The sequence below is a fragment of the Symphalangus syndactylus genome, chromosome 10 (genome assembly GCF_028878055.3).
Source record: "Symphalangus syndactylus isolate Jambi chromosome 10, NHGRI_mSymSyn1-v2.1_pri, whole genome shotgun sequence".
Classification (NCBI taxonomy): Eukaryota; Metazoa; Chordata; class Mammalia; order Primates; family Hylobatidae; genus Symphalangus; species Symphalangus syndactylus.
In genome coordinates this window covers 117,935,823-118,007,490 of record NC_072432.2, presented here as the reverse complement: position 1 = coordinate 118,007,490, position 71,668 = coordinate 117,935,823, and the positions used below count along the sequence as shown (strand labels likewise).

Sequence of the window (71,668 nt, the reverse complement as noted above, 5' to 3'; positions counted from 1 at the left end):
ATGTTTATCCTAATACTTTTTAATATTTTTGTGCATGCTGTAATTTAAAAAAAATTGCCAAAACCTGGTCATGCCTGCCTGGAAGTTTTTCAAAAAAAATTGTTATTATTTTTTTAAAAGGTACATTACCATTGTGTGATCCTGAATGGAAACAAAGCTTTGAACAGTGTGACATTAAAATATAAACACAAACTATGACCCCTGAAATATATCTACATACATATATGTGTCAGGGGAGGGTGCGTAAGTGGGTGTATTCTTTAAGCCATTGATGCTTACTGGTTTTGGTTATCAACTCATCTTAACACCAGTCATTGGGCACTAAAATGCAGGTCGTTGATTTAAATGTTTTGTATGCAATTTTGTTCCTATAATACATATGAGATGTAATAATAGAATAGTAAAACTATCTAATTTGAGGTTTTGAAGCCAGAGTATTCATCCTTGTTGCTGAGACACCATTGAAATGATAATGAATAAATGTTAAAATTATGTAATCTTACGATGGCTTACAGGACGATACAAGGAACAAGAGAGCTCAACAGATCTTTGAAGAAAGCCTGTAATAGAGAAAAGAAAGTTGGCTGGATACGGTGGCTCAAGCCTGTAATCCCAGTACTTTGGGAGGCCGAGGTGGGTGGATCATGAGGTCAGGAGTTCGATACCAGCCTGGCAAACACAGTGAGACCCTGACTCTACTAAAAATACAAAAATTAGCCAGGCGTGGTGGCGGGTACCTGTAGTCCCAGCTACTCGGGAGGCTGAGGCAGGAGAATTGCTTGAACCCAGGAGGTAGAGGTTGTGGTGAGCCAAGATTGCGCCTCTGCACTCCAGCCTGGGCAACAGAGTGAGATTCTGTCTTTAAAAAAAAAAAAAAAAAAAAAGCCAAGGAAATGGAAAATCTCACCCTGGAGAAAATAGATCATACGATAGGCAGAAGCCACCTTCTTCCTTAACCTAATTACTATATTAAGAGAAATTTGAGAATATATTATCTGCAATGGATGAAATATTTATGTCTGCCTTGTACACTAAAATCCTAACCCCAAGGTGATGGCATTAGGAAGTGCGTTCTTTGGGAGGTGATGAGGTCATGAGGGTAGAGCCCACATGAATGGGATTAGTGTTCTTATAAAAGAGGCCCCAGAGACCTCCCTCACTTCTTCTACCCTGTGAGGACACCGCAAGAAGACAGAGATCTGTGAAGAGGGCCCTCACCAGACACTGAATTTGCTGGCAGTTTGATCTTGGACTTCTCAACCTCTAGAACTATGAGATATAATTTCCTGTTGTTTATAAGCTACCCAGGTTATGGTATTTTTTTATAACAGCCCAAATAGACTAAGACATTGTCCCTGTAAAACTAGAACAAGATACCATGTCAATAGAAAGAGAGCAAGAAAGAGTTCTTAGAAATTGTGTGTGTGTGTGTGTGTGTGTGAGTGTGTGTGTGTAAGATGTGTTGTTTTATGAAATCTCTATATCCAGGGAAAGTATCAGTGCAGTGGGAGGGCAAACAAAGGCATTTTTAGACATGAATGGATTCAGAAAGCTTAATTCCTAATTCCTACAAAATAACTTGAGGATATGTTTTAGAAAAAACAAGGTTGCAACTAGTGAAAGAGGAAAATATGTGACCTAAGAATAGGCAAAACCAGCAGTAAAAATAAAGGAAATCCTGGGACATTGGGGTGCAGCTGCCCTGGAGCACCCCAGGTGCTTTGGACATTTCGTATAATCAGTTCAGACCAGAAACATTTTTGTGTGAAATGTCTGTAGAATGTAATAAACCCCATTATTTTGAAAATTATCGGTGACACATTTTTACCTTTTGATTTTTGAAAATGGTCAAAAGTCACTGGGAACCCAAACTAGCAAATAAAGTCAAAGGTGAAAGTGGGTAACCCTGTAAGAAAGGCATGATGTGACTATAAAGTGAGGGTAACTGGTTTCCTTGTGTGGCTTATAAACTGGATATAAAAATACAAAAAGTTTCAAACAATGACAGAAGAGCTAGAATATGTATGTAACCTTCCAAAGATTATGTTGTACCTATTCTACGCCACTCCAATGTACAAGCTTATTACTCCTTTTTCAACTTCATTACACTATTCAACTATAAAGGCACATATTTAGAAAGAGAATATTCAATACATTCTAAACTTAAATTGGAAATTATGACTTTAGTCTTTTCAGTTGAGATGTACACAAAAGCAGCTATCCTTGCAGCTAGAAAGATTGAGCATTAATTGCTTATTTCCCCTCTCACATTCCTAGATGCATAGAAACTAGGTAGTTCTCCTTCTATTATTGATAACCTGACAGGAACATCAGTCTATTTGTGGAGGGCAACTGAAGGAAATTATGCAAAAGGAAATGATGTTGAGTTTCCACTAGCTACTTTCAGCTCTGGTGATAGAACAGATAACTGGTTTGGAGCATGAAATCCATGACTCTGGCCATAAAGCATTGACCAATTAAGTGGTCCATAGGGGCCTCTGGCCAGCCCTGCCCTGCCCTGCCTAGGGCTGGGCTTCATGCGGGGTCATTTGGCTGTCCTGGTTGCCTTGCCGGTGCCTAGGGAGGGATAAATAACATTATACTTCACCTTGCTGTATCAGGGAGTCTGATCTCTTCTTTCTGTCTCCATCGAAGGAAGTAAAAGTAATGCAAGAATGTTCATTTATCCTTTTTAACCAGTATTTATGAATTTGTATAGAGTTGTGTACTCATCAACATAATCTAATTCTAGAACATTTTCATCACCCCCAAAGAAACCTTACCCCAAAAAGAAACCTTACACCCAATAGCTGCCACTCCCCATTCCTCCTCCCACCCTTCAGCGCTAGGCAACCACTAATCTACATTCTGTCTTTACAGATTTGCTTATTCTGGACATTTCATATAGACCATACAGTATGTGGCCTTTTGTGATAGCTTCTTTCACTTAGTGTAATGTTTTCATTTATCCATGTTGTAACACGTGTTAGTACTTCATGTTTTAAAAATGTTGAATAGTTTCCCATTGTTTTACCACACTTTGTTTTTCCATTACCAGCTCAGGGACATTTGACTTCTTTCTCTATTTGGGAGAGTGAGAATAATGCTGAACAATCAACAAAGAGATAATCTACAGAATGGGTTAAATTATTTGCAAACTATAATATCTGATATGGTTAGGCTTTGTGCCCCCACCCAAATCTCATCTAGAATTATAAATACCCAGTGTCTGGGGAGGGGCCTGTTGGGATAGTGAGTTCTTAAGAGATCCGATGGTTTAAAAGTATGTGGCACTTCCCCGTTCTCTCTTTCTCTCTCTTCCCCCGCTTCACCATGGTAAGGTGTGCTTGCTTCCCCTTCACCTTCCACCATGATTGTAAGTTTCCTGAGGCCCCCCAGTCATGTTTTCAGTTAATCCTGTGGAACTGTGAGTCAATCAAGCCACTTTTCTTCACACATGACCCAGTCTCAGGTAGTTTTTTATAGCAGTGTGAGAATGAACTAATACACTATTCATCTGACAAGGGATTAATAACCAGAATATATAAGAAACTCAAACAACTAAATGGCAATAAACCCCAAATAATCTGATTTAAAAATGGGCAGAAGACCTGAGTAGAAGTTTCTCAAAAGAAGACAGACAAATAGTCAACAGGTATGTGAAAAAATGTTTGACATCACTAATCATCAGGGAAATGCAAACCAAAGTCACAATGAGATATCACCTCACCCTAGTTAGAATGTCTTTTATCAAAAAGACAGAAAATAACAGGTGTTCGCAAGGATATGGAGAAATGGGGAACACTTGGACACTATTCATGGCAATGTTAAGTAGTAGAGCCACTAAAGAGAGCAGTATGGAGGCTCATCAAAAAAACTGAAAATAGAGCTTCCATATGATCAAGCAATTCCACTGCTGAGTATATATCCAAAAGAAAGGAAATCACTGTATCAAAGACATATGTGCACCCTGATGTTTTTTGCAGCACTAGTCACAATAGCAAAGATATAGAATTAATCTAAGTCTCCATCAATGGATAAATGAATAAAGAAAATGTAATAATACACAATGGACTATTACTCAGCCATGTAAAGAATGAAATCTTGTCATTTGCAGCAACATGGATGAAACTGGAGGTCATTATGTTAAGTGAAATACTCCAGGCACAGGAAGACAAATATCAAATATTCTCATTCATATGTGGGAGCTTAAAAAGCAGATGTAATGGAGGTAGAGAGTAGAATGGTGGCTACCAGAGGCTGGGAAGGGTAGAGGGAAGGAGGAGGTAAAGAGGACTTGATTAGTGGATACAAAAATACAGTTAAATAGAAGGAATAAGTTCTAGTGTTCAATAGCACAGTAGGGTGATTATAGTTAACAATAATTTATTGTATATTTCAAAATAACTAGAAGAAAAGAATTGCAATGTTTTCAACACACAGAAGAGATAAATGTTTGAGGTGATGGATATCCCAATTACTCTGATTTGATCATTACACATTGTATGCATGTATCAAAATATCATGTGCCCCGTAAATATGTACAACCATTATATATCGATAAAAAAGAACAATGCTGCTACGAACATTAATACACAGGTCTTTATGTGTTCATATGTTTCATTTCTTTTGCATAGACACCTAGGAGTGGAATTGTTGGATCATATGGTAACTCTATGTTTAATATTTTGAGAAACTGTCAAACTGTTTTTCAAAGTGGCTGCGCTATTTTACATTCCCGCCAGCAATGTCTGAAGGTTTCAATTTCTCCACATTCTGTTTTTTTTTTTTTTTTGAGAAGGAGTCTCGCTCTTTCATCCAGGCTGGAGTGCCCTGGCGCGATCTCGGCTCACTGCAGGCTCCGCCCCCCCGGGGTTCACGCCATTCTCCTGCCTCAGCCTCCCGCGTAGCTGGGACTACAGGCGCCCGCCACCTCGCCCGGCTAATTTTTTGGATTTTTAGTAGAGACGGGGTTTCACCGTGTTAGCCAGGATGGTCTCTATCTCCTGACCTCGTGATCCGCCCGCCTCGGCCTCCCAAAGTGCTGGGATTACAGGCGTGAGCCACCACGCCCGGCTCACATTCTTGTTAATACTTGTTATTGTCTGTTTTTAAAGTTATATTCACTCCAGGGGTTGTGAAGTGATGCCTCATTGTGGTTTTGATTTGCATTTTGCTAACTACTATGTTAAACATATTTTTACGAGCTTATTTGTCATTGATGTATCCTCTTTGTGGAAATGTCTATTAAAATCTTTTGCCCAAGTCTGCGTTCTTCAAATATTTTTTGCTTATATATGCCCTAGAAGAATGTTGAAAATTCATTTGATTCTTTTCTTGATTTAAGTTTAGATAGTTGCAAAAGTTGTAATTTCCAGTTTTATTTTATTTTATTTTGAGACAGAGTCTGGCTCTGTTGCCCAGGCTGGAGTGCAGTGGTGTGATCATGGTTCACTGCAACCTCTGCCTCCTGAGCTCAGGTGATCCTCCTGCCTCAGCCTCCCAAGTAGCTGGGACTACAGGAGTGTACCACCATGCCTGACTAATTTTTGTATTTTTTGGTGGAGGTGGGGTTTCACCATGTTTTCCAGGCTGGTCTCAAGTTCCTGGGCTCAAACGATCTGCCCGCCTCGGACTCTCAAAGTGCTGGGATTACAGGCATGAGCCACCATACCTGGCTCCAGTGTATGTTAAGTATAGGTATTTTAAAATAAAATTGTGAAATTAGGTTTGTTGTGGTGGCTTATGTCTGTAATCCCAACACTGAGAGGCTGAGGCAGTAGGATTGCTTGAGGCCAGGAGTTTGAGACCAGCCTGGGCAATATAGTGAGACCCGTGTCTCTACCAAAAATAAAAATCTTAGTCAGGCATGGTGGTGCATGCCTATAGTCCCAGCTACTTGGGAGGCTGAGGTGGGAGGATCCCTTAAGCTCAGGAGTTTGCGGTTACAATGAACTATGATCATGCCACTGCATTTCAGCCTGGGTGACAGAGTGAGGCCTCGTCTCTAAAAATGTGAAATTACTCTTTTCAGCGTATCAAATGGAACCTAAATAAAATGCCAACATTTACCTATCATCATCCAATTGACATATACATGAATAAACTCTTCTATACCCTTCACCAATTTTATAGTTCCTTTTTCTCCTTGAACTCTTATTTCTATTGCTCTTCCCTATATTGTTTTACCTTTAATATATTTTACATTTGCAAATCTTTTTGCTCAAAACAGGACCTTATAAATTTTATTAAGCAATTATTAAAAATAAACTTTTCTTTTTCTCAGGATATGCCCACATACACATGTACTATAAAATTACTGAGAAACATAGTTTACCAAAGTAAGTATATAAGTATACAAGTATACAAATAAGTATATAAGTATACAGGAATACAAGTTTTATGTTAAAAGTTTTATATCAAGTTATAGCAATGTCACTCAATATTTGAAATGTTACCACATTTTAAACCAAAAAGTACATGTTGACCTATTATAAAATGTATTTATTTATTTTATTTATTTATTTTAGAGACAGAGTATTACTGTTACTCAGGTGGCAGTACAGTCGCACAATCATAGCTCACTGCAGCTTCAAACTCCTGGGCTCAATCCATTCTCTTCCCTCGGCCTCCTGCATAGCTGAGATTACAGGCACACCGCAACATTTGGCTGTTAATTTTTTTTTTCTGTAGAGATGGGGTCTTGCCATATTGCCTAGGCTGGTCACAAACTCCTGATCTCAAGTGATTCTACCTGCCTAAGCCTCTCAAAGTGCTGGGATTACAGGCGTGAGCCACCATGCCCAGTCCTATAAAAAATACTTTCATGATCAGAGGATTAATTGATTAAATACTCCTTTGAGCTTGTTAAAAGCTGAGAATTGGGAAGCACTTAGCTTGCATAAGAATTTCTCTCTAGCTGATTAAAGTAAGTTACCCCATTTCTGGGAAATACACCAAAAGAGGCTTTACCAAGTCTTATCAAATGACCCTTAATTATACCTAGTTATTTTTTTCTCTTAAAGACGCTTTATTTAACCCATTAGACTTTAAAGAATTGGAATAAGAATACTTTTAATTTCAATGCATCTTTATCAATGCAATATTACAAAATTATTTTCTTATGTGACTTGAATGCATTTTTGTCAAAATCTTACTGTTGAAGATTTACCTCATTCCCATTAGGGTAGAGGTGCAAAGGAGAATATGTGCAAGTTTGAAAGCAGATTGATTTTACAAAAAACTACATATGGCAATGGGAGATCTAGAAATAGATTCCCTTTGTACTATCTATGCCTGTGAACCCCTTAGAAAGACCTCCAGTCTCCCCAGGGGAACATATGGCCCAGTTTGAAGACAGTTGCTCTTGGTTAGTGGCAGAACTAGGTCTAGAATGGACACCTCAATGTCAAATCCAGTACCATTTCTACCCTCCATGCTATTCCCAAAACTATATAGACTTTCACAATTATACACAGAGCCACATGACATCCATAACATTTAGTTGTCAGGAAAAGATGCTGCTGCATTTGGCTGGCTTATTTGACACTTTTTCTTTTTTGAAGTAAGAGCAGGCTCATCACTCATCCTCTGGGACGTGTCACCATAGTAACACCTGGAGATTGTTGGCTTACCCTCTCTCTAAACCCCAAGCTCCACCGTCTGCTATTCCCTGGACTTTGGAGACCAATTTATCATTACTTTCTTCAAAGGGAAATCGGCAACACACAAATTTTAGGAAGAGATAAAGAACCAAAGACTTAGACAGTAGGGATTGTGAGAGAGACTATTCAATTCCTCATGCTTGGGTTTGAGTCTTAGATGAGAAAGGTGAATGGATCTGAGTGCATGCTCCTTTCCATGCTTAATCTGAAAGCGAGAGTAAGAGAAGTATCTGCTTTTCTCCCCTTTCATTCATAATGAACCCATGAGAAGAAAAAAAATTGGAAGAAGGAAAGTGAATATTGTTGTGTTACATGAATGGAAACCAATTCAACTGATTAATATTCAGCTATTTATTACTTAGCCTTATTCTGTAGGAAAGATGAGTTCAATGCAAATAAGCAAATATATGTTCCCCAAAACTTCAGTTAGTAGCTCTCTTTCTTCCCTCAAAAATCTCATTCTGCTGGCTCTTGCTCATAATTTGTCTTTTTGACTCATCTCCAAACTAAGATATTAGCAAGTCTCGGTTTGGGGACAAATGCTGTGGTTTTTAGCTCTCATTCATGATCACTGCAAGATGGGAATGCTCCTTGGCCATAGCTTGTTCAGTACTTTAAACCATTTTAGTCCTTTTGAATCAGAGACTCTCAGCTTGACAGACAACCAGAGAGGCCATCTAGGGTCAAGGCCAGCTCAGAGGTGACGTGCTTCTTGGTTTTTTTTCTTCTAAAATGCTCTTGCCTCATGATTGGAGCAGTTCCTTCCACCTTTGGACAGCTCTGAATGTTACATACAGCTGAGCCTTCTCTCCCTATAGCTCCCATCCATTTGTACACTGAAGAGTGTTAAAACAGAGCTATGGGCTTTACTTAAGTAATCTTTCTAAATTTCATTTTGGGAACTAATTTGGAAGGCAATTTTAATTTGGATAACTTCTAAAGTAAGTATTAATCAGTGTAATGGGCAAAAACTGTTTTGGCATGAGAAAGAAAAAAACACTTTGCAAATTGAAATATCTAAGGCCTATTCAAAAGCACATCTGTCATCCTAATGTGATTTGGTAGTGCAGTTTATTAGATTTGTAGGATGAAGTGATCCTGAAAGGTACAGGGAATCTTTGTTAGTGTGTGTTTTTTTTTCTCTTCCAGATAATATAATAACAAAAGGAATTGCTGGTTAGCAATAAGGCATTGAACTTGTATCTGGAGAGAGATGCTCTAATGCAATTTGGCTCTTATAAGTTATTTTAGTGATGGATGTCTATTTTTGCAGGCTGCTAATAAAGCAGAGTGTGGACTTACTTGGCTTGTGTCTGTGCTGCTCTGCCCAAAAGATGATTATATGGATGAGTGATGTGATTTCAGCGTTTTTGACTCTCATTATTGCTGTGGGTTTTTTTGCATTAATATATAAATTTAAATTTTGTAGGAGAAATAAAAAAGAGTGAGAGATCTTATTTGCATACCGTCTCTCAAGAATCTTGCACTTTGGTCCTAGCAGGAAGTGTGAGAATTCAGCTGGACCTTCTCCTCGCTGTGTGGCTTTGAACAATAATCATAAACTCTCTGAATTTCACATTCCTCATTGTAAAGTGAAAATAATGCTTACCTTAGCAGGGTTCTGTGAGGGCTTAATGGCTGAGTTCCTTTGGCATACTGTTAGTTTAAACTTTCATTTTACATCTTTGAAATGAACATGATTTTAATACCCAATTCACTGGGACTTTGTGATGATTAAATGAAATTATCCAAGTAAATGACTTTGCATGGTGCTTGACATAAAGATGCTGTTAATATTATTGTACATAATTATGCTTAATGAATGCAAATTCCCCTTTCCCTTATCCTCTTAACTTATAAGATTATGATTTCATTTTCCATCAATCCTCCTTGGTTTGAGTACCTGATGTGTGGGTTATTCTGCCATTTTGCTTCTCCTCTTTCTATTTCCTACTCCCTTTGGCCATTTCCTGGCTGCCCAACACCTTGCTGGAGTATGTAAGAGTTGAAAAAGAGCTTGAATGAATGCCTGTCAATGTACAGATTATTTTTCCCTAGATACAGGGTCTTGCTCTGTTGCCCAGGATGGAGTGCAGTGGCACATTCAGAGCTCACTGCAGTCTCAAACTCCTGAGCTCAAGCAATCCTCCTGCCTTCAGAGTAGATGGGACTAAGGCACGAGTGCCACCATGCCTGGCTTTTGTACAGAATTTCTTTGGCCAAACGTCAGGTGGGGAAAGACACCCAAAATAAAGCTTTAGTGTTCTCCCTTGATTTAAATACACCAAGGATTAATTGACTGACATATGAATTATAGCTTAGTCCATCATATGATGGAAGTAGAGGCCTTTGCTTTAGGCATGGCAAACTCGAAGTCTATGAGGAATATTCTGTTTCCAGCCCCATTACTATTCTGGCTTCTTTGACTGTCCACTTCATCCTGGAAGTGTTGAGTCTCCTTTTTCCCTTGTTGCCCCATGCTCACTGCTCAAGGTCCTCAAGCTTTCCCCTCTTTTTTTTTTTTTTCTCAAAACTGTTATCAGCCTCATAGTCTTAGATAGAAAGCTTAGGTATGTCAGCTTTAGCCCTTACCTCTTCCACTGATATTGGCATATTAACAGTGATTGAAGGTAAAGAGATGAAGCTCTGATTAGAGTAGTTACACATCAAGTATCTGATCAGAAAGTGGGCAGGAACTGGGACTTCCCTGTCTTTCTGGAATTGTACCATGAAAGGATCCGAAAAAGGATTGGCCTTGTACATGTACTTACAGAACTGAAAGATTTAGGGGGAAAATTCCCAGTGAATTTGATAACGTGAAAGCTGGATTATAGTCGTGGCTCCATTGCTTATAGGAGATATGGTTTGGGGTGCATCCCTTACTTCTCCAGCCCTCTCACCATCCTTATAAATCCAGTGAGGATGGTGACATCTGCAAGATCTGCAGAAGCCTCAAAGGACTGCTACAGGGAACCAATGATATAACTCATGAATGCTTGGGAAACCTCATCTCCCCATTTAAATATCACCACATCATCTCTGTTATGCGAGGATGCCATAGGAATCAGATGGAAAAGAAATTTAAGTGTGAAAGTGAAAGTGAAAAACCAAGGCTTATTTCTGGACATCAATGCCTTTGCTTCCCTAGAAATTTCTGCTCTGTTCAGAAGTAGTACCCAATAGCTGCAGTGCAGGGTATAGAAAGAAGATAATCCACTTTACAGAAGGATAACCAAAGCCGTCAAAGGTTAAAACCTGACAAAGATAAAGAAGCAAGTGAAGGTCTTGACTGGAAGACATTTAAACACTTTCCAATCCCAAGAGTCTATGACACACAGTGTATAAAGCACATTTCTGATGTGTATTAAGTTAAAAAAATTGGCACATTCATTCATTATAAAATTTTACCTAAAGTTGAAAGATTTAAAACGAGTTCAGCAGGTTTGAAAAACCGACTGGAAGTATTTATATTAAAGATTAGATTTAAAGAAAATAAAGGAAAGTTATATTTTAGGTTTTTTAGAAAGCCACAGTATAAATCATTTTCAATGTTTTATAAAAGTTGATGCAAATTCAATATAAGGCAGCAATGTAAGATAGCTAAACATTTTTAATACATGATGAAGATGAACTAATAGAAATATTAATACTGTAACTACTCATCTTTAGAGCAAAAATAAGAACATCCACTTCATAGAGCAGCTGTGAGAATTAAATACGATACCTTCAAAGCATCTGGCATAGTAACGAGCCATAGACACAGAAATGTTGATTCAAGCCCACAGTCGCTGCTCACTTTTCTAAAATCATAGCAGTTATTGCTTGTACTATTTTCTTCTTCCTTCTGACATCTCCTAGGATTCTTTTATTATTTAACTTTTGCATAGTTCTTTGAAATTCCATGTGTATATATTTTTTTCTGCTTAGCTATTTTAACATGATTTGTTGTATATTTATATTTATAAATTTTTAAACTGTTATATTTATTTTGATAATTATATGTAACCTATAAATGTGTATATATGCATTCGGTTTAGCTTTCTTCTTTTGATGTAAAATTTATATTTAATAAAATGCACAAATCCTGGTACATTCTATGCATCTTGACAAATGGATACATCTGCACAATTCAAACTTCTCAAGACATAAAAATACCATCACCCCAGAAAGTTCCCTTGTGCCTCCTCCCAGTCATTTCCTACTCCACACTCCCTGAGGAAACCACTGTTCTGTTATTTTTTCCACCATACATTAGTTTGCCTGTCCTAGAATTTTACATAAACGTAATTATACAACATGTATACTTTAAGCCTTCTTTCACTCAGTGTCAGTATATTGTTTTTGAAATGTATCCATGTTGTATGTAGTAGTAGTTGGTTTCTTTTTATTGTATTCAGATATTTCTCAAGGCCTTCAAAGACTGGGACTGGGCTAAAACTCCCTGCATCTCCCATGGCACTTGTACAGAATCCTGTACCTCGTAAGTGTTCAGTTAACATTTAGCGACTCAGTGGATGAATGAACATTTGAGTTATATAATTAATCAATAAGCCATTTAGACACAATCAAGTTTTGCTTTTCTTATCCGGCGAGTCTTTTATGTGTTCAACTTACCACACACTGGCGTTACATATCCTGGCTTCAGAAGCCTGCGTGCTTTACTGTAGGAATCCAGGGATCCGCCCATATGCAATTCTGCAGCCTTTGCGGCATTCATGCAGCACTGAAGTACTGGCGAGAAACTGAACTCCTGTCCTGGACAGCATCCAGCATGGCTGTGAAAGAGCGAACCTCGGGGCTTTGTCTCTTGCAGACAGAAATGCTTATACTCTATCTTTGCAAACATTAAAGCTCACATTCCTCCCATTGATTTATTAAACCACTGTAAAGGTCAGCAAAGAAATTCAGGTGCCGCATGGAATATATATATATATATATATATATATATATATATATATATATTTTTTTTTTTTTTTGTGGCTGGTTGGTGCCCAAAGTGTAGAAGCAGCTTGTATTTCCTTGCAGTCGGGAAAGCACAACTGAACAAACAGGATTAGTACTGTCGGCTCTAACCAATATTCCTGTGACCTGCCTGAAATGGCCGTCCCCAGTGTAACCCTCTTACCTCTGAGTCTGGTGACTATGATTAAGGACAAGGCATAGTAGAGCAGGCCTCTGGGAAGAAAACACATTACCTTGGCTAGTTTTCTAGAGCGAGCATTTAGGAGTTTGAACCTATCACCATCATTTCTGCTTGGACGCAGTGAGTTCCCATCATTTCTCATACTGCACGTGTTCTGAATATAAACGTGCTTTCCATCCTTAATCTATTCAAATGACATTCTCGTTCCTGCTGCAATCCAAATTTTATATAGCCACATAGCACACTTTATGATGCATCGCTTCAAAATGTGGTGCTGTAAAATAGACATACTTGATAATAAAATGGGAAAAGTTTTCTTTCAAACAAACATATTTCCCAAGAGATGAAGGAGATTCACGCATGATTCCTGTCGTGAGCAAAATATATAAAGAAATAAACTGGCTACAAGAAACAGAGATGAAAGATCTTTGTGATTTCAACAAGCTATACATTTCTGTTGACTTTATTCATGCTGCTTTTGAGAAAGTTAAAGACTTGCAGAAAGCATTATAAACTCCAATAATGAGGTGTTCAGTGCCAGCATTTTTTTCTTTTATTCCTTAGAGCAACTTTTAAGGTCACGTTTCCAAAGAAAACCCATTTACAAGGGTGGAAAATGAAGATACTGTAATTAGAAAAAAAGAAGTGGAAGTTGTGATGTGGCTATTTTAAAGAGTTAGGTCAGCTAATTTGCATTTTAGCTTATTAATTCCTGAAAGGGTGTTTTGTAAATTGATGTTTAGAGTTGTATCTAAAATGTTACAGTGCCAGTTATGTGTCATGTTCCACTGGCCACACCCATTTTATTTTACATTGGGATATTTGAGAAACCTACAACAATCATGTAGTTTTTTGCTGCCACTAGCTGCCCAAATGGAGCATGCTCATTAATGGTTTCCTCATGGTGTAGAATAATTCAAATTGGTGTCCCCAAAGCAGGATAGGTTTATTATATGCACGCTAAACTCTGCAGATGGCAGACTTCACTTATCAAATTCCACAGAGACATAAGGAAGCAGTAAATGCCAATGGCTGCAGTTTGTGGAATGAGTAGAACCCTCAGTCTGGAAGCAGGTAGAGCTTAGGTTTGAAGGAGCTGTGTGAGTTGGCAAATTACTTCTCTGGGCCTCAGCTGTTTGCTCTGAATAACAGTAACCATCTCCAGGTGATCTTGTCATTATTCAATACAAGATAGCAAATGCCTATCATATAGCAGGTATCTTGCATGCATTTATTTACTGGGTTTCCTTGCATCCACATACTGATGCCAGCTTTGGTGACACTGATGTATCTACCTGGTGGTGAGATGGATGGAGACTCATCTGCTGTTCTTTTTCTTTTCTTTCTTTTTTTTTTTTTTGAGATGGAGTCTCACTCTGTCACCCAGGCTGGAGTGCAGTGGCGCAATCTCGGCTCACTGCAACCTCCGCCTCCCGGATTCAAGCAGTTCTCCTGCCTCAGTCTCCTGAGTAGCTGGGATTACAGGCATGTGCCACCATGCCTGGCTAATGTTTTTGTATTTTTAGTAGATACGGGGTTTCACCATATTGGCCAGGCTGGTCTTGAACTCCTGACCTTGTGATCCACTTGCCTCGACCTCCCAAAGTGCTGGGATTACAGGTGTAAGCCACCGCGCCTGGCCGACTCATCCGCTGTTCTACCCTAGGACTTTTGCCAGAGCGTATTGGTGGTAGGAGAAGTTGGCTCTTTTGACCCTTGGACTGAGGCTTTTCATGGGCCCTACCCTAAAGCTGACCTTTTCAAAAACACATGCCAATACAGAACTTCCTGCTTTCCCAAATAGCTTTAGAATAATAAAATGAAAAGTCATCAGTCGCCAGGTCCCATCTATCTGAAGCTTTCAGACTCTGCTGGCACTGGTGAAGAAGTAAAATGTTTTCAGTGGTTCTAAGAGTTATGCCATATGTTTTTTTATTATTATTAATGTGAAGATATTTACTTTTTAACTAAATGACCTGGGACAGTTCTTTGGAGGGTTACAGAAGTATTAGGGATAACCAGAGTGGTAGGAATTCTGTTAAAGGGGTCATCAACATATTTCTATATTTTTAATCTCCCGGAAGCATGTTTTGTTGACAGCCCTCAACCAAGTTCAGGTTTGCAGAGAATATGTTTAAAGGGGAATAGATGCATAAGGGTGTGACAAGACTCAAAAGCCTCCTTCTAAAGAGACTGCTACTCTACTATGAACAGCACTAATTGGAAACATTTATGGTGAGGGAAAGAAAAAGTCAATATGTATATACTTCCTAAATGGATTTTCTAAAGTCGCTCACTTTGCTTTGCCACACAAAGCAATGCCATGTGGGCTTTTAGAGAAAAATGCTGGAAAGAGGATTCAAAAAGGAGGATGACTGGACAGAATATTAAAGAAGAGGCAGGCACCTGGCAGAGGAAGGCTGAAGGTAGAGTAACCAAAACTCAGACCCAGGCTGGGTTCAGGAGTCCGGCAAAGCAAGGCTGTCGTGGAGTATGAGGTGGCCAGGCCAGGAGCTATTAAAAAAGACCAGAGATCGATAAGCCTGAACGCGGTGGATCTGCCCCTTCCCCCGCTCTGTGGGCCGGGTTCAGCACAGGAAAGGGTCCCATTCTCACCCTTTGCTCCTGTGTTCCTCTTTTTTCCAGCTACCCAGGGGACAGCAGGCAGCAGGTGCCCAACTGGTTTCTTCTCTCTGAAGCATCCCCCTGCAGCACCCGCCGCCCCTCTCCTTTCTGGGCAGCCTCCTCTGCAGTCAAAGGCTTCAGGGAGGAGCCGCGGAAAAAAAGGAAAAAAAAAAGAAAGAAAGAAAAAAAAACAAAACGCTGATGGACTTAAGATCTGAGGGTGATCTGAAACTCCGGGGAAAGAGAGCTGGCACAAAGGAAATGAATTCATAAATACCTGAGAGTGTGTTTTATGCAGACTCACACACACTGAGTGTGAAACAATGTGGTTTGCAGGGAGCAGGTTAACAAAATAATCCATTCTGCCACGCTTCATCTACATATGGGTAATTGGGAGGAGACGACTCTATGGCTAATCTAGGTGCTTCTTCCACCCCCTGCCCCCCCCCCCCCCCCCCCGCCTCCAGAGAAGCCTATTCCACCCTTGAATTTCATGAGTGAAAAGACCAGGGATAGCTAGGCTATTAAAAGTCAACAGAGTAAGTACCCTACCAAGTCTGCCAGGGACAAACAATATTCAGGACAGCCTCATGACCTTAGGCTTGAAATCTAGAATATTTGGGCATGGATGGTCCTCTGAGATCACTTAGTCTTGATAGATTTAAACTACTAATTTCAATATTTCTGAATTTGCATTATTTGCGACAACAGACACTGTTTAGAAACCCGAGGAAAGCTATCTGCTGCAGTCATTCTATCATGAGGACGGTGGGCTATCACAATCACAGGTTTTTTGGGGGGGAGGGAGGTCAGAAACGACCTCTGAGGATAAGCCTCACCCCATCCTTTCCTCGGGAGAGGAGTGAAATGTCTCCAGAAGCAACTGCACCGCTGCAAATACTTCACCCTCCAAGTATCACAGGGGAAGCCATTCCGGCTTCTTTATTTGAAAACAGTTACCATATTCCCCCTCAGTTGGCCTCTTAAAAAAAACATAAGTTGCACATCAAATGCTGCGATATACAAATAAAACAAAAACTAAATGCTTGCTCAGATAATCTTAGGTGTTTCGTGTAAATCTCTGCAATCCCTCCATGAAACCTGGGGGACTCCTAACATCATGCGCGTGAAAATGCCCTGCAAACCGCAGGGTTGTATCCACGTGCGCTACCGCGTGCGCCAGTTTCAAGCATCTGGGTGCTTCCTGAAGGAAATCCATGCATTCCTGACTGCATCTGTTTTCGGGTTATTACAGTGTATGGGAGGAAGAATCACGCGGCTATGGCTATTTTCTATCCTTTCCTGAAGAAGCCTGAGTGCCGAGTTCTCCTCCCCAGAGACCACACCCGGCGCTCAGGGCTGGCCGCAGCGGATTCCCTGAAAATCAGCCACCTGCAAGGCTTACCGAAATCATCAGGTTGTGTGCTACACATGTGTAAAAAGAGGGAAGCGGACTTTAAATGTGCTGCGGTTGGTGGTAGCAAGCAGAAATTTAGCTTGGTGAGGATCCTGGCAGCTTGAAGCTCCCGGCTGCGGAGCGCGCGGCTGCCTCAGCAAGTCAGTCAGTCTCCGTGTTTCCAACTCTTTCTCTGCCCTCCGCCACCCACACACTGCAACACGTTAAAGCCATCCGCGGCTTCATTCTCAGTTAAGAAATGTGAAAATCTAGAAACACTAACAGGCGGATTAACTGCTCTAAAGGTTTAAAAATGCTAAACCAACGCCTGCAGTAGTGCCGCAGTTTCACGAGTGTGTGTGTGTGTGTGTGTGCGCGCGCGCGCACTCGCGCGCACATTCCCTATGTGTTGAGAAGCAGCGCATTAAAGAAAAAGAAAAATAATCAGGAGAAAGGAAGATGAATTGCAGAAAGTGCCAGAAAGCTAGAAAGAAATTAAAACTCTTCTCCATACATACTGCATACACATAACCTAGCCTATTTATTTGTATCTAAAATCCCCTAGCGGCACCATCACCGTGAACACCAAGGGGAATAATTAAGGAGGTTCCTGGTGGGAAAAGGGCGAGCTGGGGGGACCGGGTGTCTGCGAGGTGACGGGATACAGAAAGCTAGGGTGTCAAAAGGGAGCAAGAACCTGTTTTGGGGACAACTTAAGGATCCAAGTGTCACGAGGTCTGGGCGATGCAGGACAGGAGGGGCTGCGTGAGTAGAGAAGGGAAATGAGTGAGGGGGCATGGGATCTCAGAGAAAATCAGGGCCCTCTGAGCAAAGTGGAAAGGACGAGCGCCGCAGCTCCCCGGGGCCGTAGCTCGACCCCGCCTTCCCTTTTGCGCAGAATCCTCGCCTTGGCTGCAGCAGCGCGCTGCCCCCACTGGCCGGCGCGCGGTGATCGATCGCAGGCTGCGTCAGGAGCCTCCCGGCGTATAAATAGGGGTGGCAGGACGGCGCCGAGCCGCACACAGCCATCCATCCTCCCCCTTCCCTCTCTCCCCTGTCCTCTCTCTCCGGGCTCCCACCGCCGCCGCGGGCCGGGGAGCCACTGGCCGCCACCATGAGTTCCTTCAGCTACGAGCCGTACTACTCGACCTCCTACAAGCGGCGCTACGTGGAGACGCCTCGAGTGCACATCTCCAGCGTGCGCAGTGGCTACAGCACCGCACGCTCAGCTTACTCCAGCTACTCGGCGCCGGTGTCTTCCTCGCTGTCCGTGCGCCGCAGCTACTCCTCCAGCTCTGGATCGTTGATGCCCAGCCTGGAGAACCTCGACCTGAGCCAGGTAGCCGCCATCAGCAACGACCTCAAGTCCATCCGCACGCAGGAGAAGGCGCAGCTCCAGGACCTCAATGACCGCTTCGCCAGCTTCATCGAGCGCGTGCACGAGCTGGAGCAGCAGAACAAGGTCCTGGAAGCCGAGCTGCTGGTGCTGCGCCAGAAGCACTCCGAGCCATCCCGCTTCCGGGCGCTGTACGAGCAGGAGATCCGCGACCTGCGCCTGGCGGCGGAAGATGCCACCAACGAGAAGCAGGCGCTCCAGGGCGAGCGCGAAGGGCTGGAGGAGACCCTGCGCAACCTGCAGGCGCGCTATGAAGAGGAGGTGCTGAGCCGCGAGGACGCCGAGGGCCGGCTGATGGAAGCGCGCAAAGGCGCCGACGAGGCGGCGCTCGCTCGCGCAGAGCTCGAAAAGCGCATCGACAGCTTGATGGACGAAATCTCTTTTCTGAAGAAAGTGCACGAAGAGGAGATCGCCGAACTGCAGGCGCAGATCCAGTACGCGCAGATCTCCGTGGAGATGGATGTGACCAAGCCTGACCTCTCCGCCGCGCTCAAGGACATCCGCGCGCAGTACGAGAAGCTGGCCGCCAAGAACATGCAGAACGCCGAGGAGTGGTTCAAGAGCCGCTTCACCGTGCTGACCGAAAGCGCCGCCAAGAACACCGACGCCGTGCGCGCCGCCAAGGACGAGGTGTCCGAGAGCCGTCGTCTGCTCAAGGCCAAGACCCTGGAAATCGAAGCATGCCGGGGCATGAACGAAGCGCTGGAGAAGCAGCTGCAGGAGCTGGAGGACAAGCAGAACGCCGACATCAGCGCTATGCAGGTGCGGCACGGCCAGAAACATAGGGAGGCCGGAGACTCGAGCAAGGGGGAGAGTTGGTGCGCCCAGAAAGTGTAGACCAGGGGTGGTGCGGCTGCACGCAGCTCTTAGGAATAGGGCTTGGCCCCTTGGCCACTGTGTGGGAGGAGTGGGGCACTTGAAGGGCGTGAGTGCGGGCGCGACTGTAGTCTGGGAGTGTGCTCGGTGCTGCTGCACCGGCGTTCCTCATTAAAGCTGCCCAGCTCTTGTTGGGTGGGGGAGGGGAAGACGTGGGAATTGGGCGTTGCCTCCGGCCTGCGGTGAGATCTGCTCTCTACTGACCTGCATTAACCACAAGTTACTTTGCAGCAACTATCGGATCATCTGGTTAATAAATAGTAGAGTGAACAACTCTCAATTAATTCTGAAAGATTACTGTGACCAGCATGCTTTATGACTAGTTTTACCAACCACTCCCTTCCTTTATTTAGTAGGTAGACAGGAAAATAGTCAACATTGTTTTAGGTAGTTAACAAGTGATGTTCGTAGTAAACCATTTCCTTTTACCTTTTTTTCTTTTTTTCTTTATGTGTAAAATCTTCTACAACATTTCTGTTTAAACATCTCCATCTTCTGGGGAGTAGAAAAAATACAATTTCAAAAAGATCTCCATTTTAAAAGATCTCCATCTTCTGGGGAGTCAAAATTTTTTTCTTCTTCTGGGGAGTAGAAAAAATAATTTAGATGCATAGGAAATATTTTATAGAAAATAATTTTTTTTCTTTTTTTTTACATCTGGCTATTTTCTTCTCATAAAGAAAGGCATTAGTTTCCTGGCATGTAACCCAGCTAAAGAAGAGTTAATCAGTGAATGAGAAACACAGTTTTTCTATCAACTTAGTTTGTTTGCAGGCATTTTATGTGATCATTAAACAGTATTAAGTAAAGAAACAGAAGAACAGAATTTTCTTCCATCTTTGTTTTCATCTCAGGCTTCATGAACTTGAGTATTTTAGGCAAGAAGGTTTTTTAAAAGATACAGGGAGTTATTCTAGGAGAGATTTTATCAAAGGTGTGCAACTTGATTTTAATCGAAACTAGGCCTTTGCAGCTACACTACAGTAAAATAATAGAAGGGATTTATTTTCGGATTTTTTTTTTTTATTTTTGTCTTCAAACAGGACACAATCAACAAATTAGAAAATGAATTGAGGACCACAAAGAGTGAAATGGCACGATACCTAAAAGAATACCAAGACCTCCTCAACGTGAAGATGGCTTTGGATATTGAGATTGCAGCTTACAGGTGAAAATAGAGGGCAAAGACAGCAGCCATTAAACCTTAGGAAGAAAATCAGATCCCATTTAAAGTTATGTTGGATCAGAAACCTTCAAGAATAGTCCTTTTGAAATAATGAAGTGTCAGTTTTTGTCTTCTTCCAAGAAGAAGGTATTTAGATATATAAGAATTTAACCCTGTAATTAGGAGTCCTGTTTTTAGCTTCTTATTACACTTTAAATCTAATAGGATGTTTTTTTTTTTCTGGTCTCCATCAAAAAATCCCCAGGCATTAAGTATTGATAAATTCCAGCCCTGCTCCTGATTGCCTTTGTGTTTAGGGTACTCAGAGCAAGTCGTGAAACACAGGTGTTTTTTGACCTCACCTTCCATCTGCATCCCCAGGAAACTCTTGGAAGGCGAGGAGACCCGACTCAGTTTCACCAGCGTGGGAAGCATAACCAGTGGCTACTCCCAGAGCTCCCAGGTCTTTGGCCGATCTGCCTACGGCGGTTTACAGACCAGCTCCTATCTGATGTCCACCCGCTCCTTCCCGTCCTACTACACCAGCCATGTCCAAGAGGAGCAGATCGAAGTGGAGGAAACCATTGAGGCTGCCAAGGCCGAGGAAGCCAAGGATGAGCCCCCCTCTGAAGGAGAAGCCGAGGAGGAGGAGAAGGACAAGGAAGAGGCCGAGGAAGAGGAGGCAGCTGAAGAGGAAGAAGGTATGATAAGAAAAAACCCCTGCAACTTCAAGTGCAAACTGGGTGTGGAGATTTGTTAGGAGGTGGATAAGACAAATGAAGCCTTGCTCATTTATTCATATATGACATTAGAATCATAAATAGTTTTTCTGTTTGTTTAGCAAATCTTTCCTAAGGCACCTACTCTGAATGAGGTGATTGGTCAAAATTTTCATTTTTTAATACAATCATTTAACACAGCAGGTTGGTGTCCTAAAGAACAAAAACAGATACCAGATACATAATGAAAGAAATATTGAGGTTAAGTCTTGCAGAGGAGCAGAGCTTCCCATACCTAGAAGTGATCTCATTCAATTTAAATATGTGTTCAGTGGCAAATTATTCATGGCAAGCTTTGTCTGTTACATGTGCTTTTGGAGAGAGTGGAGCTGGGAGGTTTTGGTGAGCGTTCTGACAGTTGTGTTTGCAAATAAAACCTTTGCAGACATGTTTTGACTGGACTTACCCTGGATTTGGATTTTGTACATTTTCTTTTTATGTTAAAGCTGCCAAGGAAGAGTCTGAAGAAGCAAAAGAAGAAGAAGAAGGAGGTGAAGGTGAAGAAGAAGAGGAAACCAAAGAAGCTGAAGAGGAGAAGAAGGTTGAAGGTGCTGGGGAGGAACAAGCAGCTAAGAAGAAAGATTGAACCCCATTTCCTTAATTATTTCAGGAATAATTCTCCCAATATCAGGTCAACCCCATCACCAACCAACCAACCAGTTGAGTTCCAGATTCTATGTGAATTAAAAAGTCAATATATGTATAATTCTGAGATGACTTAGGTTGGACATTCAATGTTGTGCTATGAATTTCCTCTTTATGCAGAGTATCTGTTTGCTTGCAGAGTGGCTTTCTGGCTTGCTGCCAGCCTGTGCATGGTCCACGCTTATGAGTTCAGGATCTACGGCAATGTGAATCATTCAGATGTTTACAATAAAAAACACCACATGAGTAAATGAATTCACTAATGTTAATGTTAAACTTCATGGAAAAATAGTCCTTTGAACCTTCGGTGGTTAGCAATTAAAGACCCTGAGTTATGTGCAATAAATAGTAAATAAAGTTATACCGAATGATGTATTTTTTGCTGTGGTTGTTACTTAATTAAAATACCTTAAAGATGGCACCAATATAAAGTATATACCAGTGGACTATTGACCTCCAATTTTTTAAAAAGTTGAAATTTTAACAATTACCAATACTTTTTTTTTCTTCCTTCATTGGAAATTCTGAGGGATACAGTTATGTCGTGATTACTCATGAAATCTCTCCCCACAAAAATTTTACTGATAATAAACATGAGTAAATGAGAAAGTCTATAAATAACAATAGACTTTGCCTCATAACACGTGCTGTGTTAGGTTTTGGGATGGCTTTCTAGGGAGCAATTCTGAAATTATTTGTCAGACAGACTCTTCATGGTAAATAGGTCATTTCAGAGTCTAGAGTGCTAACCATTACACTATGGAACCATGATAAATAGGTCATTTCAAACTGATATGTCATAATGCAATATGGATAGAATATGAATCCCATACATTCATCCCTATAACTGCATTTTAAAATATAGTCTAAATATCATGGGCAGAGGTTAAAACCTGAGAACATGGTACAATAAGAAGGAATAATTTTTTATCTATATATAATTTCAGGAGAAGGGATTAAAACTACCAAAAGTTATTTGCCACTCCACTGCAAACATGTTGCCTGCAATCCTGAGCTCATGATTTAGTGTATTGTTAAGCGTAACTCTGTTGCCTCAAGTAAATAACATTTAATGCTACACATTTTTAAACCTTTAAAAGCTACAGACACAAGTAATGAAATTATGAGTCACTTAAGGGGGGAGGTAATATGCTTGTATGTTACATTGACATTGCTCTGCATGTCTCTACTGGGAAATATTTGGATTTCAATGATAGCTTGACTGGTTGGACATTGCATCAAATACACACCCCATCTGTTCTCTCTGTCCATTGTAAAGTTATGAACGCTCTTGCACTTGCATTTGATGTGAAATAAATATAGATGATATTACTGACTATCTGCTATTCTGCCTTTGTTCTGAAACAATTGCTTTGTCAGCTAATTTCATTCAATATTTGCTTTTTAGACTATCTTTATAAGTTATTAATTTAACCTGAAACCAAAGTGGTCTCCATTTAAAGTTACTTAATCCCTTTGTACCACCTATTTCTAGTTAAATATATGTTGCTATGCAAATAGGTAAAGTGCTTCTTTGCCATGATGGTATGGATTGGAACTGTGAAGGCTTTCAGTGTATTGGCTTCTGTAAAGATGAGGCATCTCCTCAGAAATAAAGCTTTTCACACTTCTGCTTAATAGACCTGGGATGATGTATATGGCAAGTCTCAAACAGATGCAAGCTACATGCAAAAAGTAACTTTAGCAAAATGGAAATAGCTGGATGCTTTGAGAATTACTTGGTTGAATTAAGAAAACTGTACCATCCTCTATCCTGTGTGCCATAATAAAATAGTAAAAAACCTAAATTGAGCTTAAAGTCTTTTTTAACATTTCCCCAAATTTTGTACTGTGGTCAGTGCCCCTTTTCCCTCTGCTCCCCCTAAACCTGCAGTTCTCTTTCAATATTCCCTCTCCTAATGAATGATCCCTTCTCTATAATCATCTGATTCCATTAAACGGACTCCTTGAATGACATCCTACCTCCCATTACCTCTCTTCTGCCCCTCGAGACTAACCTACCACCGAGTTACAGTGAGAACACCTCCATGTCTTAAATCCTTCCACATCTTTCCATTTACACTGCCACCACTCTAACCCTTCTCCCAGGGCCTACTCTTGGTCTCCTTCAATTAGCACCCTACAGCAGGCTAATCTTTTAAAAAGCAAATTTTGATCATGGCATCCCCCTGAATAAAACCCTCTAATGGCTTCCTACTTTTAATATGAAAACCAAAATCTCGAATGTGATCTTCAAGGCCTGCCTAGTGCTGACCCCTGCCTACTTCTCTAACCTCATCCCACTGTACACCCCTTTCCCTCCACTTCCAGCACTCCAGTCACCCTGGTATTCTGTTCTCCCATCTGTCACAGGATTTTTGGTGATTCCTCTTTCTGGAGCACTCATCTTTTCTCTCCTTCCCTCAGCCTTGCCCAGCCGGTTCCTACTGACCCTTCAGATTTAGGCTTAAATGTAATTATCTAAAGGAAGCCTCCCTTGACCTCTTCTAGTGGGTCAAATTCTTTGAAATATGTACATAAGACTTTGTACACTTTTTAATTCTGGCCATTAGCATCTATTTGTGTGATCAGTTGATGAATGTCTGCCTCCCCCATTACAGTGGGATCTTTACAAGTATTAGAATCAGATCTCTGTTGCTCATTAATTTAACCCCAGTCTCCAGCATAGTTCCTGCCATAGTAGAAGCACAATGGATATTTATTTAATGAGTGACTTTCCCCATCGATTAAAATGCCTTCAAGATGACTGGCAAGTCAAGAGTGTTCAATAGTAAGTCCACACCTTCTTGTGGAAAGAGCAAAGAACCAAGAATCAAGAGTCCATCCTGCACTATTATGGAACATTGGCCATTCCTGCCCAACCTCAATTTGCTTATCTACACAAGGGTTCAGTGGTGGACATCTCAGATCCATTCTAGATTCATAATTCAAAATCTCCTGAAATACCCTTACTGCTTTATTTTAGATGTCCAGGCTAAATGGCTGAATGGAAAGCACATATATGTTACTCATGTCCTCACTAAAAATCCATCCCCTAAAGGGAATTGCTAAACTTAGTGTGAAGTTTCATTGCTAGCAATTTAATTGCTCAAATTGGTAAGCAATTAACTTGGTCACTTTTTTACCCATATGGAGATTCCAGTGCTGTCAGAGGGGTTACTATGTCCCATGATGCTATTCTAAGTACATTTTCTGTATTAACTCATTTCTTCCTTACATACAACAATGTTCTGAGTCCAGTATGATTATCATCCCCTATTTTATTATTATTTTAAGAATTATTTGCATTTTTTAAAAATAGTGACAGGGTCTCACTACATTGCCCAGGTTGGTCTTGAACTCCTGGGTTCAAGTGATCTGCCTACCTTGGCCTCCCGAAGTGCTAGGATTATAGGTGTGAGCCACTGCGAGCAGCCTATAATCCCCATTTTACAGATAAGAAACTAAGGTTAAGTGACTGGACGAAGGTCATGTAGCTGGTTGGTGGCAGGGCTGAGACTCAGACTCACCCACCTCACTGCCTCTCCTTTGTGGTCCAGCTTATAAGGTACACTTGTGGCATCAGAGTATGTTTCCACAGGCATGTTTTGTGACAGTGGTTCGGGAGTTCACACAATAGTCAGAATCCTTACAAGGCAGTCCTGTACCATTCAAGAGCCACATATACAGTCACAGTGTTCCATTGTAGTTAGGATCAAGGTTTTCTTTCACCCCTTTGATGACTTAAGTCCATATCTTAGTTCATCTGCTAATAGAAGCTTTCAGAAGGCAGGAGTCAGGTCTTATAAATAGAGATGAGTTTGACATTTATCTTCAAGGATCACCAACATTCAAGATGCTGGTTCTCATGATGTTATTCTTCTACCTGGCCATGATTTTCTAGTTCTGTTGACATTTTAGTAGTCCTCAAGTTTTTCTTCTCCTTCTTTTCCTCCCTTCACTCTTTGCCCTTTTTTTTTTTTGTCTTCTTCTTCCTTTTCCTCTTCCTTCTTCTTGCAAGTCTTCTTACTGCAAGCAATTTCAAATCATTTTGGGAGGGGAGAGGAATAAAGATTGACTGAATAAATAAATAAATGTCCTTGTTTCCCTTCACAACACCTGACAAAGAATATTGGGTTGAGTGGACATATGTTTCTGGAATGCCAAAGGTTTAATACTTGTGAGAAGTTTCCATAAACATGAACAGCATAGAGAATTTCTTCTTTCTCTTTTGGGTACAGAGTGAGATGTCAGAACTGGTTCAGCCGTGATTCATTTGCAAGGGGCTCCCAGCGGAGAATTCAGAATATTTATTTCTTAGGAAAATGTCCAGCAGAGTGAAGTGCAGTGAGTTATACAAGCTAGGCAGTGAGGACCATTTCTAGTTTAAGGTCTTCTAGAAAATTCCCAGTGAAGAGACTTAAATAAGAACTAGAGTGTCAAAAGATAAGGCAAAATGAGAAGAAAATAAAAACCCTTAGCAGCCCCAGAAAGTAACTATAGTTTTTTTTAACCAATTGTTTAATTCTACTTCAACATAGGTAATTATTTGCATATGAGAATTTAAAAAAATAATATAACAATGGTATTAAAAACAAATTTGAAAAGAAAACACATTTCCTCCACTTAAACCCAGTTATTTTCATTTATACGTTCTGTTTTAGTTCTTGCTTCTATTTATGTACATTTTGACACTGATCATCCATTCATTCCACACAATTAATCATTTGCTAAGTGCCAGATGCTGTTCAAGGTACAAGGAATAAAGCAGAAAATGTTCCTGGTTTTGGGGACTTAATAATGGTGTGTATTTCTGTGTGTGTGTGTGTGTAAACAGACAATGAACAAGTAAACAGGTAACAAGTAGATGATCTTTGATCAGAGCCGGGCATGTAAGGGTATGGGGTATGAGTGCTTCAGGTGGCGGAAACTGTAAGTACAGCAACCTTGGCTTCTTTGAACCCAGAAACATGCATTAAGCTCATTGCTCAGTCGTATGAATGGAACACAAATGAGATTGTTAATGAGAGTAGAAGGTAGGGCTGAGAAAGGCAGGCAAAGACCTGGTTATGAATGGACTTACAGGCCAAAGAATTAGATTTTATTCCTTGTGCATTAGAAACTTTTGAAGAGGTTACTCAGGGGAGGGGTGATATTATCTCATTTATGGTTTATAAAGACCACTCTGGCTCTCGTGTGGAGAATAGACTCTAGAAAAACAAGAATCAAAGTAAGAGACTAAGAGACTGTTTTAGTCCAGATAAGAATAGGAGGCAGTGGCATTAGACATGGCACTACATGGTATGATTCAAGAAATTCTGAAGTATTTCTTACTGACAGAATAAATGAATGAAGAAGGAAAGTTGTAAACAGTATCTTTTGATAACAACATAATATTTCAATATGTTATTATGTAGTATGTATTAGTTATTTGTTGCTGCATAACAAACCATTCCAAAGCTAAGTGGCTTTGAACACCTCAATTACTCATTCTTTCTTAGTTTCTGCAGGTCAGTAATTTGGGAATGGCCCCGTTGGGATTTTCTGGCTCTTGGCTGCTGATGGACTTATAGTCAGATGTTGACTGAGGGTACTATTAACTGAAGGCCTTGATTAGGGATGTAGGATGGCTTATCAACTTGGCTGTCAATTTCTTCTCCATGTGGGCCTCTCCAAGGAGCTGCTTGAGTATCCTTATAATATGGTAGCTGGACCTCTCCAAAGCAAGTTGCAATGTCTCCTGTGACCAAGGTTTGAAAGTCACACGCCATCACCAACACTGTGTACTATTGGTCACAGAGACTAGTCTGCCTGATTCAGTGTGGGAGAGATCTACACAAGGGCATATACCGAGGGCAAATAGCAAGAAGGGAAGATCATTAGTGGCTACCACAGATAGCTAGGCATGTGGATATTTCATTTATGAACAACAGGCATGCATTTCACAGATTCTGAAATAATTCCAGTTTTAAATATTCTTCCGCTCTAATTTCACCAGTATACTCATTTTTATCTGTTATGTGTGTCCCAATTTAAGTTTAAAAGCATGTTCATAAAAATTCTAGATAGTATGGCAATAAATATTCAATGTATGTCTTCATGTTTACTCTTCTAGTGAAGTGTTTCTTTAATAATTCCCTCAGTGGGTTTGTGTATTCAAGAGGTATCATGTACATTTTAATAGCACCTGATGCATAATCCCATATTTCTATTCTATAAAAGGTGATAACTATATTTTAAGAGCTTTACTTCCTGCATTCACTCATTTTAAATGAAATGTATATTACTCTGGTTAATTGGAATAAATATGGTGGTAGCTAATATGTGACAAGGTAAATTGTGACAGAAAAATAAAACTGTTTATTGTTTTGTTGGGAGATCAAATGCATCCCAGTTGACATCTTAAATTTATTTTCAGGGCCTGGCATGATGGCTCATGCCTGTAACTCCAGCACTTTGGGAGACTGAGGTAAGAAGGTTGCTCGAAGCCAAAAATTTGAGACCAGCCTGGGCAACATAGCGAGACCCTGTCTATACAAAAAGTATTTTTTTTAAAAAAACAGTTAGTTGGGCATGGTGGCACATGTTTGTAGTCTTAGCTACTCAGGAAGCTTAAACAACTAATTTTTAAAAATACTTTACTTTTGCACATGATTTCAAATGGGAGATTTTTAATAAACAATAATTTATGTTAATTACAAGTAGTCTTAATATAAAATGATAAAACAAAAAACATGAGATTCTGCAGATGAAGTTCAGCCTTCTTGTAGCTATTAAAGACACTTTCATTTGTGTAATGGTGGTCACTAATCCTTTTACTCTTAGGTAAATGTCTTTTCAATTTATAACCACCCCACATCCTTATATATTCATGTGGAGTATAGGCTGTTTCCTGACATGATCATTAGAAAAAAGACAAATAGCAACTAGCAGGATGCTTTGATGCAGCAAAATTAATGCTCCCTTTTGCTGTGTATCTACCCCACCAGCAAAGACAGAAACCCTACATTTAATACTCTATGTTTTACCTAATCATCTCTAGCTGTGAGGCAGGAATGATCTGCTTGTTCTGATTTGTTAGTTTGTTTTGAATCATTTATTCACTGGAAAACTCCATCTTTTTAACACACACACACACACACACACACACACACACACACACACACACACAGAGAGAGAGAGAGAGAGGCTGGCTTTCTTTCTTTCTCCTCCTCCCCATCCTAGATGCACACAAAGGAGAACATGTGTGAGCGAGAATCTCACCTGGAAGCCACAAATCATTCACAGAGTTTAAGGCAGAAAAATTGGTGTCAGATATGTGAAACTAAGGATTTTTTTTTTTTTTTGAGACAGGGTCTGGCTCTGTCTCCCAGGCTGGAATGCAGTGGCACGATCATGGTTCACTGCAGCCTCAACCTCCTGACCTCAAGCAATCCTTTGACCTCAGCCCACACCACCATGCTGGGCTAATTTTTGTATTTTTGTAGGGACAGGGGCCCCCCTATATTACCCAAGCTGGTCTGGAACGCCTGGGCTCATGTGATCCTCCTGCCTTGGCCTCCTATAGTGCTGGGATTATAGGTGTGAGCCACCTTGACCGCCGCAAGCGTGAAAGTAAAATGCAGCGCCTTCCCCAATGGGTTTGTCAATTGGCCCCTATGGTCAGCAGGGGCCCAGTGTGAACCCAGGACTCTGGTTATGGGACACTTACCCAGAGAGTGGCTTCCCCTTGAGTGTGTCCATGGAAGTGACTTCTGAGTGTGAACCAAATCCCCAAAGGGCCACTGTGACTTAATAGGAGCACCTGGGACACAGCTTGTTCTCAATTTCCCCTCTGAACACTGACACCTGTCCTCAGGTCCTCCTACTCCCACCTGAGCAGTGAAAACTAGAAAAGACAAGCGTGACTTCTGAGAAGTCAGCTGAAGCCTGCAGGCAGGAGTGAGTGGAAGTTGTTTTCAGCATTTACAGCACGGCTGCAGTTTTCCCCTCCTCAGCCAAAGCAAGCAACCTGATGTGTTGGAGTGTGTGCACCGGTGAGTGTGTGTTGTTTAGACACCATGCCCTTAGCTTGTTTTTGTATAAGAGGGGCCAGGCAGGCGTCTTATTGTTCAGGGAGTAGAAGCCCAGGCGCTTTTAGAGCCCAGCGGCTCTCTCCAGCCGGCTTAGGAAACAACACTTTGCTCAAGTTTATGCATAATTTAAGCAAAATGAGTAGAAAAATACTTCCTTTCAGGCCGGGCACAGTGGCTCACGCCTGTAATCCCAGAACTTTGGGAGTCTGAGGTGGGCGGATCACGTGAGGTCAGGAGTTGGAGACCAGTCTGGCCAACATGGCGAAATCCCGTCTCTACTAAAAATACAAAAAAATAGCCAGGCATGGTGGCGGTACTCAGGAGGCTGAGGCGGGAGAATCGCTTGAACCTGAGAGGCGGAGGTTGCAGTGAGCCGAGATCGCACCATTGCACTCCATCCTGGGTGACAGAGTGAGACTCCATCTCAACAACAACAACACCACCCAAAAAACTTTCTTTCACCCAGTGGCAGCAGGTTTCCCGAGGTGATGAAAGCCTGTTTGTGGCTTTCCTGCCTTCCCAGGGCAGACCTGTAAGGGCAGGCTACCCTCCTCTGCCTACTGCTCCCCACCTCCCCCAAATCGATGTGGAGAACGAGGAAGGGTCGTAGGACCTCAGCCCCTATTTCTTTCTTTTTCCTTTCCTTTGTTTTTCTTATCTTTTCTTTTTTTCCTTTTTTCCTTTTCTTCTCTTTTTTCTTTTCGAGACGGAGTCTTGCTCTGTTGCCCAGGCTGGAGCGCAATGGCTCCCTCTCAGCTCCCCGCAACCTCTGCCTCCCGGGTTCAAGCGATTCTCCTGCCTCAGCCTCCCAAGTAGCTGGGATTACAGGTGCCCGCCACCTTAGTAGAGCCGGGGTTTCACCATGTTGGTCAGACTGGTTTCGAACTCCTAACCACCCGCCTCGGCCTCCCAAAGTGTTGGGATTACAGGCGTGAGCCACTGCCTCTGGCCCAGCCCCTATTTCTATCTTCCCGGAGCCTCGTGACTACCAGCTCTGGGGGTCCCTCTGGAGGGGCTGGGTTGTGCTCCTGGACAGGGCGGAGCGCATCAGAGCGTGTTTAGGTTTACACTGAATATACGGATCATTCGAATATACATTTTTAAAGTAACCTAAACACGCCTCCCTAAACCCGTGGGAATCTTGTGAGCTGAGATAAAAGGCTTTGAAAAATCAAAATGGCCAGATACCACTTTTTCTGGTTTCACTGCGGCGATCACCGCTGTTGCCCGGAGCCGCCCCCTTGGGTTCCTGCACCTGTAGCTCTGTCCGGGCGCCACCCACACTCGCATCGCCGCAGGTCACAGCCCCTCTCTTTGTTTCTTTCCCCCCAGCAAGGGCAGACTGGATGCACATGTGGTCGGGGGAGGAGGAGCTGTGGGCTGGGGAGGGACGACCAGGGCTGAGACAGGAGCTTAAGAAGCCTCTCCGCCGGGCGCAGCGGCTCACGCCTGTAATCCCAGCACTCTGGGAGGCCAAGGAGGGCGGATCATGAGGTCAGGAGATCGAGATCATCCTGGCTATCACGGTGAAACCCCGTCTCTACTAAAAATACAAAAAATTAGCCGGGCATGGTGGCGGGCGCCTGTAGTCCAGCTACTACGGAGGCTGAGGTGGGAGAATGAAGTGAACCCGGGAGGCGGAGCTTGCAGTGAGCCGAGATTGCGCTACTGCACTCCAGCCTGGGCGACAGAGCGAGACTGTCTTAAAAAAAAAAAAAAAAAAAAAAAAAAAGGCGCTCCTGTCTCTTTAGTGCGTGGGCACGATCCCAGGACGCCTCCCGGGGGCAAAACCTGTGCGGGGTGCAGCCCCCGCAGCCCCTGCAGGAAGAGATCCCACCCCTCCCCCTAAGGTGCAAAATGCTGCAGCTTCCAATTCCTTAACTATTGAGACCCCCATCCCGCAAACGAACAAGTTCCAAGGCTTTTGAAATACTTCAGAGCTGGTAGAGCCACGCGCCTTTGCAGAAAGCTCCGCCATTGGAGATGGAGCTGGGCGGGGAAGGCGGGAGGCGCCGGGTATCAGGGTTTTGCTGGATGTTTCTCCAGGTGGCAGCGCCCGGAGGAAGCGGCAGCGAGATCAGCGGCCAGAAACCCACTGGCCAGAGGACTGAGTGGGCAGCGCGGGGGGCGGGGGGTGAGTATCGTGGTGTGTGTGGCGGGGGTCCTCTTAGGGAACTTCTGCCGCCTGCCCTACTCGGGGAGCCTAGAGGTGTCTCCTCCAGAGCCGGGCCTGTTCTGGGACCCCAGACTCCAACATGGGGTTGGGGAGGGGGCATCCGCAGTCATTCTGGACAGCGCCCCTCCTCATGGAGGCCTGGCCCCGAGAGCCACGCCCCAGCCGCTCTGGAGTCTGAGTTTAATGTGAAGAAGCTGGACTCGGAGGGTGCGGCGAGGCTGCGGTGGGGATGGAGAAGAGAGGGGAAGGAGAAGGGGAGGAAGGTGGGCAGAAAGGAGGGAGGAGGAGGAGGGAGGAGGGGTAAGGAGGAAGAAAGAGGGGAAGGAGGTTGGGGAGGAAGGAGGAGGGGGACGGCAGCCCAGCACCAGGCCACCGGGAGGCGGGGCGGGGCCTCCTACGGATTCCTGGGTGGAGTGTGGACTAGCAGTCTTTGCATCCTTCGCCGCTGGTTGGAAATGCAGTTTTGGCCCCCCTCCTCCCTCGCCAGGGCTCTCACCCAACCCGCATCTGCATTTCAACCGGACACCAGGCGATTCCTGTGCACATTAAGTGTGAGACGCCCTGGTAAACATATAACGCTTATCTGCAGCTCACTCTTACACTGGGGTGTGGAGAAGGGAGGCAGAGGAGGCAGCAGGCTGCTTTTCGTAACAGAAGAGAGGCGAGAAGAGGAGCAGCTTCCCCTTTTGCCTTACAAGCTAAGGGCAGGGCTGGCGCGGTGGTTAACATGTGTAAACCCAGAGTGTTGGGAGGTGAAGGAGGGAGGGTCGCTTAAGCCCAGGAGCTCCAGGGCACCCTGAGCAACATAGCAGACCCGGTCTCTACAAAAAAAAAATTAGCCGGGTGTAGTGGCTCCTGTAGCCCCAACTACTTGGGAGGCCGAGGCAGAAGGATTCATAGAGCCCAGGAGGTTGAGGCTGCAGAGAGCTATAACAGAGCCATTGTACTTTAGCCTGGGCAACAGAGCAAGATCCTATATTAATAATAATAATAATAATTAATAAGCAAGGGGAAGGCCTGGCCAAGGGAAAAGCTCATTCCTGTCCATCTTCTAAACATCCCCTCACTATTCTGGATAGAGTTTGGTAAAGGAGCTTTTGTAGACCCTTGAGGATCAGCACTTGGCTTCCATTTGGAGGCCTGCCGAGGTCAGGCCATTGCACTTCCTTACGTGATGTTCCAGGACCCTCAGCCCCTTGACCTGCTGAGGCTGTCCAAGCCCTGGTGTGGGAGAAGTGTAAATTCGTGGGGGCAAGGGGTTGGGTAGGACACAACCCAAGTGAAAATGTACATTCATGGGCAGGGCAATGTTTTCCCCACTCCTCGGGTGCAAATGCTATCTGTCTTCATGTTGCCATCTGTAAAGTTCCTTGCCAGTTACTTCCGTAAGACAGGCCTCACTCATCTCCTCAAGCAACTTTCACTTGTATAATATCAACTCTGCCTTCCCCCCAGGTTGGGGTGGTGATGGTGGGAAAACATGCACCAGACATTTCTCTGGACCCTATATCTATCCCAGGGGGAGCGTTAGCCTGGCCCCAGGGCCAAGAAGACCTGGTGCTTGGAAGGCACAAGCCTAGGAAGAAAGAGAGCTCAGGGCCTGAGAGCTCACAAGCTGGTCAGTTTTTGTCAGCTTTAACATGAATGCGTTCTCTGGAGCTGAATGCCAGGTTTGGAGGCTTACTGTAGGCTATATCTGCCAGTAAGGATGCCAGTAAACTTATAACATCCTTGCTGTAGACTTAAAAATCACAACGTCCATAAATTTACTAAGTAGAGTTTTATTTCTTAAAAAAAAGTTGCAACTTGCAGGCTGGGAAGTGGAGCCTCCTGCGCAGACTAAAAGCAGGCACTCTGTCAGAGTAAGGGTGGGACAGGAGTTTTATGCTAAGTGGGTTGAATGTAATATAATATTCATCAGGTTACAGGAGGAGCTATGAATATTCATGAATAGAGGATTGCGAACATATGTTGTAAGCAAACATGCATGTTATGCATGTCCCATGTTCACTTTGAAGTGGAGACAGCATTTAAATGCATTGAAATTAGGCTCTATAAGGCTTTGCCTTACAGAGTGTCTTGTGCACAGCATCTGTAAACCAGTCCATGAAAAGGAGAATTTTGTCTGAAAGGAATGCATAGTGAAACCAGTTACCTGCTGTGTAAAACCACAAGAAGGGAGGGGAGTTGGGCTGTGGTATCTATCTGGCAACTGGCTGAAGTCAGGGATGGAGCAAAGCTTCCATTCTTTGTTTCTCCAGGGCCAGATTCTGTTTGACTGTTAGGAAATGATCTGGTAAAGATTAGTAAGAAAGATGGCATAGTGAGGCATTACCAACCTCCCGTCTCATCATGGCTGGGAAACTTAAAGATATTCTGGGATCTCCTTGGCCAAGAGGGTTCCTTTTAATCTGCTGAAGGTGGGGGAGTTGGATTTTATTTTTATTTTACAATTCATTCATTCATTCATTCATCAGATACTTTCTGAGTTTCTATTATGGGCCAGATACCATGTTTAGGTAGGCAGCATTTACAATACTAATTTTCTGTTTTCACAGTGGCAGATGATTTTTAAAAAAATATATGCTGGCAACATAATGAGACCCTGTCTCTACAAAAAATTCAAAAAATTAGCCAGGTGTGCTATCGCACGCCTGTGTGGTCCCAGCTACTCAAGAGGCTGAGGTGGGAGGATCACTGGAGCTGGGGAGGTCGAGGCTGCAGTGAGCTGTGATTGCACCACTGCACTCCAGTCTAGGTAACAGAGTGAGACCCTGTCTCAAATACACACACACACACACACACATGCTATGTTAGGTGATATGGGCTATGGGCTATAATGAAAAATGAAGTTGGGTAAATGGGATGGAGTTGGCAGGAAGGTGCAATTATGCGTTGGTTGGTCAGGGAAGCTTTCTGTGTTGACATTTGGACAGAGACCTGGAACAAGGGAGGAGGAAAGCTCTGCAGACAATAGGTTAAGTCCAGCCCCGGGACTCTGAAGTGGGACCATGCTTAATGTGTTGGAATAAGAATGAAGAGGCTGGTGTGGCCAGAACATGGTGAGAAGTGAGGGGAGATGAGGTCAGGGAGGAAGTGAGTAGATCAGGTGGGGCCTTACAAGCTTGGCCAGGGCTTTGGATTTTACTATGTGGGAGACTGAACACCATGGGAAGCCCTGGGAGGGTTTCTAGCCATGCTGTGGCAAGAAGTGACTTGTATTTTAAAAAGATCACTCTGGCTGCTGTGTTGAGGATAAGCTATGGAGGCTGGAAGGCCAATTACAAGGCTACTGACTTAAATGGAAGTGAGAAATAATGGTGATTTGTTCTTGGGTGATTGTGGTGGGGAAGGTGGGTTATTATAGGACTCTGCATGTATTTTGAGGACAAAGCCACTGGAATTTGCCAGAAGACTGGATATGGGAAAATGAGCAGAGTCAAGGATGACTACAAAGTTTTTTTTTTTTTTTTTTTTTTTTTTTTTTTTTGAGACGGAGTCTCGCTCTGTCACCCAGGCTGGAGTGCAGTGGCGCGATCTCAGCTCACTGCAAGCTCTGCCTCCCGGGTTCACGCCATTCTCCTGCCTCAGCCTCTCCGAGTAGCTGGGACTACAGGCGCCCGCCACCACGCCCGGCTAATTTTTTGTATTTTTAGTAGAGACGGGGTTTCACCGTGGTCTCGATCTCCTGACCTCGTGATCCGCCCGCCTCGGCCTCCCAAAGTGCTGGGATTACAAGCGTGAGCCACCGCGCCCGGCGACTACAAAGTTTTTGATCTGAGAAACTGAGAATGAAGTTACCATGTAACGCAATGGGAAAACAGAGGATGTAACAGGTTGTGGGAGCTGCAGAGTTGGCGGGGGGGGGGGGGGGTGGTGGACATCAAAGGTCAAATTTTGTCTGTGTTACATTTGAGGCAGATGTGTGGCAGGAGATATAAATCTCAATAGTGTTTTAAAGTTCTCTCCCTCAACACTCTAAGCCCTTATAAGAAAGTTCTCCATGAATGCATAGTGCCATAGAATTAGAGAATTCCAAAATTATAGAAGCTACTTAAGAAATATTTTTTAATTTTACATATGAGGACATTGAGAATCAGGGCAGGGGGAGGGTAAAGTGACTTACCAAATATGATGTAGTTGGTAATAACAGAGTTGGGATTAGATTCCAAAACTCAGTGCATTTTCCCTGCACTAGATAGCACTGCCTCCCAATAAGTGATGTTATTATTATTCCTGCTCTTTCTTTGGTGGCCAAGATCAAGTAGACTGTGTAGTGAAAGATAGTCTGGTTCAGTTACAACAACATTGGTGTAACAATGGGTGGTCTGTACCGTTTAACATGGAACTTTCCCTCCCTTCCTTCTGCCCTCCTTCCCTATCTCTCTCTCTCTCTCTCTTTCCCTTCCCTCTATCTCTTTCTCTCTCTCTCTTTTCCTTTCCCTCCCTCCCTCTTTCTTTCTTTCTTTCTTTCTTTCTTTCTTTCTTTCTTTCTTTCTTTCTTTCTTTCTTTCTTTCTTTTTCTTTCTTTCTTTCTTTCTTTCTTCTTTCTTTCTTTCCTTCTTTCTTTCTTTCTTCTTTCTCGCTTTCTCTCTTTCTCGCTTTCTCCTTTCTTTCTTCTCTCCTTCCTTCCTTCCTCCCTTCCTTCCCTCCTTCCTTCCCTCTCTCTCTTTCTTTCCTTCTTTCTTTTTCTTCCTTTCTTTCTATCGTATTTTTCTGTGTTTCTTTATTTCTTTATTGAATTTTAGGCTTTATTACTGATAATTTGGTAGCTACTCCATGAACTAGTTCCATCAAGGTTCACTTATTGACTTGGAAGTAAATGTACAAATCAGAAAAACTCTACGTGTTGTTGTATTAGTCCATTCTCATGCTGCTAATAAAGACATACCTGACACAGGGTAATTTATAAAGGAAATAGGTTTAATTGACTCACAGTTCCTCAGGGCTGGGGAGGCCTCAATAAACTTACAATCATGGTGCAAGGGGAAGCAAACATGTCCTTCTTCACATGGTGGCAGCAACGAGAAGTGCCAAGAAAAAGGGGGAAAAGCCCCTTTTAAAACCATCAGATCTCGTGAGAACTCACTCACTATCATGAGAACAGCAGCATGGGGGTAACTGCCCCCATGATTCAATTACTTCCCAGTGGGTCCCACCCATGACACATGGGGATTATGGGAACTACAGTTCAAGATGAGATTTGGGTGGGAACACAGCCAAACCGTATCAGTTGTGAGCCTCATCTTTTTTTTTTTTTGCTCTTCAGATCAACAACGAATTGTTCATGTAAAAGAAGTGCTCAGGCTGGGTGCAGTGGCTCACACCTGTAATCCCAACACTTTGTGGGGGCTGAAGCAGGTGGACCACTTGATGTCAGGAGTTTGAGACCAGCCTAACCAACATGGTGAAATCCTGTCTCTACTGAAAATACAAAATTAGCCAGGCATGGTGGTGCATGCCTGTAATCCCAGGTACTTGGGAGGTTGAGGCAGGAGAATCGCTTAAATCTGGGAGGCAGAGGTTGCAGTGAGCCGAGATTGAGCCATTGCACTCCAGCCTGAGCAACAAGAGTGAAACTCTGTCTCAATAACAACAAAAAAATGCTCAGTTCAAGAAATCACCTGAAATTTTCTTCTTTTTAATGGATGTTTGCTTTGGAAATAGTCGATCTGAGTTTAACTAATTGGTTTTCAATTCAATCAACTGGTTAAATACATTGGACTTCACACATTGGGGTTCATTATGTGCTGTTTCCTGCAGAAGAATCCTGACATTCTAGGATGGAGAGTGAGGAGGATGAGTTGAGTCCATGCACTGGGTGATCTTGGAAAGGATGGAGCTGTCACTCCAGTGACACCAAGCTCAGAGCTCTGCCTGTTGTAAGAATTCCCTTCTCTCAAGACACACGTGTGGGGCATGTCATTGAATGAGGCTAAAGCATCATGAAATAAAGCCAACCATTTCTTCCTTGAGCAATCAAATTGCTAGTCATAATTCCTAAGGAATAAAAGCAGATTTTTTGGACTAGGAATAATCTGATTGTGAAGCATCAAAATAAGATAATTACCTTGAAAGACTCGAAAATCACATGGGCCAGCAGCCCAACACATCATCTCCAAAGTCTCATTACACTGTTAAAGCAAACACATTCATTTTACATCTATGTGATCAAGCTTGTTTTCTCCTCTGTCCCAACCTACTATCCATATGGGTCCCAGTTCCCCATCTGTCAATTCCTTTTGTTCTTCACAGTTGAGATTTTAATTTCAGGGATAATAAAAATTATCACCATCATCAGGTTTGGGTTTGATGGTGTGTTTTGCTTTTGGAAGCACTATCATCTTTTCCCGCAATGCAGAGAATCAGGAGGACACGTATTCTACATATTTTACAGGTGGAATAAGAAGCACAGGACCGATGGCAACTGGTCTCTCTTGAGATGCTGCCTTCACTTTAATGTCTCATGGGTAGTCTACTTCTCATGGCAAAGCCACTGTCTGGGTTTCCCTTCCTCTTCCTTAACCCTGCCCACTTCTAAAGACGTCTCACTCATTTTCATATCAATAGATGGAAACTCCATCCTTTTTCTTCTCCAGAACACACATTCTGGGCTCACCTTTGTTTGGTTTCTCTTTTCTCTTAATCTCTACACATCACCAGCAAATGGCTGTAACTTTCAAAATATGCTCAAAATGCTACCTAGTAGTTCTCTTAATTGCCAGTTCTTGGTCCTAGACACCCAAATCTCTTACCTAGATTATTGCCATAGCTTCATAACTAACCCTATTATCCTCAACTCTTCCTGTCCCCCAGTAGACACTCAACAGAGTAACTAGAGTGCTTCTTCCCAAATTTATTGGTGTCACTTTTTTGCTAAGAACCCTCCAAAGCCTTGTATGTACTGTGGCCTACAAGGTTCTCCATGACTGAGCCCCTCTTATCACTGACCTGGCTTCCCTCTTGTTCATTTCCCTCCTACGAACCTGGCCTAGATGTTATTCTATAACTTGCCAATAGAATTTTTGCCTTAGGGCTTTTGTACTTACTCTTTCTGCCTGGAATAGACTCTCTCATATATATCCAGGTATCTTTCATAGACATCTGTGTATATATGGCTCATAAATAATCTATATATTTATTAGAGCTTAACTCTCCTATATGAAAGACCAACCCTTTTCTCCCCATTCAACCCTTCCTAATCTTTTTATCTTTTTTTATCCAAAACAATTATCACCCTTTGAATCCTTTATATTTTCTTTTGCTTTTTTCCTGCTTCCTTCTACAGGAATATAAATTCCGCAAAGGCAGGGACTTAATTGTTCACTGCTATATTGCCAGAGCCTTGAGCTACGCCTCTGTCATGCAATTTTTGTGCTTACCAATACTTGTTAAATGAGTAAGTTGATGAATTCAAAGCCATCCAAAGACAGAACGGGCCTCCTTGGATGATAGTAGACACTGGGGGTTTTCCAATATTGGTACTATGTTATAAAATGAACCTAATGATCTGAAGGGTTGGACTAAGCTAGATGTCCTTTAAGGACAGCAGCATAGTTAGGGGTTGAGGGCATGTGTCAGAGATAAGTGATTTGAGTTTTTTCTTTGATACTCTTGTAACATTGGATAATTTATTTAACTCTCCTAATCTCAGTTTCTTTGTTGGAAGGGATTTTATGCTTTCTATTTCATAGTGTGGTTATGATGATAAAATTAAACAACATAATACAAACCAGAGAACACATGTAAGATGTTTAGCTTGGTTCCTGACACTTACTTAATAAATAATGTGGCAAACATTAACTATACACTTACTCCTGTCTCACTCCTGTAGCTGGTATGTCTCCTGCGTACTCTGGATGCTCAATAAGCTGTCAATTATGCATTGGTAGCATGGTCTTCAAGAAAGGGCCAAGCACAATCCTGTCACTTCCAGCTTCTGGATTCTGAGGATCTGTGAAAGGATGGGCCCAAGGCTACCCAGGATGTGAATGGACTTTTTGGCTATTTGTTGGGTTATGTTTTTCCTGCCAAATAAATTGTTAGTTCTTTTCCTTTAGGCTTCATTCTTTAATTCTGTTAAGATTCCTGACTCTCCTGATCCTCCCTTGGTCTCTAAAATTGCTCTTTATCTTGAATTTTTTTCTCAAACCTACCTGTATTAGGCCATTCTTGTGGTGCTATACAGAAATACTTGAGACTGGTCAACTTATAAGAAAATAAGTTTATTTGGCTCATGGTTCTGAAGGCTGAGAGGAAGCATAGTGTCAGCAACTGCTTCTGGTGAGGCCTAAGGAAGCTTTCAATCATGGTGGAAGATGAAGGGGGAGCAGGTGTTTCACATGGCCGAAGTGGGAGCAAAGGACAGAAGGTGGTGGTGGGGAGATGCCACATGTTTTAACAACTATATCTCATGAGAACTCACTCACTATCATGAGAAGAGTACCAAGCCATGAGAGACCCACCCCCATGACTCAAACGCCTCCCACCAGGCCTCACCTCTGACATTGGGAATTGCATTTCAACATGAGATTTGGGGGGATGAATATCCCAACTATATCATTATCTTGCTTACATCTTGAGCTTTGCCTCTGATATTTATTTTGTCTACTGTAAATTTGTGAACCCCTAAAAAATCCCACCACAGATTGCTCATGCTGACTCAGATTTAGGTGGGATGAGTCAAATACCAGCTCCCTCACTCCTATAGCTGGTATTTCTCCTGCAGAAACTGGATGCTCAATAAATATCTGTTAATTATGCACTGGTAGCATGGTCTTCAAATGAGTTACTAAATGAAATTATCAGAAATGATCACAGCCATATCGAATTTGTGCATATGGAAATATCAGAAAGAAATATGCTGAAATAGAAAAGTTATCTAATGTGGCAGGAATATGGGCAAATACAATGTCATTATTCTACAGCAAATATTTGTTACACTTATAAATTAAAAAGTAAAATATATTTTCTTAAAAAAAAGTCCCAATAATGCATATGGTAGGTCCTACTGGTGACTTTCTTCTGATAGAAGTAAATCACTTCTCTCAGCTTCTGCATCTGCAGATTGAAAAGAGAGAGCACAATATCTGTCCAACATACTCTAAGGTTTGAACAGGATGATGTATGTATTAGTCTGTTTTCATGCTGCTGATAAAGACATACCTGAGACTAGGCAATTTACTAAAGAAAGAGGTTTAATGGACTTACAGTTCCACATGGCTTGGAAGGCCTCACAATCATGGCAGAAAGCAAGGAGGAGCAAGTCACATCTTACATGGATGGCATCAGGCAAAGAGAGAGCTTGTGCAGGGAAACTCCCATTTTTAAAACCATCAGATCTTGTGAGATTCATTCACTATCATGAGAACAGTGCAGGAAAGATCCACCCCCATAATTCAATTGCCTCCCACTGGGTTTCCCCCACAACATGTGGGAATTGTGGCAGTTACAATTCAAGATGAGATTTGGGTGGGTACACAGCCAAATCATATCAGTGTATCTGAAGCTACTTTCTAAACTGGAGAAAAATATATGAGTTTTAGGTATTTTAGTTACTGGCATTGCTGTGGAGATGGATGTTATATTGCCATATGGATATACAACTGCCATACCTTCTGACCTGTCTTTTTTTTTTTTTTTTTTTTTTGGACACAGTCAGGTCTCATTGGGCAAACATGTTTGATGTGCTCATGTTCAACTCTTCAGGAGAGAGTGCTGGAATAAAAAGCTGTTACTAATTCCAGCAAGATTCTGTCTTTCCTGGCACATTTGTCCTGAAACAATTCCTTATTGAGACTTTCCTTGAGTGGCTAAAAACTGGATTTTGAATCAGTTTCCTCTGGACTTCCTGTTCGTGGTCACTCAACTGCATCCTAATTGATTACTCACTGCATTTGCATCCAATGCCCATCACTGTTCTTGCTCTACAAGCTGGGCAGATGCTCTTGCCTTGATTAAAGCAGAGAATAGCCCTAGCCTCCTCCTGGAGATCGCTACTTTTGGCCTCTTTTTGTCTGCAATGTGCAATTTTTCTAGAAAGTGAGAAGCAGAGTGGTTGAGATCCATTCACATTTTTCATCTTCACCACACTGTCTCTTCTTTGTAGGGAAGGATATGGCCTTGGTAGAATAGTATGACCTTCCTTTTGGCAGAGCAGTTCATGTGGAGGGGTCATAAGCTGAGGGTCTTCTAGTGTCCATTGTTTGTCTTTCATCATTAAGGGACATCTGCTAAGACCTTCAGTCCCGAGCAAGGTGAGCCATTCTATAAAGAAGATATCTACACAGAGTGCCTATGCATTCCCTGGGTCTAAGGATGCAGCTGGGGAAAATGTCTAAATGGATTAAAAATTCATTAATTATCAATCCATTGATTAACCATCTTGATTATCATACACAGGCACACATGTACACAATCTTGGAACTTTTGCACAAGAAGGGACTTGTGGATGAGAGGAAAAAATGAGCCTCAAATGGAAGGAGGTAACAAGGGAAAAAGAAGTAGAGAGCAGAAAGGAAGCATGAATGGACACTCAGAAGTTGTTTTAACCTTCCCAGATGCTTCCCTTTATAAACAGCTAGACAGCTTGGTTCAAACCAATATTTGGATTTTCCTGAAACTAGCTAAAATAAAAGTTCCCTAACTAATAATAAGCAGCATTTATTTAGCACCTACCATCTACTAGAGAACTTACACTGCCCTAAGAGCTTCCAAATAATTTTATTCCTAATGCTGATAAAAGAAAAACTTTACCTGAATTAAATTTAAAGGAGTTTATTGAGCAATGGATGATTCATGAATTGGGCAGCCTCTTGAGCCAGAGTAGGCTCAGAGACTCCAGTGCACCCAGGTGGTAGAAGATTTATAGACAGAAAAAGGAAAGTGATGTACAGAAAATGGAAGTGAGGTGCAGAAACAGCCAGACTGGTTACAGCTCAACATTTGCCTTATTTGAATATAGTTTGAACAGTGAGTTACATTTCATTGGCCCAACTTGGTGATTGGCACAAGTGTAGGCTACAGTCTGCTTATACCTCCACTTGTTATAGTTCATGATGTACAGAACTCTAACAAGTGCAGGTATAAACAGATTGTAGACCTTTAGGCCTGTGAGCACTGAACATCTGAAACAGGTCTGGGTTAATTTAGAAAGTTTATTTTGCCAAGGTTGAGGATGCATACCTGTGACACAGCCTCAAGAGGCCCTGACAACATGTTCCTAAGGTGGTCAGAGCACAGGTTGGTTTTATACACTTTAGGAAGACATGAGACATCAATCAACATATGTAAGAGGAACATTGGTTTGGTCTGGAAAGGCACAACAACTCAAAGCAGGGAGGGGGCTTACAGATCACAGGTAGAAAAGGGACAAATGGTTGCATTCTTTTGAGTTTCTTTTTCTTCTTCTTCCTTTTTTTTTTTTTTTTTTTTTGAGATGGAATCTCACTCTGCTGCCCAGACTGGAGTGCAGTGGTGTGATCTTGGCTCACTGCAACCTCTGCCTCCCAGGTTCAAGTGATTCTCGTGCCTCAGCCTCCCAAGTAGTTGGGATTACAGGCACGTGCCACCACATCCGGCTAATTTTGGTATTTTTAGTAGAGACGGGGTTTCACGACACTGGCCATGCTTGTCTCGGACTCCGGACCTCAAGTGATCCACCAGCCTTGGGCTCCCAAAGTGCTGGGATTACAGTTGTGAGCCACTGTGCCCAGCCTCTTTTGAGTTTCTGATTAGCCTCTCCAAAGGAGACAACCAAATATGCTTTTATCTCAGTGAGCAGAATAGAATGGGAGGCAGATTTGCCCTAAGCAGTTCCCAGCTTGCCTTTTCCCTTTAGCTTAGTGATTTTTGGGGCTCCAAGGTTTATTTTCTTTTCACAGGCCAAGTTTAAAATATGCCAAGAGGCAGCTTTAGGCTAAACTTGATTTAACAGTGATCAAATTATCTTTTATTGGCCCCATGTTTCAGATGAGAAAAGGGATGTAAAGAAAAGTAGGATGAGTTGCCTAAGGTCACATGGTGAGTGTGCCAGTCATCTTTCAATGCTTGTTCTCAGCTCAATTTCTCACACTGACCCTGCTCTACTCTTTATCACAGAGATTGCATAGTTCAGTCTCCCTTCTTGCCTAGATTGCATATGCTGCTGGCTCATGGGAGGAACCAGAGAAAGGGTAGAAAAGGGAGAAGGGACAAATCAGAGAATATCTGCCACCATCCCCTCCCCACCTTTCTTCCAGGCCCCACGTCCAGCAGAGGTAATGTCTCCTTTTCCTGCTTGAGTTCTTGAGTATGGCTTCCCTTGGACACCTCTCCCCTCCGTGGTCTCAGTTCTCATCAGGCTGCCCCTGCTGCCATAATTCTAGCTCCCTCTGGATGGTCTTGGGTTCTGGTCTCTGGTAGCAACATCTACTTCTTGTGTGCTGCAACCCCAGAAGTGATAATGGCTTTTTTCCATTGCTAATTTCTGGGTTGCCCCATTATCCCCTGCGATGAACTGAACTGTTCCCTCTCCCCCACCCCAAATTCATATGTTGACGCCCTAAGCTCCCAGTGTTACTGTATTTCGATATAGGGCCTTTAAGGAAGTAAATAAGGCTAAATGAGCTTTAAGGGTAGGACCTTGTTCTGATTGGATTAGTGTCTTTATAAAAGGAGACACTGGAGAGCTCACTCTTGCTCTGCCATGTGAGGACATGGTGAGAAGGTGGCCCTCTGCAAGCCAGGGAGAGATCCCTCACCAGAAACTGACTGTGCTATCACCCAGACCTTTCTGTCATTTGAGTCACCAAGTCTATATTTTGTTATGGCAGCCCACACTGACTAGAGTTGAATTTGCTTCTCACCTTTCCCTTAACTTGTGGTATATTTCCTTGTATTACATTCCATTCTCTTTGGAGCTCTTAGAATGTTCTTTCTCCTCCTCCTCCTCTGCTTCCTCCTCTTCCTCCTCCTCCTCTTCCTCTTCCTCCTCTTTCTCCTCCTTCTCTTCCTCCTCCTCCTCTTCCTCTTCCTCCTCTTTCTCCTCCTTCTCTTCCTCCTTCTCCTCCCCTTGACTGGCCCCTAACATGCCAAGTCCACTAGGAAGTTTAAAACTGGAACTTGAACCAAGATCTAATTGGACATCAAAATCTGTGTTCTTAAAAGCTACACTGTACTTTCTAGATTGTTTTGGTTGTCTGAAGAGATTTGAGGAACAGCCAAGCAAATAATATGAAAGAGGCTCTGTTTGATTAATGGCACTAAGAGGAATGGAAATGGAAAAAAGTTTCAAGTTTTCAGTGTTTCTAAATGTGACATTTTAGACCCATCCTTTGTAATGACAGGCTGGAGGTTGGGGGACTGTGTGGAGACAGAGTATTCCAGTTAGTGGCCCTGCTGTCATGGACAGCAAGAGGGGTAGGGATATTGTACTGATAGAATGCAGACATTGATATTCCTTGACAGTATATTGAATGGTATCATGATATGGCATGCCAAGCCCTGTAATATATATTAGCTTGACAGTTAATATTTATGTTTTTCTCTTCTGATAACACATGGAGTTATAGGCTGTTAATGTGGGCAAGGTACATGTCTTTAATGTTATTAACTATTCTCATTTTTTGACAAATCTTTCATTTCTCCCAAGCACGGTCTTGCTTGCATCTGTTGCCAGAAAAAGGGATTCCGATCCAGAGCCCAAGAGAGAGTTCTTGGCTCTCATGCAGAAAGGAATTAAAGGCAAGTCCTTGAGTACAGTGAGAAGACAGAGTTTATTGAAAGCTGCTCAGTAACAGACTAGGGCATCCTCAGAAAGCAAAAGGAGGAATATGCCATCTTTGTTTTAAACTCTCCTTATATAGGGGTCTTATCTATGTAAAAGTAAGCTATGTCTATGTTTAGGTGGACAGATAGCATGACAACATATATTACTTTGTTGACTTGAAGAAAGTTTTACTTGGCATTTTAGTGAGTAAGTACATCAAAGTATGACTATAGCTATCATAAAAGCACACACTGTTATGTGATAGTGTATCACATAACTTCATCTTTAAAGTTATGGGATCTTAGTGTATCACTTTTCTGGTCAGAAACTTCTGTGGCTGGAGGCATCTTTGCCTGAGTTCTTACCTTCTGTACAGGAAAAATGAGGTATGCTTACAAGTAGAGGGTGATCAAGACCAAGAGAAGCTTTATTGAGTGTTAGAACAGCTCAGGGGAGACACACAGGGGGCAGCTCCTGTCTGTAGGCAGGTCGTCTGATTCAGTGTTCAGCTCTCAGCAGAGAGGAGGCCCTGGAGTGGGTAGTTCCTCTCTGCAGGCAGGTCTTCCTGTTTGCTCTGCAGCTCTCAGCAGAGAGGAGGCCCTGGGGAGGGTAGCTCCTCTCTGCAGCTGGTTGTCCTGTCCTCTGCTGTGTTCTGCCTGAGCCTGGGGCTTTTACAGGCCTCAGAAGGGGGAAGTGCATGCTGATTGGTCCATGGGCAGCCATGAGTGGGCCTAGGATAAAGCACCATGAGTTCCCCCTCCTTTCTACAGGGCTGGCAGCCCAGCCCCCAGGCTTCAGGCGTGCCCTAGCCTGAAGGTGAAGCTTCATTGGGAATCTACCCACTTCCACCCAGGAGCCTGTCTGCCTCCCACAGCCATCCACTGCACCAAGGGACACCTGCAGGGCAGCACCTAGCTGCCCTCAGCTCCCCTCAGCTTCCCTTCTCATGCTTCTCAGCTGATCAGTACCCAAAGTCTGGAGGGGGCCAAGATGGCAGGAGGCTGGCATGTCAACACTGCCCCAAGCATGTGCATACCCAGCCAGGTTGTGACAGCACCTGGGTTTGGCCCCAACTCTGCTCTGAGATTGAAGCGGGTGCCAGGGAGAGGCCAGGCAGCAGGAACAGTCACTTCCAAGACTGCAAGTGCAAGAGTGCAGGGACGCCTGGGTCTGCAGCCTTGGTTTGGGTGGCTGCACCTATGCAGGATGGGGGGCGGGGTTCCTGTGTGCTCCTGGCTCCCAAGAGAATAGGGGTGCCTGGGTTGCAGCTGTGACTTGGGTGGCTGCAGTTGCACCTGGAAGTCTCCCCCTCACCAGGCGTGTGACCTGGCCTAGCCCCATCTCAGCGGCCCCAGGGCAGAAGCTGCTGGGGGGAGGGTGCTGTCTGCCTCCTCCCGTGCCCTCTCTGCAGTAGCCAGTGTGATGGCAGATGGCTCACTGCTGCCATCAATATTGGTACATCTGGACATTCTGCTGTCACAGAAGTTTGTCCTTGCCGGCATGACTAAACTGCATCCTTAGCCATAAACATCTTATGACCATGGGTTGTGACTGGTGAGGAATGTGCCTTGCTAGTTTTAAGATGGAGCTGATTTTCAAATGATGGCACCCTGGCTCTCCTGTGCTTCTTTTCCCCTAACACTTTTGTCCACCAAAGTTGAGGAGGAAGCATATACTTTGGGTGACTTCATTCCCTTTTCCTTCCTTGGCCTTACTTTTTTGTATGTCTTGATGGGGATTTTGAAATTCTTGTGTTTTCTTGAGCTAATCCTGTAAGCAAATTCCTGACAAAGAATTGGCAAAGCAGTTTGCTAATTTCCAATGAGAAAGTGTTACTTTAGGATCATTTATGGCATATTTAATGGGTGGCTGATGAAGAATGGAGATCGGCATTAGCTCTCCAAATGTCATGGACACACGATTTCCTTCTAATGGTAATATTCATTTGAATATGCCAAGGGAATGAACTCAGTGGGTGGACATGGTCAACTGCTTTCCCAGGAACATGGTGATTATTAAGCTTCATAATCAATAATGCCCAGCAAAGGAAATTTAATCTCAAACTATGATAGTAACAGATGACAGTGCTTGGGATGTGAAAGTGCCATACAAATTTGTCCAAATTTCTAACATGTGACATTCAAGGCATTCTGTATTAGAACTGTCCAAACCTGTCTAATTGCTGATGCATAGAAATAATTTCACTTGATGATTAATGACTTTAATCCAACCTAAATACTTCCTTAGTTGCTCTCACTGAAGAACAAAGTGTTGATCAAAGGTGATAGGCAGATACATGTTGCTGTTCCCTAGGAGCATGGTTGTGTGTTATAGGTGAATAACTACTAGAAGACAAACTTATTTGTTAGGTCATTGCCTACTTAAGAATCTGAGAAATGGAAAAATAGAGACATGAAATAGCTCATGCACCAATCAGAATTTTAATATATTTTATTTTGTAAAGAAGATACCACAAAATAGTGTTATACATCCAGGCACAGATTAGTGAAACCTAGACTGTAACCTAGGATAACTCATCGTTGAGTTTAAAATTCCTGCCATCTATATAGCAATGAGTTTTAAAATAACACTTTCCCAAGATCAGTTAATTTTGACATAAATGAAAAACTGGAGAATGGGGACTACTTGAGACAGGCTCGGCTCAACAGGTAGAAGGTTCATTCCAAGGGTGAACACATATAGTTACATATGTTTGCTGTTTTGTCTATGAAAGTATGAAGTAGAAAAGTCATGGGTTTGTTATAAAAAAAATGCCTGGGTTTATTATGCCCAAACTTCTGCAAAAAAAATGGTGATAAAAATAATACCTGCATGTATGTTTGTTATGAGAAATCACGGATTTATTACAGGTGATGTGCTCAGAAGAGTACCTGGTAGGTAGTAAACTCAACCATGGTCATTACGGTTATGAGCTGCTTGGATTTGGACACGGCCTTCTGTTTTAGTCCATTTGCGTTACTCTAAAGGAACATCCGAGGCTGGGTAATTTATGAAGAAAAATGGTTTAATTGGCTAACAGTTCTGCAGGCTGTATAAGCAGCATTTGTGCTGGCATCTGCTTCTGCTGAGGTTTCAGGAAGCTTACAATCATGGCAGAAGGCAACGGGGAGCCAATATATTACATGAGAGTTCTCGAGCAAGAGAGTGCGGCGGGAGATGCCACACACTTTTAAACAACCAGATCTCATGAGAATTCACTTACTGTGGCAAGGACAGCGCCAAGTTATTCATGACGGTTCTGCCCCCATGACCCAAACACCTCCTATCATGAGATTTGGAGGGAACAAATATCCACACTATACCACCTTCATCTCTCTGAAAGTCCATTCTGGGGAAAAGGGAAGTGGGATTTATATGACACCCTGGAATTTGCATCAGTGGGTGAACGTTACAGGGGATCGGAGATTAGAACAATGTAAAGAAGGTTTTGCAAACAGTCCAAGTTATCTGTTGAGACTGCTTGCAGCAAAGTAACTTCCCTGTCACTGTAGATATTCAATTACAGGTTAGGCAGCTGCTTTTTAGGCATAAGAAAGGTGGGTTAAATATTATCAGCTAAGTCAACCTTTAGGATTTTATGATTCTGAGTAGCACATAGTAATTAAAGTTTAGTGCAAAGGTATCTACTCTTCTACTTCTTGAAGCTTTGCTACAGGTTTAATTTCTGTGTGTATCTCTTATTGATATGTAACTAATATACACGACTATTTTAGTTATTACTTTTATTGATTTGTTTATTTTTATGTATTTATTTATTTTGAGATGGAGTCTCGCTCTGTCACCCAGGCTGGAGTGCAGTGGTGCAATCTCGACTCACTGCAAGCTTTGCCTCCCGGGTTCACGCCATTCTCCTGCCTCAGCCTCCCGAGCTGGGACTACAGGTGCCCACCAACATGCCTGGCTAATTTTTTGTATTTTTTAGTAGAGTCGGGGTTTCACTGTGTTAGCCAGGATGGTCGCGATCTCCTGACGTCGTGATCCACCCGCCTCGGCCTCCCAAAGTGCTGGGATTACAGGCGTGAGCCACCGCGCCCGGCCAGTTATTACTTTTAAAACGAATATTAATAATGGCAATGAAAATTTACCATTAATTAAATGCCTACTATTTGTCAGACATCGTTTTTCTGTGTCTTATATTTGTAATTCTATTTGGAGCCACTGAGAAGTCCAGTTCAGAAGCAACTAGACAGCCATAGTTAGAAAGAAATCTGGGGAAGAGGGAGGTCAGTTTTCTATTTCTCTTTCTGATATTCATACATTATATACTTACATAGATAAAAGTAAATGACTTTTTTTTTTTTTTTTTGAGACAGGGTCTTGCTCTGTCACCGAGGCTGGAGTGCAGTGGCACAATCATGCCTCACTGCAGCCTCAACCTCCCAGGTTCAAGCAGTTCTCCCACCTCAGTCTCTTGAGTAGCTGGAACACAGGTACACAGCACAATGTCTGGCTAATTTATTTTTCTTTTTATTTTTTGAAAAGACCAGGTCTCCCAATGTTGCCCAGGCTGGTCTCCAACTGCTGGGCTCATGCGATCTCCCACCTCACGCTCCCAATGTGCTGAGCCACTGTTCCCTGCCCAAAAGTTAGTAACTTTTAACTTTTTTTCTTCCAAGTATTAGCACACAGTATTTTAAGTGCAGATTCTCCTTAAGCTGAATTACTCTTTTTGGATAAGAGTAAGTTTTTGACATATGAATCGAGGAAGATATAAATGCATCATCATAGAATTCAACATACACTTGAATTTTCCAAGTTAAAATGGGAGGTGTGGAGGTGTTGTCACTTGCATAGAGGGCCCAACCTTCTAGATCCCAGGGCAGAGAAGGCTCTTTGTACTATACTCTGTGGTTTCAACTAATCTGTGATTTTCCAGAAGAGATGATGAGCAATTACAATTAAGCATATTCCAAAGCACTAATGCAAACCAGTAATTTCACCCTCCTCACCGAAATTTATTTGAAATTTGAGAACCAATAGGAAAAGGAGCCCTTTTCAGTCCTTATCTCTTTTTGTCGTCAGAGTTTACTCTCTTAGGAATGTGAGAACACCAAAAGTAGAACCTATGATACTTGAAGTTGGCCCCTGACTTGTGATCTTGTGATCTCAATGCAGAATCAAAAATTCCCGGTGTTTGCCTTCTGGGCACAATGTTGTCACTCAAATTCTGGGGCCCTTGATTCTCTGCTTTCCACCCCCTACTCACCTCACCCACCCACATACAAAACAAGACTATAGCTTGGGCCTGTGTAAGTGGTCCTTCCTACTTATCCCTTTAGAACGATTATGCTTTTCATAAGCTTAAAAAAAAAGCCTTTTTATGTAGTCGGCTGTTAATTTTTTTTCAACTGTGTTCTCTTCTAAGATAAGAATGCTAATTAGAGTTAGGGAATGATTTAAGGAGCATTACTTAAAATGAATACCTTATTGAAGATATGATGTGGTAACTTTTCAAAGTACCTCAAATAATAAGTCAAAGAGAATCCTGAAAGACCTGCATTATGGTGTCGAGCACAGTCAGCATGGATCTGGGGATTTCACGCTGTCTTCAGAGGCCTAGCACAAAAATATTTCTCTCTCTTACTCTCAATATGGTTTTAAATAATTTGTATCAATGAACTTTTTTTTTTTTTTTTTGGATGCGGAGTCTTACTCTGTCGCCCAGGCTGGAGTGGAGTGGCATGATCTCAGCTCACTACAACCTCTGCCTCCCAGGTTCAAGCAATTCTCCAGCCTCAGCATCCCAGGTAGCTGGAATTACAGGCACCAGCCACTACGCCAGGCTAATTTTTGTATTTTTAGTAGAGACAGTGTTTCACCATAATGGTCAGGCTGGTCTCAAACTCCTGACTTCAGGTGGTCCGCCCGCCTCGGCCTCCCAAAGTGCTGGGATTACAAGTGTGAGCCACCACGCCTGGTCAAGAAACTTTTAAGCCCCGTGATTATGTAGACGGATTCCTGGGTGTCTAAGCAGCCTATATAGATTAATGCAATGAAAAATGCAACGATTTTCCACCCAAATTCTCTATATGGGTAATGAAATTATGTGTACACTGATGAAGAAATATATGTGCACATGAATATATTTATATTCATATTATTTACTTATTTTGGTAAACTCATCATTGCAATCTGTATTGAAATTATATATAAGAAAATTAAGGTACCAATTAATTTCTTCTCTTTAACTTAAAAATTCTGTACCTATAGCTGTGATCCAATTTAAAATTCATTATCTTTAACAGATGATTGTGATTGGCTACCAAATGGTTGTTACAGTGTGGAGCATCTTCATAGGTAACACCCCATCACCTCGGCAGCCCTGTTTTACAGATAAGGAAGTGGAGGCTTAGAGGGTAAATATAATGGACCCAAGACACACAATTTTGCTATCTACAGCCTGGGATTTGAACTCTCATCTATTACTTTTGCCAAGCTCTAAGGGTTGAGGAGCCCTAAAAATAGACAGGTTTTATGCAGATCTAATAGAATAATTCACTTTAAAATAGCTCCTCGTTCCCTTTGGGCAAATTATATAAAACACTAGGAAAAAAATAACTTGTTCCAAACTGGAACAACCAACCTATTTGTTGTGGAAATGAATATCCTAATGTTTTAATACTGTTTTTGTCTGCACTGACTGGCAATAGAAGGAAATGCACTAGAAATAACTCTGTCTACTAAACATGAAAGTTACTACGAGAAAAGTGTTTGGCACTTGCAAGCTGTTGTGATAGAAGGAATCACCACTTATTTTGCATTTGAGTATTTATTCTTTTCCTCATGATGCAAACACAGTGCCATAGAGAAGTGATATTGTATTTTTTTAAATGTAAAGAGATATGCAAGTATATTAAATGAATGATTTATAGTATTCCTCTGTTTTCTTTTTTATCAATTTTAAAAGAAAGAAATGACCCTAGCTTAACATCCTTATAAATGCATGTGGCCACAATGGATAGATTTGAGGATTACTATAGGACAGATGTTAAGAGTGTATGCTTTGGGCTGGGCATGGTGGTTCACATCTGTAATCCCAGCACTTTGGGAGGCTGAAGTGGGCAGATTGCTTGAGTCCAGGGGTTTGAGACCAGCCTGGGCAACATCACAAAACTTATCTCTACAAAAAAATCCCGCAAAAATAGTTAGCTGGGCATGGTGGCATGTGCCTGTAGTCTCAGCTATGCAGGAGGCTGAGGTGGGAGGATCACCTGAGCCCAGATGCTCCAGGCTGCAGTGAACCATGATCATGTCACTGAACTCCAGTCTGGGTGACAGAGTGAGAGCCTGTTAAAAAAAAAAAAAAAAAAAGTACATACTCTGGACCTTTCCTATGAGTTAAATCCCAGTTCTATCATCTACTAGTGTGTGACCCAGAGGAAGTTTTTCTTAAAAAAAATCTATTCTTATGTGTTTTAAGATTGAGAATAAATGAACTTTGATAATCCTCACAATATTTAAAATAAAATAGTGTCCCAAAGACAGTCTACTGGCAAGGTAGACATTCTGTTTTTCAATGGCTTGATGTCATTGTGCCCAGAGACCGATTGTCGTCAGAGGAAAGGCACTCTTATATCCTAAACACGTGGAGATTTATGCTCAGTTTAAATGTAGTTTCTCCTTGTCACTGAACATATTTGGAATCATGAATTTCAAATTGCTTTCTCTTTCAATAATAATGTAATGGCTGGCAGTGACAACAAAGTAAGTAATTTTATAAGAGAAGACCATTGTATCTCCAGGCTCTAGTCCTCAATAAACATTTATTGAATTAATTAATCAACCAGGCAATTGATTGACTTAGAAATACTTGCATGCGTTATCAAAGGTATATTGTTCTATTTATTTATTTATTTATTTTAGAGATGGGTTCCCACTACTTTGCCAGGGCTGGACTCGAACTCCTGGGCTTGAGTGATCCTCATGTCTCAGCCTCTGGAACAGCTGTGACTATTGGCCTGTGCCACTGCAGCCAGAGGTGTTCTGTCATTTTTAAAGAGTAGAAAGTAGTGATTTTGTTTTATGGAATATGTGGCAATATTATTGAATGCCTTACCTTGTTAGGAAAGAAAACCAAGTGGTTGAAAACAAAGTTAGAGCTGAAGAGTTAAGTTTCTGGTGCCTGCGTTGGAGAGTTTTGCTGATTGAGCCTGTCATTTTTAAACAACATGTGCTACCAAAAAAGAACGTCTTCTAAGCCCCAGGGTCCAGTGCTGGTAAATGAGATGATTTTAGGTGCAAATGAGTATTTTTATAGTAATGATTGTATATTTAGTGGGCATTTAAAAAATTCACATAGATTGTATCATATAACTCCAGCCTCCATTCCTACTTCTGATAACAGCTCCCAGACTTTTCTGTGAAGAGCTGCAGTTCTGTCATTGGAGTCAGTTTGGGTGGGACTATCAATCAAGGTGCTCCTCTTTGCTAGCAAAGGTGTGTGGCAAGTAGATGATGCTCTGTTCCTGGAATTCCAATTAAGTGTCACAGTGTTTTCAGTTTAATCCGCCATGTGACTGTGTGATGATTCCTGCGACCTCCGTCCCTGGGGCTGTCGGAGCTCCTCTCTCCCAACACCTGCCTCCTCTGCTGATGTTTTCACACTAGGAGTTACCCTGTATCCTTCCAATATACTCTTTTCTATTTTTAAATTCTGTATCACTAGATCAGTTTTTTTTTTTTTTTTGCTGATTATATTTAAATAATCCTGTGTCACTTTGTGTGTCATGGATATTTTTGCTTCAGAAAAATTAACAACATAAAACAAATTGTTTTAAAGAAAAAAATCTGAATACATGATTGTACAGATGATACTCAGATGTAGCCAAAATTGTGAGGATTGGCAAATGGCTAATGATTGGGAAACAATAAAAACTGCCATTAACAATTAGCTTCCTGGGTATGTTTAGGCATTAACATTGGAGTTATCTTGAAAAAGTCATTGAAAGTATTATCAAGGATTGTATTATTGAGCTGATCCTATTAATGAGAAAACATGGACTTGGACAGGATAATGTGCTAATTAATATATTAATGGTCTTCAAGGCCTAAAACAAGTTTTGAAAAGGGAATGATAATATTTCCTTGGTCAAGATCATGTCTTTTTATTTAAAAACACTTATTGCCTATGTCGCAGAATCTCATTTTTTTTTCCTCAGGTAGGGTACTTTATTTATTTTTTTATATTATTTTCCCCAATTAGTAAAATACTAAAGGTGTAAATCTCTGTCAACCAAATCAAACATTAGTGATGCAGACAATGTGTATGTGTGTGTTTGTGCACAGGAGGCATGCCTCTGAGGCTGCATAGTTCCGGGTAGGAGCATTAGTGATGTCAGCCCTGTCCCCACTGGACACATCATCATAAATGCCATGAGCTCCTCTGTCTCTGTCCCAGCTCCAAGGCACAAGTTATGAACCCCTCCTTTATTGGTCCTTTTACCTAGAGGTTGTCTGAGTTCTATTTTGGGATAGAAACAAACACTGAAGATTTCTATCCCACCAGATTCCTATTTGTATCTGATGCTTTCATTTTTATTTCAAAAATATGATTTTAAAATTTTGGGATGAAGACCAGGCTCAGTGAAGATGTTGACACCTGAAAATGTCTTCAGCAATTACGTTTTCCAAGTAATCGCTCTCAGGGAAATAGCAATAAGAAGTGCAGTTTACTTATGATTCCCCCCAATAATCTATTTCAGGGCAAGAAAGCTTCAGGTAGTGGAGATTTCACTTTGAAATGGCATAACAGGCTGGGTGTGGTGGCTCATGCCTATAATCCCAGCACTTTGGGTGGCTGAGGTGGGAGGACTGCTTGAGGCCACATAGCAAGACCGCATCTCTAAATAAAAATAAATAAATAAAAATTAAAAAAAGAGAAATGACATAAGACTCAGTAATGGACTATGTTTCCAATATGACCTTTATTGAGCAAGTACTGCTGTGACATTTAACATCGATCAACATAAGATTGCAAACTGTGCATGTCAACGAGGTTCTCCCATGAACAAAAGTCCATTTTAAATGCACCAGTGAGGTAAACATAATTATTCATATATAGCTTTCTTAAGGCTGAGTTCTGTGTTTCATTTATTGTTTTTGGCTCAGTTGGTACTTTGCATAATACATCTCAAGACATCCCCCCTTAAGTGACCCCCTTCCAACAGCTTAGGAAATTGGCAAATTTCCCAGGTACATACAATATCATGCATTTGAATCCTGCAAAGACTGAGGAGGGAGCACCCTGAGCTTGCATGCAGTCCCCTCATATTGCACAAAGTAAAATACAATGTCTGGAGCCCCCATGGAAGAACCCGTTCTGTTTTGAAGCTGCCAATCACATGCATTTTGAAATTGTCATATGGCTTAACCTTTTGCAATGGACTCAAATCTTAGTCACTCTGGGTGACTTCCTTTACTATGGCGTGTGAAGTGACTTTTTCTACCTTTTTAGTAGACACTAGTTTCTCCTCAAAGGTCTCTTCATGCTCTTCAACCTTTTGAGTGACGGTTACAGATTTAGTGATGTATTTGGTAGCACCATCTCCCCCCTCACTGGTGATTTTTTCTACCGTTTTGGTCACCACCACTTTCTCCTCACTTTTATCACCCCCCTTCTTTTCATCTGCCGGGCTCAAGTCTAGGCCATTGGTGACAACACCTTTCTCCTCTTCCCTCCCACTGCCTTTTTCCTTGGTCTCCTGCTCTACCTCCTCTTTTCCTTCTACCTCCCCATTGACAGCTATGTCTTCCTTCCTGGATCCCTTGGCACCTTTATCACTCCCTTCCTCCTCACTTCCTCCCTCTCCTCCCGCTTTCTCCTTCTCTTTCTCCTGCTGCAGTGGCTTCCCCTCTTCTTTGGTCTCTTTCTCCAAGTGCACCTTTACCGATTTGGTGATGGTGACCACCTCCGCCACAGCTTCCTCCTTTACCGGGGACTCAGCTTTCTTCTTCTCTGGCACATCCTTTGGTTTCTCTTCCTTTTTCTCTACCTTCTCTTCCTTGGGAGCTTCCTTGACTTCCTTTTCTTCTTCCTCCTTCTGTTCACCTTTCCCCACTTCTGCTTTTGACTTTGCCTCTTCCACTGGTGATTTTGGCACAGGAGACTTGGCTTTCTCTTCCACTGGTGATTTTGGCACAGGAGACTTGCCTTTCTCTTCCACTGGTGATTTCGGCACAGGAGACTTGCCTTTCTCTTCCACTGGTGATTTCGGCACAGGAGACTTGCCTTTCTCTTCCACTGGTGATTTTGGCACAGGAGACTTGGCTTTTTCTGGCTTTTCTACCTTGGCATCTGCCACCAGCAACTCCTTGGTGGCCACTTCCTCACTCTTTTCCTCCACTTTCTTTTCCTCTTTAGCTTCGACTTCCTCTCCTTCAGCTTCAGCCTCTGTTTCTCCTTCTTCCTGCTCACCTTCCTCTTTTTCACTAGAGCCTTCCTTCTCGGATCCTCCTTCTTCGGCTTGGTCTGACTTAGCTCCCTCATCTTCTTCCTCCTCTTCTTCCTGGCCTTCTTCTTCCTCCTTTTCCCCTTCTTCCTCTTCTTTAACTTCAGGTGCAGTTGCTTTCACTGGAGACTTTTTGGCAGCTACTTCTTCTTCAGCTTCGGGTTCCTCTTCCTTTTCTTCTGCTGTTTCTTCCTTCTCTTCCTTCATGGAAATGGCCAGTTCCTCTGTAATGGCTGTCAGGGCCTCTTCCATTTCTGACTTCTCATCCTCCACTTTGGTTTCCTCTATGATCTCCTCGACAAATTTGTGTTGGACCTTAAGCTTGGGAGCTTCCACCTTGGTTTTCTGAATCTTACTGGATATTGTGACTGAGGGCTGTCGGTGTGTATACAGTGGCCCAGTGATGCTTCCTGCAAATGTGCTAAATCTGGTCTCTTCACCCTCCAGGAGTTTTCTAAGGAGAAAATCAAAGAACATAAGACATAGTAAAAATTTCACTGGGCCTTCTGAACTTCATTACATTCTGGGTATTGTGGCAGCTACCTTTAAATAAATAGAATTACATAAGTAAAATATTCTATCAATTCAGTATCATACCTGCTATCACTTACTGGCATATTACATTACACTCAGTGACAGAGAAAGATTCTCCTGGACTGCCAGACAGTTGCCCCCTACAATGACTAACCTTGACCAATAGTCCACTAACCACACCCAGCTACTAAGTCTTGGCCCTGCAGTAGAGATCCGTTAGGTACAACATGAATATGCTGAAAAACTTGTTAGTGGCCAAATAGCAAAAAACAAAAACAAAAACAAAAAACAAAAATCCAGAAACAAAAACCCCCCAAACTCCAAAGCCAAACAGCCTTTCTGAGAGTAGTCACTTTCTTAAACATTTAGATTTTTAGGATATGTACTATTTTTAAAGCAAATATAACTTTCATAAAAATCTTACTGTTAAGGATATTTCAGAACTTAGCCAGGTGTTAATATGGATGTATTGAGTTATAAATTGGTTGATAATTTTTATCATAAAGTGTCTATTTAATGTAGCTATTCAGCTTTCCTGAAAAGAGAGATAGCTCTGTAAATGCAATTTATTCTCGTTGTACTATAACTACCTTATTGGTAGTAGGAAAATTTTAATCAACGATTTTGTCCTTTGTGCTTAGTCAACAGCAAGGTCACATCAATTAATAGACCTATAACCTATCTCACTATCTATAAAAAGGTCATACATATTTGTGTCTCTATATCTAGATTTATATGCATATGCACATATATGTATCTATAGATCTAGATTAATATCATACATGATATATAGATATAATTTATACTACAGTCTAGCATAAAATATAATACATATAAATTATCTACATATATAAAATAACTATATCTATATTCTATCATTCTATATCTATTCTCAGCCAGATGATGGCAATGGTAAGCTATCTAACAGACAAACGGAGAAATAGAATGTCCTGGTGTTTGTCCTTGACATTATACATTTGAAAAGCTGAAACCACTAGATGAAATATTAGAAACCAAAACTGTGTTCATGCTTCCAGCATTTGAAAACATTTTTCCATAAAAAGTTTAAGCGTATGCATTGAGATTAATCTGCACCTCCTTCGTGTAATTCAAAAACCTTTTGTTTCTGCTAGCATTCATTCTTTTAAAACTGCATAAAAAGAGATAAAACTACACTTGCAATTCTTTAGAATAATTTCTTTTTAAGTAAGCAAGAAAACCAGGTGCTGAGCTGATGCCTGCACCCTGCCTGCTTTAACTTAAGTGGCGGAAGCTCTATCCGAAAAGCCTCTGCACTGCGGTTAGTGTTCCGGCCAAGCACATAGTAAGCACCGTACCTGTACGCAGCGATTTCTATATCCAGAGCCATCTTGACGTTGAGGAGGTCCTGGTATTCGCGCAAATGACGAGCCATTTCCCACTTTGTGCCCCGAAGCTCATTTTCCAGCTGCTGGATGGTGTCCTGAAACAGACACAGAGAGTCTCCCTAGACTCATCCTTGCAAACAGCAACTTCCTTCGCAAACTACTTGCTACTCCTTCCCCCTCGCCTCCTCCCGTCTCCCTCCATTTCTGCAAACCTCGCTGACACCCGACTCCCAGTCTCCCTCCCCCACCGCCTTTTTCTTTTAAATCTAAGGGATTCTCAAACGAACATACAAGATCAGTAAGACAATAGGACACTTCCTGGGCACATCACGCACGGAGACCAGTGGACTTAGAACACGTCTCAACAGGACACAAACATGCATGGGGAAACTCCATGGCTGACCTGGCCATTCCCATCTGAGCCCTCTGGGCTGAAGCCAATTTTGAGAGCTCTTCCGATCACTGCCGGAAAAGTAGAGAATACACGCGTTTCTGCATAAGCTATCCTAAAGTTGCTGATTTATCCACTACCGAATTCATCCCTCCTGCTTTAAACGTGCAAGCGTGCAAAATTAGAACTGGAAAAGATGCACGTTTTGAAAAAGGTCAAGACCCTTAGCAGCTGGGGCAGGTGGGTGGGGGCGGAGTCTGGAGGATGAGAGGGGCGAGGACGCTGATCTGCAACCACCCTAGGTCTGTGGCGCGCGCGCTCTAGCGAGCGGCCACCAGGGAGCGCGACGGAGAGGGCGCCTGGGCACGCGCCCAAGTATCGGGGGCGCGCGGCGCTGGCGCTGGCGCAGGCTGGCCGCGCAGCCGCGGTTCCTACCTGGTAGCTGCTGAGGTCGTGGTTGTGGCGCTCCTCGATGTCGCTGAGCTGCCGCTCCAGGGACTCCTTGGTGCCGCGCACCGACTCTAGCTCGATGCTCTTGGACTGCAGCTGGCGCCGGTACTCGGCGATCTCTTCCTTGGCGGAGCGGATGGCCTCCTTGTTCTGCTCGGCCGCCTCGGTGAGCTTGGCGTAGCGGCATTTGAACCACTCTTCGGCCTGGTGCATATTCTGGTCGGAGTGGCTTTCGAGCTGGGAGCGGATTTCCTTCAGCGCCGTCGAGATGTCTGTCTTCAGGTAGTCTTTGCGCTCCACCGTGATGTGCGATGCTTGGATCTGGGCCAGAAGGTCGGCCACCTCCTCCTCGTGGTTGCTCCGCAGGAAGGCCACCTCATCCTGCAGCGACTGCACCTTCTTGTCCAGCTCCACCTTGACCAGCGACGCCTCCTCGATGTCTTTGCGCAGCGCGCGGATGGCCGCCTCAGTGTCGTCGCGCAACCGCGCCTCCTCCTCGAAGCGCTCCTTGAGCCGGTGGATGTCTTCCTCCAGGTGGTCCGAGTCCAGCTGCACCTGAGCCTTCTCGTGGTTCACCATCTCCAGGGTGGCGCGCAGCTCGCGGATCTCCTGGTCGTACGCGTCGCCCAGCTGGGCGTGCGAGGCCTGCTTCTGCCGCAGCGCCTGGATCTCTGCCTCAATCTCCTTATTCTGCTGCTCCAGGTAGTGCACCTTCTCTATGTAGCCGGCGAAGCGGTCGTTCAGCCCCTGCAGCTGCTCCTTCTCGTTGGAGCGCGACAGCTTGTAGTCGCCGCCGGGTCCGGAGCCGCCGTTGAGCAGGGACGAGGACTGGCTGAAGTCAAGGCTGCTGTCGGCGGAGCTGAGCATGGCCGAGCTGTAGGCGAGGCGCGGGGCGAGCATGCTGCGCTTGTAGGAGGAGGACACGGTGCTGGGCGAGCCGCGGGACCAGGACTGCGAGCGGAAGCCGCTGGACGGGGAGCCGCTGACGCGGCTGAAGCTCGAGCGGGTCTCGGTTACCCGCCGGTAGGCGGACGGGTTGCCCAGCGAGTCCAACGTGTAGCTCATCTTGGAGGCCTTGGGGCGTGTGGCTGTCACAGCGTTCTGCCGGCCTCGCCGCAGCCCATTTATAGCCGCGGCGCTGGTCCCGGGCCAGGGCCCCGCCCCGTGGAGGCGGCGGCCGAGGAGGCGGGGACTGCGGGCACCGGTCGGGGAGGAGGGGAGGGGGCGGCTGAACGGTGATTCAGCGCCCGCTCCACGTGGGCCCAGGCCGCATGGGAACCCGGACTTTTCTGCCCTGGGCCCAGCCCCTCCCCCAGGTCCCCTTTCAAAAGTCCCAGGCTACTTGTAGCCGGTCATTCGCCTTCTTTCCATTTCTCACCTCCCGATTGCGTTTCGCACCATTGGTGCGAATATCGCCAGCACCCTTTCTTTGTCACTGTCCCGCCGTTCGGGCAGCGCTTCCCCCACCCCGTGGTCCTCTTGTTCTTTAGCCTTCTACCCTCTTATCCTCAAGGCTTTCTCTTATTTTGCCCTTTCCCCGATACTTTTTTCTTTACCCATCTTCTGTGCTTAATCTCATCCCCCTCCTTTTTGGCCCCTCTTCTCCCTCCTACTCTGGCCTTTAGTCCAGTTCACCCTGCCCTTCTCTCAGCCCCTTCCTCGGAGACCCTTTTCTTCCAATCTTTCCTTCTCCCCGTCTCCTCCCTCTCCTCCCCTTGCAGTCCCTCTTTTCCCCTCCCCCACCCTCATCTTTTCTTGCCTCCCTCCCCTTCCCCCACTCCTTGTCTTAAAGCAGCTGGAGATGAGCGCCGAGGAGCTGGGTCTAGAAGACAAAACAAAACAAAAAAAAGACTTTGAGGAACGGTCTGCCTGAAGGCTTCGGGAAGGGGACAGAGAGAACAGGCCGGGGTAGTTATTTGTATAAAAAGTGGGATATGGCGTTTTTAACGTTTGGGGGACGTCCGCAGCTTCCGCAGGGGCAGAAGGTAAGGCGCTTGTGCTCGCTATGGCGCCGGCAGCACCAAGGACAGCGCCCAGGTCGGCGAGCGGGAGGTGCAGCCACCCCGGGGGGCTTGTCACCCAGCCTGGCCTGTCAGGTTGGCAGGGGGCAGGGGGGTCCCTTTCCCCTCTTCTCTCCGAGTAAATACAATTGAAACCTGCCTGTAGTGACTCTCTTTGCAGGAGCGAAGCTGGAATCACAGGCTAAGACTTTCCTGCAATGCAGGGCTGGCACAATAAACAGATTGCAGATTTTGAGAACAACCAAAATTCATTAAAGTCAGTTAACAGAAATATATACTTGTAGCCCAGTTCGAGTTTTCTAACATATGATGGTATAGGAAATGAAGAGATACAGGGCCTGAAATGTGAAGGTCAGATACTCCTTGGAAACGAGAATTTGAAATCTGTTGGGACGAAAAGTCCGGGGAAATACAGTTTTTGATAAGTTTGGACACAAACAATTGCCTTGTCATCTTTCGATTCAGTATTCCCTATGTGTAACTGCAATGATTGAAAAGGCATCTGAATTAACTTTAAATTGATTTAAAAGTTGCCGAACAGATTCACCACAACCTTGAATAAAATCAGATGTTTTCCCTCCATTTAAAATGTAATATGTTTTTCCCTTTAGATTTTAATGATTGATTTGGAATAGATTTTCTATATCATTAAACATGTTTATGCACATAAGAACTTTACACAGACTTCTTGCTGTCTGGTGTACTCCTAACTGTTAAAATGTCTCTTTATTTTGGGTAGTGCTTTGGGGGTAATTCAGGTTAAAAAAGTTCAGAATACTAGAAGATAAAGTGAAGAAGAGATTGCAGAACTAACAACAGCGCTGGGGTCACAGGTACAAGTGACTGAATGTGCAACGCTTGCTATGGGTGAGAAGAAACTACTGCTTATAAAAAGTAGGGACTCCAGGACGAAATAGCTTCTTTTCACAGCATGTTTCCTCAAGTCCCTGTTTTATTAAAAGACAGGATCATATTCATCAGTAAGTAATCAGGAAAGGGGTGGGTTTCTAGAGGTTTTATTTTTTATTTTTATCAGCTCCCTTGGCCCATTTGTATTAAAATAGAAATAATGTTTTAAATAGGAGGTGCTAATTTTGGGAGTTACTTTTGGTTTATTAATATGAAACTGCAGCATCGCAGGCCATGTAGGAGAAGGATGTTCTAGTTTGCTGAGAGACCTTAGCTAAGCAGAGCCCATCCATGTCTTGAGTTGTTGAGAGAGACAGATGATGGAATGAGGGGACTGGCTTGTGAATACTGTAAAAACAGGGTTTTCTGGTTTTATGTAGATAAATACAGGCAAAGAGAAAGAAAATTCCCTGCCTTCTGTAAAGTATTGCGGATGTCAGGCTGGACTCCGCAGGATACCATCTAGATAAGGCCAAATGCTAATTATGCAGTAATTTTGCCTTTGTTGCTTACTACTTTCTGCTTTTATTGAAATATATAAAAATCTTTGGCAATTTCATGGTGCACATTCACTGCAAACTGTAATGAGAGTACATGGTTAACTGGCAGGCTTAGGCTGTTAGTTTTCTTTAGGGCTTTGAAAAGGAGATGACTCTGCAGAGAGACATTTACAAGGAAACACATGTCTAACTTCACAATTACCCAGTTTTGCCTTGTATCTAAAGTAGCTCAAAAATTGTTCAGCTTCCAGCTGGTTACAGAAGGAGGAAAATGTTGCATACAAACAAAATAAGTCAGTTACTCAGGCTACATCTAGTGCCTATAACTTAAAATTGTAACTTCAATGTCACATGATATATTTTTCAATCTGGGCACTACAGGATAATGCAAAGAATTAAAACAGTTGCCTTATTAAGAAAAAACAGTTCCCATGGCTTAAAAAATGATGGATCCAGTTTCACATTTAGCAAAATGTTTTCTTTTATATTAAACTCTTCCACTTTAACTACTCTTCCTAAAGGTGATTTGAAGGTTATACCCATCAGTAAATTTAGTATGAAAACTTTTTTTAAAAAGCTATAAAAGATGTTTTCCCCTTTTTGTCTCATAGTTTTGAAGAACATTTACCACCTTAATATTTTTCACAGAAAGAAATGCTTTTGCATTTTTTTAAACCCTAACAATACTAAGGCTATGAAATCTTCTCGAAATATTAGAAAGAGAGAAAACAATCACGGCAACTCACCCGGATTAACCACACTGTATTCATGGAAAAGTTTGACTACAATACTTTTGTAATTTATTCTAAATAGAAAAGTTACTCATAGGATTTAGATGTAAGACATTTTAAATGAAATTATCTCTGAATTGTTGTTTCATAAGCTACAGTCTGTTTTGAATCACTTTATAGAGAAATACAAGGCATGCTCCAATCTATATGTTCCTTCAGTAGGGAAAGTGCAAATGTTAACTTTGCAGCTAAGAGATAGCCACCGTCAGGTTTTGTAGGGTGTCATCTAATACTGGGAAAATATCATTTGCAAAGGTGATATATTTATTGGGTCATAAAATAAAGATAAAAATATAAGGAATTGGGCATTTTCTCCCATCTTTCCCTATTTCCTTACATTTCTTCTTTTAAATAGTATTTTTGGATATAAAAAATGCAAGGAGGATGGGATGTAGGAACCGGATAGCAAGCAAGATACTCCAGATGGACGACGTCACTGTCAAATTGGTAGGCTGAATCCATCCAAGATGAGATGATCTGTACTTTATTTCAACCTATTGTGTCTTGAACCTAATCCGTTTGCCTGGGATCTAGTTCTAGAACTCATAATAATAATTTATAACCTGTCCTCTGCTAATTATTTAAGGGGTTGTTGATGTAGGAAGCTAGGGACTTAGTCTGCTGAAGCAGGAACATAAGAAAAAGGAAGCTGTATTACATATTTCTACTTGATCCTCGGGATGTCAAACTTTAAAGGCAGCATTGACTTTTGTTTTTGTTGTTGTCAAAAGTTGAAAGAAAAATAAATATATCCTCGGGAAGAAAGACTGTTTCTTGTCAGGGAAATTGGGATGTACATGTATGTCCCTATTGTCTTTAATCAAAACAAATCCATCTGGACCACAGTGTTCCTTTTCTGTCATTAAGCCACTGAAATGGTGTTTGTTTCCCTTGCCAAATATTTTGTTCTTTGAATATTGCCTTCTATTTGTCAGTTACTGTTATTATGAAGTTAATTGAAGTATTTACAAAACTTAAAACATTTAATCTTTATTTTATTCCAAATGTTAAATTAATCAGTTTTAAAATTCTATATCTGGAAATTTCATGTGTGGTGGGGAAAAATTTAGCTTTCGGCTTTAATATAGATTGCTGATTTTTTTGCTGTGTAATGCTTTCACCTCTCCACTGTGAATCCGTTCTGGGAAAGCCAGGGGAGACAGATTTAGAATTTTTAAAAAGTACTTGATAGAGCCTTGGTAAAAGTGATTCTAAAAATAAAGTTCAGTAGATGCATAATAAAACAGTACTCCTGTATTAATTGTCAGCATGTTTTTAATTGAACCCATTAGCTTTACCTATCAAGCAGCAACAGATCTTGATGATAATGCACTTGAATTTTGAAAACCCTGCATTGCACGTAACTGCACCAGTGCAGCTATGAAATATTTATGACATATTTTATCCCAAGCTTACCAAGGCCTGACTTAGCAAGAGACATAATTCTTTTATTAGAAAATCTTAACTAAAATGAGCTTTGTAAAACTAGAGCAGATCAATGATCTTTGGACCAAATTTCTGAAAACAGCTAAACCTGGGAACGTAAAGTCACAAAGAAGCCCCACCTAATAATTCAGTCTCATTGTCCCAGGACTGGGTGATTTTTTTCAACCTCTGCAATTTTGAAAATAAATATTCTTTCATAATCCTTTGAAAATGGGCTCACTGTCATAGCTCTGTCTTGTCACTTAGCTTACTAAGAAAAGCATCTATTTTAGAATACTTAACTCACTTTTTTGGTTAAAATTTACATATATATGTAGTGTAGAAATTTACAAAATGCAGAGAGACAATAATTTAAGTATTTTCTTCTAGTCTTTTTCTCTATAACTTAAATATAAATAGGATCTTTTTGTTTATATAATCCCATGCCCTGTTTTGTAAAGTAAGTATATCTGAATAAGTAGTTTGCTATCTTTATAGGAAACAACATGGTCCTGTTTGCCATGAAAGCTGGACTGTAGCTGGGTATTTAACTTGAATTTTTCTCTTAAAAAAGATTTGTAAAGACCCTTTAGATCAAGAATGATAAAATAATAATAGCGATAATTAATAACAATAGTAGATTGAGGAAGCCTAATCAGGACTGATATTAATTTCTGTCTCCTTTCTGCCTGCCTCTCTCTCTTTGGTTATTGAGAGGAATGTCATCATGAAGCTGAGGGCGGTGGTGTGACAGCTGGAGGTGGTAACTTGTAATAACTTGTAATGTGGTCTAGTCAGGCCTGAATACTGTGTTCTTTTACACTTAGTGGTACCCTAAATCCCAAGCCATCATCATCACCACCACCATCAGACTTTTACATTTGGACAATGCTTTATATCAAAGTAGCAAAGCAAAACAAAACAATGTATTCTCATCTGAGCTGTGCACAAATTATTATTTCCATTTTAGAGTTGATTAAATTGCTGATTTGTCCAAGGTCACATCTGGAAAGCAGTGGAGCCTGGGCCAGAACTCATACCTTCTGACACTCATGCCAACATTAGAACAAGTTTCTTTAGTAGATTATAAAATCCAGTCTCAATGAGCATGAAAATAAAAGTAGGCGGATCATAGTCATATCAATAAAAATAACTGGTATTTATTAAGTACTCGCTAGGTGCTGGGCACTGTGCCAAAACTTTACTGGGTTATCTCATTTAATCATCACCACAATGCTTTGATATGACACTTTTGTGGAAAGTGCAATTGAGCACAGAGGCACAGGGAGGTTAAGTACCACACACAGCTTGGAGGTGGTGGAATGAAGACAGGAATTTAGGAGACTGACTCTGGAGGACAGTCCTCAGCCCGATCATCAGGAGGCCATGCCCACCTTAAAAATCTCATTTAAAAGCTAATTGTTGAACTGCTAGGTCATGTTAAAAAGATTAAAGGGCCAGCTAGGCGCTGTGGCTCACACCTGTAATCCCAGCACTTTGGGAGGCTGAGGCGGCTGGATCATGAGGTCAGGAGTTCGAGATCAGCCCGGCCAACATAGTGAAACCCCTTCTGTACTAAAAATACAAAAATTAGCTGAGCATGGTGGTGCGCGCCTGTAGTCCCAGCTAGTCGGGAAGCGGAGGCAGGAGGATCAATTGAACCTGGGAGGTGGAAGTTGTGGTGAGTCAAGATTGCGCCACTGCACTCCAGCCTGTTTGAGACTCTGTCTCAAAAAAAAAAAAAGAAAAAGAAAAAAAGATTCAAGGGCCACTATACATTCTTTTGCTGCATTTTAAACTATTTATATAAAAATAAAACATCTTTATATTTTTTCAGCTAAACATTATTTCATGGTTTGTGACTTTATTAAAGACATTAAGAATAAAAACCTTGAATTGTCTTTGTTATATTGTATTCTAAATTAATTTTCTATGTAATTTGAAGTATATCAAATTCATTCTGCTAGTCCATGCTCTATGGATGATATCTCTAATTATGTGGCTATTATTTTTTCTGGTATATATTTATCATTCGCATTTATATACACTTTTGGTTTGGTTTTTAGGAGATTTTTAATTTGTACTATACATTAATTTATCATGATATCATTTATTTACATTTATGGATATGTTTATACACAGTTGAAAAGACAATCTTTTAATCATGTATTCACATTTTTTTTGTAGATGTCAGACTCTTTAAACTAAACCTACTTTGAGAGATCCAATAACAAGCTTTTGAATCTTGGCAGAAGGAAAAGCTTGGCCCACAATCTTCAGCAGCGAAGGTTTACAATAGGATGATTGGCAAGGAAGCAGCTTTTAAAATCTATTAAAACAGTGAAGAGCCAGCCATGAATAATTTTAAGTGAATCTCTTGATCATCTATTTTATATACTAAAATCAGGGTTATGTGACTGTACTTACACAGGTTGCCTAGAGACCAGTCAGCCTTAATCCATTTTTGTTATTTATGGGACAAAGTGCTCTGAATCAGCCTTATTTTCATTTGTACAAATCTGCGTTGGTTTCTACTTTATCAGATAGGGTCAAAGAAGAGAAACGTTTCTCATTTTTCCTGAGCAAAAGTTGGCCTTGAAAAGAAACATCTATGCTATACTAGTCATGGCAGCAAGCAGCTTCTGTCTGGATCTAGATTACCTAAAATTATTAAGGAATGAATGCCTAGTGACAAAAATCCTTCCTCAGCCAACGTGACTCATTTCACACAATTTGTTGTGTTTTCTCTTGACCCTTGGTAATGTCTGTGGCCCCTTCTCTCATGCTCTATATACCGTGGAAACCTGCACTTTTGGAAACTCTAAAGGGTGAGACACTTGTGTACTTTCTTGCACAAGGTACACTCATGTTACCATCAAGCCATTCGAAGTTTAGCGAAGACCCTATATCATATTAGTGAAACTCTTCTCCTTCTGGCTAGCCAGTCTCTTGTATACTTCCATGACCGGGTCCTAGGAAACCTCTACTTACCCTTCCCTATTTTTGACCCATGCATTCCTCCTCTCAGTCCCTGAACTTGATTGCTTGTGGTCTAGTTGGGTACTACCACCTGCTGGTCATTTAGATAATGTCTCAACACTGACCACAAAATTCTAACTGCAGACTCTAAGTCTTATCCATATTTGTACATCCCACAGTGTTTTACTGATAGTGAGTGCCCAATAAATATTTGTTGTGCGAATGAGTAAATGAAGTTCTACCTTTTTCTCCCTAAAACTTTCATTCAACAAACAATGTCTTCAGTATCAGGCACTGTGCTGGCCACTGGGGAAACATGAAAGGCAGGATCTTAGCTTGGATGGACACAGTCTACTGGGGGATTCAGGCAAGTAAAGACCTAGTTACCTCGAGGGAACTGTCTCTAACATAGCTAGAGGTAAACAACACGTGTCATGAGAGCACAGAGGATGGGTGACTAAACCAATTGGTAAGAGTGGAGGACCCTCTGTGAGAGCTTTCTGGGGCAGATGGCATCTGAGGTAAATTTTGGGGCATAAGTAGGAATTGTATAGGGAAGAAGAGGAGGGGAGGGCAGGCGCAGTGTTATCCAAAACCTTCAAGTGACTGAAAAGCAGGGAGCATACCAGAATAGAGAGACGGGGTTATGTAGCACAGGCCAGAACGCATGGGGCACAGAGTCCAGGCTGGAGAGAAGCGGGGGGCATGTAGCTCAGGAGAGAAAGGGAACATTTAGCCAAGATTGACAAGACAGAGAACATGGAGACCAGGCTGGAGAGGGAAGCAGAGGAGAGGCCATAAGGGGCTTCCTATGTCATGACCAGACCTTTGCATTCATCTCATAGCTGATTAGAGGCAGTTGAAGTATTTAAGAGGGACAGTGATCTGGTCAGACTGGTTTGTTAGAAAAATCACTTTGGCAGAGGGGAGCAGAATACTTTGGTGGGTGAAAGGGATCAGAAGGTGGAAAATAAACTTGGAGACTATTGCAGGAATCCAGACGAGATTAGAGGAAGATGCAAATTAAGAAAGGCGGATGAGAAGAGGCAGGTACCAGAGTGCAATGGAAGGGCTTGGGGGCAGAGGGAGACGGCGATGCCATCCCCTGCATTTATTTCCTGTTTCTGCTGTAACAAGTGGCCACAAACCTGCTAGTTTAACAGAACACACATTAATTCTCTTACAGTTCTGGAGGTGAGATGTCTAAAATTTGTCTCAGTGGGCTGAAACCAAGGAGCGGGCAGGCTGCGTTCCTTCTGGGGACTCTGGGAGGAATCTCCCACCTATTTTCTCTGGTTTCTAGGGGCCATGTGCATTCTTTAGCTCATGACCCCTTCCTCTATTTTCCAAACCAGCAGCGCAGCATCTTCTCACCTCACTGACCCCTGCTCCATCTCACATGCCCTTCTCTCACTCTGACCTGCCTGCCTTCTCTAAGACCCTCGTGATGACACTGGCCCCCTGATAATCTATATTAATTTGCTAGGGCTGCCATAATAGACTCAGCGGCTTAAACAACAGAAGTTTATTTATTTGTTTTTTTTTTACAGTTCTGGAGGCTGGAAGTCTGAGATCAAGGTGTCAGCAGGATTGATTTCTTCTGAGGCCTCCTTGGTGGTGCCGTCTTCTCCCTGTGTCTTCACATGGTCTTCCTGCAATGTGCCCAAATCACAATTTTCTCTTCTTATAAGGACCCTAGTCATTGGATTAGGGCATATCCTAAGTACTTCATTTTAGTTTAACCACCTTAAAGGCGCTATACATATTCAGAGGTACTGGGGGTTAGGGCTTCAGCATATGAATTTGGGTGTGGACACAATTCAGCCCATAACAGAATTCTTAATCACATCTGAGAAATCTCCTTTGCCATGCAAAGTGACATATTCATGTAGTGTGGGGAATGGACGTGAACACCTTTAGAGAGGGGGCATTTTTCAGCCTAATATATCCCCCAAAATATAAAGTACAGGAGAAAAACCAAGTCTAGGGGTTGAGGCTGGATGCTGGAATTTATACATGCCAAACCTGGGATGCCTATGAAGCAACCAAGGAAAGAATCTTCCAGGTGATTGAATTTCCTTGACTATAGGGAAAGGCCCTACTCTCCACTCTGTATACTGCACACAGTGTAGGGCCTAGTTATATATTAGGCTGATGCAAAAGTAATTGCAGTTCTCATTGAAAGTAACGGCAGGCCGGGTGCAGTGGCTCACGCCTGTAATCCCAGCACTTTGGGAGGCCGAGGCGGGCAGATAACGAGGTCAGGAGATCGAGACCATCCTGGCTAACACAGTGAAACCCTGTCTCTACTAAAAATACAAAAATTAGCTGGTTATGGTGGCACGTGCCTGTAATCTCAGCCACTCAGGAGGCTGAGGCAGGAGAATCACTTGAACCAGAAAGTTGGAGGTTGCAGTGAGCCGAGATCGCACTACTGTACTCTAGCCTGGTGACAGAGTGAGACTCCGTCTAAAAAAAAAAAAAAAGTAATGGCAAAAACCACAATTATTTTTGCACCATCCTAATACAGTACTTTTCAATGATTTTCTTACCCCAGTTGGTCTTAGATTCCTAGCTAGATTGCAAGCCCGTTGGTGCTGTTGTCTTATTACTCTGTTGTATCGAAACCACTCCAAACCTCATTTTCTTAATTTGTGAAACAGCAATAATAATAGAACCTATTTCATAATGTGGTTTTGGGGATTAACTAGTGTGTATAAACTGCTAGTGCCTTTGACAGTGCCAGATAAACAGTAGTTATTATTATCACTATGATGCTCATAAACCTCACCTATAGTGGTTGGCATCACTCTGGGCGTGTGGTAGGTTTTCACTGTGCTAACGAGACGTATATCACATAACCTTTTCATGAAGAGTTTAAAGACTTGTCAGAGAGATAAGAATTTACCTAGGGTAAAAGAGAAGGAAATTGATGTGCTTTAGCTCACCAGGTTTGGCAATAAAAATGTTAGAATGAAGATGATTAGAGACCTATTCAGCCACAATGATATTGGGTGCTTGATTTTAGGCACACAGTTCAATATCAAGATAAGAGGAAAAAAATTATTTTTGCATAAGACTGAGTATGTGCATGTATTTAACAGGACACCCCTTCTTTCCCCTGCACTCAATTTTTTTGCATATGG

General features: G+C 42.4%; 2 protein-coding genes across 3 annotated transcripts; one reads left to right on the top strand and one right to left on the bottom strand.

Annotated features, from left to right (window-relative positions):
• The first annotated feature begins 17,702 nt into the window (after positions 1 to 17,702).
• NEFL (neurofilament light chain) lies at positions 17,703 to 23,497 on the top strand. Its single transcript, XM_055295733.2, has 4 exons — positions 17,703 to 18,986; positions 20,144 to 20,268; positions 20,647 to 20,966; positions 21,491 to 23,497. Exons 1-4 carry the CDS (start codon positions 17,943 to 17,945, stop codon positions 21,628 to 21,630), a joined length of 1,629 nt encoding a protein of 542 aa, XP_055151708.1. The 5' UTR covers positions 17,703 to 17,942; the 3' UTR covers positions 21,631 to 23,497.
• Positions 23,498 to 55,612: 32,115 nt separating this feature from the next.
• On the bottom strand, positions 55,613 to 61,206 carry NEFM (neurofilament medium chain). Of its 2 annotated transcripts, none has more exons than XM_055295731.2 (3): positions 59,883 to 61,206; positions 59,027 to 59,151; positions 55,613 to 57,609 (listed from the first exon to the last, which is right to left on the bottom strand). In XM_055295731.2, the coding sequence occupies exons 1-3, from the start codon at positions 60,960 to 60,962 to the stop codon at positions 56,100 to 56,102; spliced, it is 2,715 nt and encodes a 904-aa protein (XP_055151706.1). In that variant the 5' UTR covers positions 60,963 to 61,206; the 3' UTR covers positions 55,613 to 56,099. The 2 variants fall into 2 exon arrangements, with proteins under 2 accessions (XP_055151706.1, XP_055151707.1); XM_055295732.1 differs by lacking the exon at positions 59,883 to 61,206 and adding an exon at positions 59,460 to 59,672.
• Between the last annotated feature and the right edge of the window lie 10,462 nt (positions 61,207 to 71,668).

What these genes read in the sequence shown, in the direction of transcription:
- NEFL (XM_055295733.2), top strand. Translation starts at nt 17,943, where the DNA reads ATGAGTTCCTTCAGCTACGAGCCGTACTACTCGACCTCCTACAAGCGG. An exon ending in CCGACATCAGCGCTATGCAG is followed by an intron (nt 18,987 to 20,143) that starts GTGCGGCACGGC and finishes GTCTTCAAACAG; the next exon opens with GACACAATCAACAAATTAGA. An exon ending in ATTGAGATTGCAGCTTACAG is followed by an intron (nt 20,269 to 20,646) that starts GTGAAAATAGAG and finishes CTGCATCCCCAG; the next exon opens with GAAACTCTTGGAAGGCGAGG.
- NEFM (XM_055295731.2), bottom strand. Translation starts at nt 60,962, where the DNA reads ATGAGCTACACGTTGGACTCGCTGGGCAACCCGTCCGCCTACCGGCGG. An exon ending in ACGACCTCAGCAGCTACCAG is followed by an intron (nt 59,152 to 59,882) that starts GTAGGAACCGCG and finishes TGTCTGTTTCAG; the next exon opens with GACACCATCCAGCAGCTGGA. An exon ending in ATAGAAATCGCTGCGTACAG is followed by an intron (nt 57,610 to 59,026) that starts GTACGGTGCTTA and finishes TTTTCTCCTTAG; the next exon opens with AAAACTCCTGGAGGGTGAAG.